The sequence below is a fragment of the Gossypium hirsutum genome, chromosome A13, assembly GCF_007990345.1.
Source record: "Gossypium hirsutum isolate 1008001.06 chromosome A13, Gossypium_hirsutum_v2.1, whole genome shotgun sequence".
NCBI classification, from domain to species: Eukaryota; Viridiplantae; Streptophyta; class Magnoliopsida; order Malvales; family Malvaceae; genus Gossypium; species Gossypium hirsutum.
In genome coordinates this window covers 92883986-92943665 of record NC_053436.1, presented here as the reverse complement: position 1 = coordinate 92943665, position 59680 = coordinate 92883986, and the positions used below count along the sequence as shown (strand labels likewise).

General features: G+C 34.0%; 1 protein-coding gene and 1 non-coding gene across 3 annotated transcripts; one reads left to right on the top strand and one right to left on the bottom strand.

Annotated features, from left to right (window-relative positions):
* Window positions 1-13692: 13692 nt before the first annotated feature.
* On the top strand, window positions 13693-15297 carry LOC107895179 (two-pore potassium channel 1). Of its 2 annotated transcripts, none has more exons than XM_016820438.2 (3): window positions 13693-13839; window positions 13962-14869; window positions 14950-15297. In XM_016820438.2, exons 2-3 carry the CDS (start codon window positions 13971-13973, stop codon window positions 15089-15091), a joined length of 1041 nt encoding a protein of 346 aa, XP_016675927.1. In that variant the 5' UTR covers window positions 13693-13839; window positions 13962-13970; the 3' UTR covers window positions 15092-15297. The 2 variants fall into 2 exon arrangements, with proteins under 2 accessions (XP_016675927.1, XP_016675928.1); XM_016820439.2 differs by having other exon boundaries at window positions 13737-13839; window positions 13959-14869.
* A 13670-nt stretch (window positions 15298-28967) lies between these two features.
* LOC121212851 (small nucleolar RNA R71) lies at window positions 28968-29074 on the bottom strand. The gene has a single exon (XR_005908224.1). It is a non-coding gene; the product is annotated as a small nucleolar RNA R71 (small nucleolar RNA).
* Window positions 29075-59680: the final 30606 nt, after the last annotated feature.

Sequence of the window (59680 nt, the reverse complement as noted above, 5' to 3'; positions counted from 1 at the left end):
ATAACTAACATATTAAACACTTTGAAGTAATCTATTCCTTTTTATTCTTTTAGTATTTAGGTTGAATGTGTATAGGAATAGATCATTTAAAAACATTGAAAATATTGAAAGATCTTTTTAAAAAAAATTAAATGTGAAAGAGAATACCCCTAAGTCCCTATGTATATCATATGGTTCTCATCTGATATCAGGTCCCTTCAGTTTTTATTAAAAGCATTTAATCGATATTAATTTAGTGTTCCATTTCAATTAGACAAAAATGAACCTTTGAAAACGACGGCAATTATGGCATAGCTTTTATCATCAATGCCTCAGTTATAGCTATGGATTTACTTCATATAGGCAAGTTTAACTTCAAGTCTTCAACTTAATTGTTGAGGTATTTTTCTCTCCGTCCTCTTTATTTGATGATGTTTGTCTATTTATAAGGTATAGGTACTTTTCATTGAAATAACAGGCTAAGTAGGCTCCATGTACACAAATACGTACCTTACTCTAGATTTAACCCGTGTTACATGTTTTTATGCACGTATAACTTCGGAGGGGCGTCGGCTCAACAAACAAGCTCAGTCTGCAATCCCATCATGCAAGCTCAGTCTGTAACTTTATGGGTTTGGGAGGATGCCAACCCAAACCCAAATAAATTTTAAATCGATGGTGGTAACTATCCTAGCAATTAGTGTTATCCTCTATCCGGTTAAAAATGAGAGTCATAAAGTGACACCTCACAAGTTTCTTTGGGAAAATAGATAAATTAAAGTTGATATTTGATGTGGGGGCATTTCTTCCAATATAATTTTTCAAAGTAACAATAATGGAATTGGATCAATGATTCATGCCTATCCTAATCCAGGATAATTTGTTAAATGATTTGTCAAAGTAACAATATAATTTGTTAAATGATGCAATAACAAAATAAGTTTAAAAGCTGGTTTTTATCAAAGAAACTTATTTCCTCATGGCTGAAAATAGATTGAAACTTGTCTTCTGCTTACCATTAGACAATAAGGAGAAGTTATGGTCCCTTTACACCAATGTGATTAGAAACTGAAGACCTTTCATTTTCAATTCCTTTATGTGGATTTAAATTAATGCCAAAAATAAACCAACATGTTTTTATTCACACAATCTGTATCAGCAACTATTAGAAATTTAGAAAAGACTCATTTAATAGAGAGTGATCTAACATGATTCTCATAAATAATGAATAACTTCACCTATCCTCAACCCAAAGAAAAAGTTTTGAAAAAGTGCAGCAAATCCTTACATGGAATATAGAAATATTAGGCTTTTTTATCTGTATAATACAAATTTAAAAATTAAATACTGAAATGGTATACTAATATCATTATTTATCAAAATGAGGTGTTTGAAACAATTCTAATGGGTGCATGGAGAGAGATAGGCGGCGCTTATGTTTTTTCTGACACAATTATTGAAACATCATTACAAAATGATGTGTTTTTTCTAAATATTTTTTTAAGGGTGGAGGGGGAGAGATGGGTGACATCAGTATAAAAAAATATTTTTTAAGGGTAGAGGGAGAGAGATGGGCAACACTTGATAAATGATAAAGCTAACATATTTTAATCCTATTCTTAATGTGTTTTTGGATGATTATTTATGCAAATTGGTGAATTTGATGCTCCTAATCCATTGAATTCATGTTCCTATACTTAGGTGAGCATTTGGGAGCAAAAGGAGCAAAAAACAAACTAAAATCGGACAAATAAAGCAAATTTCAAGAGCCACATGGGCTGGACACACACCCATGTGAGCCACACAGGCTAAACACATGTCCAGTGCTAGCCCGTGTCGATTTCGCACCTTGCTTCCCAAAAACATGGGAAAACGTAATTTTTAGGCTTTCTGGGCATTCCATAGTCTATAAATACCAAATAGAAGAAGAGATATAGGGGCCATCAGAGAATATTGAAGAAACAACTCGAAGATCACCATTGGACCCAACTTTGAAGCAGATTCCCATCAAGATCAAAAACCTCTTTTTAATTTCTTTTGAAGTTTTTATGAGTTTCTTTGTTTCTTGTGGTTTTTCTGACTTTGAGATGTTTTTATTCAGGATTATGAACTAATTCCGTAGATATTTAGGGAAGATGAAACCTAAGATAAATTCTATTATTTAATTTTTGTTTTACGTGATAAAAACTTGATTTTTGTTCTCAATTATATGTGCTTATTTCTTGTTTTAATATTTTCGGGATATTAATTCATGTTTAATATGCTTAATTCAGTGGAGGAAAAGTCCCTGTTTAAGAGTAAATATAGCATAATTGAGTGGAGTTACATGCAATCCTAGAAATAGAACGACATAAATCTACCGAATTAGAGTCAAATCTAATAAGGGAATCCATAGATCGAGTAATGAGATGATAGGAGTTTTAATTAGAAAGAGACTTCAATTAATCAACCTAGAGTCAATTGTTCTTACTCTCAAAAGAGATATTAACATAATTTAAGGATTTCTACGGATCAAGACATCAAGTGAATAAATCGTTTAATTCAGGTTCATAATAATAGATGAAATCTAGGTAGATTCTTTCCTAGGTATTGTCTCTCTCATTGTTTATCTTTCGATTATTTTCCTGATTCATTCTTTGTTGAGTTCTTAGTTAAATTAGTTTGGTGATTTTAGCTTAAATCCCTTCGCTCTAAATTTTCAACTAAATAATAGAAAATTTGTAATTACTAATACTTTTAGTCCTCGTGGATACGATATCTCTACTCACCAGAGCTATACTATTTATCGATAGGTACACTTGCCTTAGTCGTATTTTTAGATAGTCACGTGAGACACATCAACACCAGTATAAAAAAATAATTTTTTGGGTCGAGGAAGAGAGATGAGCGACATTAGTATTTTCTGGTGCACAAATACAAACTAAATGGTGGTGGATGAATTTTGTGCCGTTTTGTTATTTTTTGAAGAATTACTATTATTTTTACACATATAAACAAGTCAATAACAACATAATTTGAAGGATTACTAATATTTTTACACATATTTTTTCAAAACAATCTCATTTATTTATTTTTTCATTTTTTATCCCAATAACAAAATTTTTGTTACATAACATATTTTCAACATTTGTAAAATGTAGTTCTTTTACCACAATAATCCCCCCCAAAAAAAACCAAAATGGATCACTATAAAAACTTCAAGCAAATAACCCATTTTAGTATTTATTTTTGTAAACCCATTTTGGTATTTATTTTTGTGTTTTTTTATAAAAAATATTTATATGGTGATGTCCACGAAACCAACTAAAAATTTGACAAAGACAAGTGCACCTATCAATAAATAGTATAGCTATGGTGAGCTAAAATATTGTTCCCATGAGAACTAAAAGTACTAGTAATTACCGTCTTTCTATTATCTAACTGACAAATCGAAGTGATTCAACTAAACTAAACAAGGTTTATTCCTTCCCTGAATTAAGCACATCAAACATGAATTAATAATCGGGAAATATTAAGTCAAGAATTAAGCACACATAACTAAGAACAAGATTCAAGTATTTATTGCGTAAAATAGAAATTAAAGGATATAATTCATCATAGAGTTCATTTCTATTCATTTAGAAAATTAGTTCATAATCGCAAATAAAAACATCTTAAAGTCAGTATAACCACAATAAATAGAAGAACTCATAGTAAACTTCAAAGAAATCAAAAGAAGATTTTCAATCTTGGTGGAAATCTACTTTAGAGTCGAATTCAATGGCATTTTTCGAGTTGTTTTCTTCAATATTCTTTGACGGCTCTCTTTCCTTTTATTATATTTGGTATTTATAGGTCTTAAATTGCCTGAAAAACCTAATAATTGCGTTTTTCCACTTGTCCAAAATACAGTTCGTGAAATCGACACGGTTTGGCACATGGCCGTGTGGTAGCCCGTGTGGCTCACATGGTCGTGTGTCTGACCCTTGTGGCTCCTGAAATTTGCTCCAATTTTCTGGTTTTCATTCTATTTTTGCTTGTTTTGCTCCCAAATGCTCTCTTAAGTATAGAAACATGAATTTAAAGGATTAAAAGCATAAAATTCACCATTTTACATTGATTAATCACTCAAAAACATATTAAGAAAGGGATTACAATATATTACTTTTGACACTTATCATACGGTGATCCATTTTTGTATTTAATTATTTAAAAAAATTACGGTGATCAATGTAAAAAGTTATGTTGTTATTGATTTGTTTATAGGTGTAAAAATATTAGTAATTCCTTAAAAAATAACAAAACAATACAAAATTCACCCTCCACCATTTATAAGTATTTTTGCACCAAAAAATAGTAGTGCCGCCCTTCTCTCCCCCTTAACCCTTAAAAAATTATTTAATAAAAAACACATCATTTTGTAATGATGTTTCAATTGTTGTGTCAGAAAAAATATGGGTGCTGCCCATCTCTCACCCTCCACCCTTGGAACTGTTTCAAACACCCATTTTGGTAAATAATGGTATCTGCATACGATTTTAATATTTAACCTTTTAATTTGTATATAGATAACAAAGCCGAAATATTATTTTGCATTCACCAAAACATAAGCTTAGCTTAATTAGTTCATGTTACGATAGCTACTTTAGAATTCAAATCTCAACATCTGGATTCTAATAAAGACAATGGCTAAAGAATGTTCAAATGATCAAATAAGGTCTCAACATGCAAATTTAATCTATTCCAGTGACAAAAAAAAAGCAAAAAGAATATGTACATATGTATCTATCCTTAGAGCTATTGCAAATGAATTATTTAAGTTTATGGAGAAAAGTCTTATTTAATACAAACAAAAGTTACACCTTTCATGTTTGTTTACCATATTAATAGCAGAACAAGAATTCCAGGGCAAGACCTTCATACACTTTCCATAAACAAGATGTTCAATCAGTATCTGCCACTTTTTGTTTAATTATATATCTAAATTCCAATATACAATTCAGTTTCACTATTAGATTTTTCTTACTCCCTGATCACGAAAGGAAAATAGGGTGATATTAGATCAGTATGATCTCTCGAGGCGCTACTAGATTATGGAACTAACTATTTGTTATGTTACTTGGAATCTGGGATTTTTTACGTCTTCTAGTTATTTGTGTTTGAAATTTATTGTTGATCCAGGTGAAGTCAAAAAATATTTGGGGCAGAATTAAATTGCATATTTTTGCGATAGTAAAAATTAACTTCACTATTTTAATAGCCTATATCTTTATAATTTTTAAAATATTAAATCAAAATTTTATCATTTTGAGAGGTCAAAGTGCAATTTTATCATTATTAATTAAAATTTTTATAGATTATAAAGGGCTAAAGGGGAATTTTTTTCATTTTAGGAGGGATCGGTGACCTGCCACAAATTATAGTGGCAATTTATGTATTTTTTGGCACTTAACAAACTAGTTTTCTAGCAATTTTAGTATCGTTTATAGCATTTTTGGTTTTATTAGTCTAGATCCAAATTATTGCAAAATAAACATTTTTATGCATGTTTTAAGTGTTTCAATAACCCGTTAGGCCAACTCGGGCTTCGGAAACGACTAGTAGGCTATTTGAGTGTGTAGGGTACCATTTCAAGCCAAGGAGCACAAAGGAAGACAACCATGTCGCGACACAAGGGGTCTGTGTCGCAACACAGAACTTTAAAGCTGCAAGGGCTAAAAAAGACTCCACATCATGACAAGGGCTTCTCCCACGTCACGATAATACGATGAAATTTGAAAGGATTCAGCCGTATCTTGGACGGGGATGTTGTGACTAGTGTCATGGGTTGCGCATGGGAGCCCGCAGCCATGACACATCTGTGCGATCCATCAAGAATGAAGGAGGTCATTTGGCCCAATTTGACTGGCCCGTTGCTTGAAGAGATTGAAGGTCCATCTACAAGCTCAACAAATATGGAAACATGATCTTCAAATATATGCAATCTTAGATATGATATGTAATCTTAGAGGATATGATTTTGTAATCTTAGAGACTTGATTTGTAGATACCCTTTAATCATAGCCGTTGATGTACTTGATTTGTACCGTTAGATTTAGAGAGGCTCAACTATAATTAGAGGCCTCTCCCCTCATTGTAAATCACTTGAGTTTTTTTGAGCAATAAGAATTCTTGAGAGCATTAACTCAAAACTCTCTCTCTCTTGTGTTCTTATTTTCTGTGGCTTGTTCTTATTTTGTTCTTTGTTCATCTTGTTGGTTTTCGAGTTGCTTTCGTTTGAGTTGGGTTTTTGTGGAGGAATTCTGTTGAATCCTCATATTGTGGGAGTTAGGTTGACTTAGGCGTTTTTGGGAGGGAGAAACTGCCTAAGGCCGTACGGATTGTGAGGCACAAATCTTAAGTCCGTGACACTAGGGTTTTCTTGACGCCATGAAGACACGACAAAATTTAGAAATATTCAGCCGAATTTTGGACGGCCACTTAAGGCTATTTTCCCTAACTAAACCATAATTACTCCTAGGGTATTTTAGGCACCTAGTACCCTATGTTCGCCTATTCAAACTTCATAACCTCATAAGAGAGGTTGGACGTTACAGGACAGTTTCCTGTAGTTTTCTTTTATGTTCCTGTTGTCGGAATCTTTTTTATTTCAATGTGAAGATAATTGCAAGCAGAGATTGCTCTGTGTTTTGAAACATACAGGGAGTCAGAATCTCGAGTATCGATACTTGGGGTTACAATATCAATATTTCATAGCAGGTATCGATAATTTTTGAGACTTTAGCTTTTAATTGAGAAACAAAATGCAAGTTTGGTATCATTTTTCCAGGTGGTATCAATAACACTTAAAGAAAATATCGATACCTTAGTGTCAGTACCGATACCTATGGACCTGTTTGAGAATTTTGCTAAACATACCTTATGCATGTTTTAATATGTTTATAAGACTAATTAATCTAAGTTTAGCATCGGATAATAGACTGATAGATGTTTTGTTAGAATGAGCTTTTACTTGTTGTATATGACATGATACGGTGGTGTGGCATCTCGTATTCGGGCTTGGCAACCAGGCCGGGTATAGGGTGTTACAAATGACCCAATTTTTAACTTTTATTCAAAATTCATATTTAATGGCTAAAAACTCAATTTTAAGAATCCAATAAAGTTAAAAACTAATAGGGAAATGAATGGTTACCTTTGGTGGAAGAAAAATGGAGGTTTTGTTGAAAATCCGGAAAGCCCACAACTTGATAATGGAGAAAACTATTTTGAGTTTTAGTGTATTTCTTGAAATTTATATTGGTTTAAGGCTTAGGTGTTGATAGAAATCAAGGTAATATAATTTTGGAATAAAAAAACAAATGGAATGTGTTTGGAGAAACAAGAGATGGCACAAATCAAGCAAAGGAAGAAAACTAACAAGAAAACTGTTGATGGGGGTGATATTAGAATCAATTTTCAAAATTTGGTTTAACTGCAACATAAACATTCTCAATTTTGACCCTATTACAAATCAGTCCTTTTTCCAAATTAAAGGTATTTAAAACTCATTTTCAAAAATTGACTTAATTTTCTAATAGCCATTATCGAAAACATTATCGATTACCAACCTTACGAAATTCTAAGCACATATAAGCTAAAATTCCTAAAATACTCTCAAAATTTCTAGGCCCAATTTTAGAGTGTTACATCTTAAGGTGTTGAAGTGAAGAAATTAAGACCAAATTCAATGATGTCGCAAAACTGAGACCCCCAAGATCTATGAGGTTGCTACTGTCTAGGGTGTTGCAACAACAAAGCCTGGGTGTCACAACATTGCTCCTTAATAGGGAGAGAATAGCTACAAGGGTAGTCTTTTGTCCAACACCATCTCTAATCAACACACAGCTCTAAGGGCATTTTTGTTAACTTTTTGGATTGTAATCAGACGTTAAAAGCCACTTTTGGCTGAAAACTAAAGAAGACAACTTTATATTTACTTTTTATCATCCTTTTATCTAAGTCAATAGTCTTCTTCACCATTTTAGGGTTTTAGTTGTTAGTTAGTTTCTATTGTAGCTTGGTGTTATTTGCATTTTGGTACTCAAACTTCATCTTGTATTTTCATTTTCATCCAAAGCTTTTAATATAGGTCAACTCCATCTTCTTTTCAAAATGTAAAAATCTAAACTTTGTTGGTATTTTTCATCTCAATTGTTGTTGCCATCATTTCCTTCAAGCAACCACCAAGAAATCTCTAGGCGTTCTTTAAACTTATTCTTGTGCTTATTTGAATGCATGTTTTGAATGTGTTAGGTTGTTGTTTGTATGAAAATGGTGTTAGGTAACCACATCTGTTGTGGTTGGTTGATGAAAATGTTGTTTGGTTAGTTTTTGGTACAGAGACTAAATCGTAAAAATTAGACTAAATCGAATAAACTTCAAAACTTAGAATTGGAGTCTCTAAGTGAATGTTTAGAGTAGGTGATGCCCATTAACCAAGAGCCTGTAAAAGTAACCCCCTTACTTCAACCATTTGAAAATTTTAATTTTAAAACTAAACTAAATCGTGAAAACTAGACTAAATCGAATAAACTTCAAAATTTTGGATTGGAGCCTCTAGATGAATATTTAGACCAAGAGCCTGTACAAGTAACTCGTTAACTGTAACCATTTGAAACCAATCCTACTGAGCCTATAAACATTTCACATGGTTCCTCCCCTAAAGAAAATCCTAAAATTAATAAAATCCCAATCCCTGAAACTATTCAAGATCTTATCACTATTTCCCAAACCAATGTCGTGTCCACCAAAGCATCAACTAAAATAGGTTCACTTTTATCTCCAAACCCTCAAACAAATCAATAAGAAAATATTAAAGATTTAATTCAAGCCTTAACCACTCAGTGGGAGTTTCCCTAAACCAACCCCAATCTAACTACCAATCTAGTTGTTGATTCGACCTTAACTAACACAGGCCCTCTACAAATTGGTGGGCTTCCCCGCCAACATCTAAGAGCTAGAACCAGAGAAAGAAGAACAAGAAGGAATTGAAATCTTGTTTGAGAAAACCTCATCCATTGAGGTTGAAATCACTAGGGCAGTGCCCACTGTCGCTGGCACTAGTTCAAGAACAATGAGAACCAGGTCTGTTGCAACCAAGAAATTCGTAGCTTTGGCTCCTTTCGAAAAGGAAAAGGGAAAGACACCCATGGTGGCCAAACCTAGAAGTTAGAGGAAGCTTATTGTTGATTGTTCCTTAGAGTCCTCTACTGAATCTAGTTCAGACTCGAACCCTTTTGACAATGTGGATCTCATCAACATTATGAAGGCTCATACCAAGAACCTTAATCTCTCATTCACTACTGCACAAAGAAACAAGAGAATGAAAGGGGCAAGTGTGCCTAAAATATAGGCTGCTGCTATAGAGGCAATAAGAATGTAAGAAGAAATAATAGTGCTGAATAACAAAAGGCATTTTAGAACCCTAGCTACTCCAAACGTTATGCCAAGTTTATCTTAAAGGAATTTATAAATGAACAAAACATCAATGTAGGATTCTTTGGAGATCATGGAATTGATCAAATCCATCAAAATATAGGCCTGCTTGGTTCAATCTACTATGTAGAGCCTTATGTGAAATAGGTTGTGTATGAGTTTTATGCCAACATGACTAAAGGGATCACCATTGAAGGCCATCCATTCTTTCACGAGGTGTTTATTCAAGGAAGCGTTTAAATCTTAGCCCAAAGGAGATTTAGGAGGTGCTACATTGCCATACTATCTATTGGAAAAAATTCGGTTCACAAACGGTTTTCTTGTATAGTGAAAAAATAAAATTTTGAAAACTGAACAAGTTTGTGATATTTGTAGCAATAACTTTTTTTTCCCGAAATAGTACTTGTGCTTTGAGCAAGATGAATGCTAAACGTTCTCAGCTTTCGACCGAACAACCTTCTCTACTATTCTCGTACCACAGACTACCTCAAATGTGGGCTCGAACAATTTCGAATTAAACACAAAATTAACAATAATTTCCTTACTTTCAATAGGAAACGAAATCTCTCTCTTTCTCTTATAGAAACCGATAGAATTATTATTATCAAAAAATAGAATTTATACTTAAAAATAAATTCTGACTCACTTTCTTCTTAGGCATAGATGCCATACAATAATTTATCTCGTTTAGAGGGGTGTCATCCTTTATTATTATTTTTCCGTTTATCTCACAATTTTGGTGACAATTTGGATAAGTGTTTTTGGTGAGAAAATGATGCAAAAAAATTAAAATGATTTTGATATGTTCAAGTTCAGGATAAAATACGTTGAAAATTGCTTATCATTCTAAAAAAATTGATTTTAATGCAAAAATTCTTTTGTTGATTTATGATTAATACATAAAAAATTATGATTAATACATAAAAAAATTTAAAGGGTATTTAATTTTGAAATTGAACATATGTAAGGTGGTTCCAATTCTTTACTTTCCAGTATTTCTTTTTTAAAATGCCACCAAAATTGAAAAATAAAGCAAACAAATAAAGGGGATACTTCCTCCAAACTAGATGTGCTTATAGGTCTGGCCTACATAAGATATTTAGACCAAATTTTCAAGCTTAGGCTTAATCTAAAAAATGAGTTTATTTTTTTTCAAGCCCGACCTAATTTAAGAAAAGTAAACTCAGACTTGACTAGTCCATATTTAATTTTTTAGATTAATTTTTATTTAAAATTATTTTAAAAATATATAATACACTAAATGCAATAAAAAAGGTTAAAATAAAAAATTTCTAACACATTAAAAAAGTATTTATATTAAAAACACTAAAATAAATATAATAAATATTTTATTATATTAAAAAATACAAATAAATATAATAAATATTTTATTGCATTAAATAAAAATTTTAAATTTTTTTTTTGGGTTGGATTATTTGGTTGGGTAAAATTTTTTTAACTAATGGACAATCAGTTTAATTGTTATTAGATTAGTGATTTAATATAAATATATATAATTATTATTTATCATATAGTATTATTTTAAAACATAATAATTGAGTTGGGCCGGACTTTGTCAAAAATTCTTACTCAATGTCCAGCCCATATAAAAAACGAGACATAAATTTTACTTAAACTCATTTTTCAAACTTTTTATTTTATCTAAATCCTTCTATTTTTTGAACAGAACACTTTAAATCATGGTATAACATTTTCTCCAAACAGAATCAATATTATTCAAATATTATTAAATCATGGTTGCTAATATTTCGCTCACTAAAATTACCAACAAGCACATTATTGTTATTATTTTGGTGTAAAACAAGCACCTTTTTATTTAACGATAAAGACATCAAACATTCTTGTTTTATATATTTTAAATTTGATTCCCAATTTAAATTTCCAAATCAGTTCTCATATATTCCAATTGAAAGAGGAACACAAGTAATTCAATCCTCCCTCAAATTATTCTCAAAATTATGCATCTCATTCATAATCAAAAATACTAAACACATTAAAATAAATGTTTCCAAACAAATTGAAAATAATTTTTTAAAAAATATTTAAACTTAAATAACACTAAGATTTGTGCAACTTAAAAAGCAAATTCCTCTAAAATAGTAACAAAATTAATAATAAAACAAGAGTTATACAATATTCAAATAATAACAACAAAATAGTAGCAACAAATTGTGAAATGGTAGCAAAATAGTGAAAAAAACAAAAAAAAAATAGTAACAAAATAATTTTTTTTTAAAAACAAGAAAACAGTAAAAAGAACAACAATTTTTTTTGCATATTCAGGCCACGCTAGGCTGGGCTCTGGTAAAAAAAGCTTACACCGAGGCCGGACCTAAGCCTATTTTTCAGGCCTATATTTTTATCCAAACTCTCCTACTTTTTGGGTGTGCTGGCCCGACCCATGGACAGGTCTACCTGTGTGCTAATTTGGAATATAAAAAACAAAAAATTCAAAAATTTTAAAAAATCAATGAATTTAGGTATGCTTCCACATTTATTCTTGTTCTTTATTTATTTTTCATGATTTGACATGAAAAAACTTAATTTATAATTTATTAAGTTTTATGTCAGATATTTTTTTCGGTTCTGACAGATAAATTCAATAATGAAAAATACAACCTTTAATATCCCATTTAATTTTTGGGTAAAAATACAAAACTTGTTGCTCTAGATCAACACATGGTGGGGTTTCTACAAGCAAAGCCCAATGCTAGCATACTCTTAGCTTGGACCAAAATTAAAATAGAATATAGAAAGCTTAGGATAAAAATGTACTCAACATCCTCCATCAAGACTATAGAGCTTGAAGAAGATGTAGTCACAACAGTTACAATAGAGAAAGGAGAAAAACAATATCAATGCGGCTAAAAAGCACTCAACAAAACTCTGTTTTTACAATTTTTTAAGAAAATTAAAATAGTGTTAACGTCGAATAGTAAATTAATGGTATGTCAGTCAATAATGTAAAGTGAATAGTGCTTGCCAAAGTAATGCATGTAGTCAGAAGTTAAATCATAGTGCTCAGTCTTCGTTAGGGGATTATATTCCAGATTAATGCTATTATAGCCCGTAATCTATATAACTGTATATAAATCACTCGTTAACACTTTTTTTTTTGCATTATATACGAAATCTTCAAATTTCAATTTTGATCCCTGTGAGTGTGATGCATTTGCATTTAAGATTTAATTTTTATACTTTTAATTTTTTATATAATTTAGTATCTTAATTTTTTACAATCTCATTGATTAGCCCAAATATTTTATTTTGATCAAAATGTTAATATAACTTTTAAGAGTTGTTAACACTAATAAAATTATTTGTTAAATTTAAGTCAATTAGAATGCCATTGTTTTTGTTACATGGTTATAAAGTGGATTTTTTTTTTTAATTTCAAAATTTTACACCAACAAATTTAACAATAGAAATTAATGATGTCGTGTTAACAATTGGATCTGAATTTTTAAATTTAAAAAATAGAGGTAATAAAATTTTAAATTTAAAAGTATAAATTACTTTAATATTAAAATATTTACTCTATAATTTAATAAATAATAATAATTAATAATTAAGCCAAGGGGAAGGGTAATAGAATCCATAAAGTAAAATAGAAAACTTGGGTTTAGAAATTTTTTTGAGAAAGTTTTAGTCAAAATGTTAGTAACTTAGATGTATATGTATATATACAAGTTCGTAACTTTGATGGCAAGCCTTTCATGCTCAAATTCAGATGACTGGCCATTTTTCAGTTACCTGCAATAGCACAACAATTCAAAACAACTGTGATTCAGAATCAACTTTATTTCTCAATTTTCAGTCCAAAATCTTTCAACATATGATTCCTGGAAACGAAAATATCCCAACATACTCTCATCATCATAGTTATGGTTAACTGCAGAAACACATACTTGCAGATTTCAGTCATCTCTTACATAATTAACACCAAATGACGAACATGTATAGACTTGACACACACTCAACCAAGTGTACAACATTTACTGGACACGAAAATATTGATAGTGTCATTATCAAGTCGTCACAACAGCTTTGTCTAAAAGGGGCCGGGGGGGGGGGAATCCAACTTGTCACTAACTATTGAAATTTCCCATTTTGGATGTTCATGCGAAATTTCCCATAAATTCAGCACACTAGCATAAAAAACCCATCTTCACTCCAAGGTGCAAATTAATATCTTTGCATCACAAAACGACATCAACTTGGGATCTTTCCAGGAACTTTCCAATGTGGTTGGAACCCAACTCCCTTCTACTTACAACCATTTTATATTGAATTGCAAATTTGGTATCTCAGGTAAAGAATCTTAGCATAATACCAGATTTTAAGCTTTTTCTTTCTTGAATTGTTGTAATCTCCTCGAAATCGGTAAGTTTCTAATATTCTGTATCATTGTTTGATCACTTTGTTTTTTTTAGCTCTCTAATGTTATTTGAATATATATAAAGATAATATAACTATGAAATTTTACATTGTAATTCTTCTAGCAGGTTGTCTTAATGTTGGGTCACTTCAACTCAATCATTGCAATGGCTGCCAATGCTGCAAAGCAGACCAAGTTGCCAATGGCTGCTACAGATTCCCCAAACTTAACAAATGATAAAAATGGCCCCAAGAAAACCACCTTTCAGAGTTGCAAAGCCACTTCAGTAGCTACAAATTGTGATCCTCGGACCAATCTTCCGGACCTTAAGTGGCTCGGACTGTACTATGTTATCTATATAGGTGCTGGAACTTTAAGCTTTTTGGCATTAAGAAACCACATCAGAGGGAAAAAAACTAATGATTTCATTGATTCTCTGTATATGTCTGTGGTGACAATGACCACTGTTGGTTATGGAGACCTTGTCCCTCACGATTTCCTTTCACAAGTGGTTTGCACTGGTTTCATCACCGTAGGGATGCTTCTGTTTGGAATAGTAGTGAAACTAGCTGCTAAATACTTGGTTTTCAAGCAACAAAAGGTGCTGATTAATGCCCTTCACACAGCTAGGAAAATGGGTCCGATGGAAGCCCTTAACGAGATTGAAAGCATAGAAATAGACTACACCAAGTGTATAATATCATTGATCGCTATGGCGGTGCATTTTGTCATCGGGGTCTCCGTTCTGGTTAACGTCGAAGGAATGGAAATCGAAGATGCAGTGTATTGTGCTTGTACCACCATGACAACCGTAGGGTTCGGAGATGAGAGTTTCTCGAGTGAATTCGGTCGAATGTTTGGCGTACTTTGGATATTCACCGGAACTTCCTGTTTAGGCCAACTATTTCTCTACGTTGCTGAGGTTTACACAGATATTGAAGCAAAGAAATTAGTGAAGTGGGTTATTGCAAGTAACATTATTGACAAGAAAGACTTTGAAGCTGCTGATAATCTTGAGAAAGGCAAAGTTCATGGGTAAAATTGCTATGAGTTTTTTACTCTAAAATCACTTCAATAATATATACAATGTTGTTAATTGTTTGTTTCTTCTATAGGGCTGCTGATTTCATTTTATATAAGCTAAAAGAGGTGAGAAAGATCAAGCAAGAGGATATTTCATGCGCTATGAAGGATGCTGGTGTCGATGATCGATCGGTTTTCGATGTGATTCCAGCTCAATCATCGGAAAAGAAATGACGATCATACCGTCAAAAGATCATCAATTATACTAGCCCTTAATTTTCAACCTTCCTTACGTTGAAATACTCTCCTTGGAAGCCATAAAATTTGCTAGGCAATCCCTGAGTATATGTTGTAAAAACTGCATGCTACTTATGTTTTGAAACCATATTGGACGTACGTATAATGTATTTTTATTGCAATAACGATGGGTTTTTGCTTTATTCTACCTTCTTTTTTTTCTTTTTTTTTTAACTTCTACAAAATTTATGATTTAATATAATCATTTAAAAATAAATGTATTTTGAGATTAAAGAAGCAATAATTAGTATTTTTATAAATGGATGTAAATCTATTGAGATTGCAGAGTCCATGTAGCGTAGACTTGTAATCAAGCAGGGCATTAAAGTGGTTGGGATGATTAAGCCTTTGTCCTATTATTACTCCACGCTTTCAATCCAATTAAGGGTGAGCAAAATTTGATTTGATTTTAAAAATTTGATAATTTTTAAATTTTAAATTAAATAGTTTGAGTTATTTGAGTTAATCAAGTTATTTAGATCAACTCAAATAAAAAATTAAGTTTTTCGGTTTAACTTGAATATAAATTATACAATTCGAGTTATCCGAAAATCTGGATAAGAAAAGGCAAAACTACGCCATTTTGATAAATGTTTACCTTTTTTTAAAGTTAAAAGTTAAAACCATTAAATTAAAAGGAAAAACTATATTGTTTTGATAATTGTTTACTCATTAAGTTAAAAGGCAGAACAATTATATTGTTTATGTAGTTAAATAATTTTATACTTTGTTTATTAGTTATATAATCGGTTCATATAAACGCAACATTGAGTATAAATAATAAGATTCGTTAACTTGACTCGACTTGACTCGAAATTTTTTGACTCGATTCGATCCGATTCGAAAAAAATTCAAATTGAGTTCGGTTGCTAAAATAGGATTCGTTAACTCGACTAACTCAAAATTTTTTTACTCGATTTGACTCGACTCAATCGAATTCTCACACCTACATCTCACAGCTTCAACCCAGGTTTTCGAATAAGGAAGAAGCATGGTTCTTAGTCATGGTCATGGTGAAAAGCGCATCCTAGGCCGACTTTTTTTCAGCTATTTTAAGTTAGGCTCCGTTTGTTTGCCAGTAAAATATTTTCCGGAAAATAATTTCTGGAAAATGATTTACTTTTCTGAAAATGATTTACTTTTCTGGTGTTTGGATGAATCTGTGTAAAATATTTTCTGTTGTTTGGTAGATTTCCTGAAAAATATTTCATAAAAGCTGTTTTAAATTAAACAAATATATATTTAAGAATTTATTATATTTTTATTGTTTATCTGAGTTTATTATTATATATATTAATAAATTTATATTTTTAATTGTTTTTACATATATTGCAATGATTTATTTATGGGTAAACTAGATTTTAAGTATATCTGTTAATACATACTTCATCCGACTAAATTATTCATCTGACTAAATTATGTCTGTTTATTTCTTTCTCTCCTTTTTACAATGCCAATTGATTTTTCTAGTTTAATAATTTTCTAGACAAAAACTACAATCGAAATTTGAAATTAATTACCAAATAATATAAGCAATTTCGTGCTAGAAAAATCAGAATCTTTTATCTTGTAACAATTATTTTCACTCAATTGACATTGTAAAAAGGAGAGAAAGAACTTTACAAATAATACAATTTTCATTCAAATGTATAATTTAACCAAATGAAGTATGTATTAATAGGATATGGTGAGAGTGGAGGAAGATTTTCCGGAAAATGTCTTACTGATTAAAAATCTATAAGACATTTTCCCTAAAATCCCTTCTCATTTTCCAGTATTTTTGAAAACGTTTTATAAATGTAAGTTATTTTCAAGCAAACAAACACTAGAAAACTACAAATGTAAGTTACTTTCAAGCAAACAAACACTGGAAAATTAGGAAAATAATTTCCGAAAAATGTTTTTCTAGTAAACAAACGGATCCTTAGATTTACTCCAACTTCCCTAAATGTATTAAAATGAAAAACTTTTTCCATGATTCAATTAAATAAATTATTAAATTTTAAAAATATTTTAAAAAATAAAGAAAATTAGTTTAATCGATTCAACTCATTAATTCAATTAGTTTATTGGTCAACTGATATAACCCATTATTCTGAATCAATTTTCAGTCAAATTAGTTTGACAGTATGATCCTATTGAATTATGAAAACAATGACTTTAAGACTATTTTTAAGCTTTTTTTTTCTGTCTAAATTGGTAGAAAAACTTAGGATCCATCAAACATTCTACTCCATAAATTTAAAACCATTAGTTTTTTTTAATAATGTCACACGTCTAACCTATCAATAAATACATATTAAATTAAAAAAGACAAATCTTAAAATTATATATAATTTTTTATTCAATGTGAAATTATACATAATAAACTTTAATTTTAATTTAATTATATCTATTTAAAAAAATAAATACATCAAATTATTTTTATATTGAATAAATATAATTATTTGTTTATATAGTATATAAACATAAAATGATCTTAGATCAATAATTGTGTTAATAATTTGTGAGAACTGGATCACATAAAAATTTCATATAAAATTACACAAAATCAAAATTTATGTATAAAATTATATATTAAACAAAGTTTATGTATAGTTTTGAGATTTATCTAATTAAAAAAAGTTAAACATACGGGTAATATTTTTTATTTGAATTCTCATTCAAAAAATTATTACTTTTTCTTGAATTTTTTTTAAAGACAAAGGAAATTCATAAATACTCCATTTGTAGATTTGGATTTGAAAATTTGGATTTCAATTATTATGTAAATGGTAAGAGTAAAGTGGACAAACAAATTGAGATTCAATATAAGGTTTATTAAAAAAGTATAAAAATATGGATTTATCAAATCCAAAAATATTTTAAGGATTTCAAATTCATTACTAATCAAGCTTCTAACAAATTCATGGATTTGAGAAATAATTATGAATAGGGTGAGCGTTCGATCGAATCGAATAAAAAAATTTCGAGTTAATCGAGTTGACGAATCATATTTTATCATCATAATTTGATTTGAAATTTTCTTGAATCGAGTCGAGTGAGATGGAATTCGAATCTAATCGAATATATTTGTTCGAGTTAAATTTTAAAAAATAATTTTGAGTCCTTGTAACCACTATCACTGACTATAATAAAATTTGTCCACCGTACTCAATTTTTTTATTAACTTTCATCACCTCATAATTTTTTTATTAATCTTTTATATACAGGTTAGTTTCTTTGCTTGCTTAGTTGTTTCAATTATTTTCATATTCTTGTCACTATGTATTTTGGAATTAAAAAATATATTAAATGTAAAAATATAATTTTTTTTAATAAAAGTTATTTTAAAGATAAAATGTGAAATTGATACCAATATAAAATTTTAACACGAATATTTTATGACATTATTAATAATTTAATTTTAATATAAATATTCAATATGACTAAACAATTCAATAATATAAATAATATAAAATATGAAATTTAATTTAATAATATAAATAGTAGATAAAAATAAAATTATTACTATTTATGTTTAGAGATTTTTTTGGATAATTTTGATTTTTTATTTAGGAGTAGAGGGTGAGAAGTAAAAGTTTAGGGGGAAAATAAAAGGTTTTGGGGAGTAAAAGTTTGAGGGAAAGTAAATAGGGGAGTAAAATTTTGAAGGGAAATTATTAAAAAAATTTGGGGGGACAGGATTGGTAGGGATGTTCAATTGGTTAACTAACCCGAACTACCATTAACCGAATTAACTGACTTTTTTAAACCCTTAACCGTTATCCAAACCGAATTTTTCTGTTAATTCAGTTGGTTAATCGAATTAACCGAAATTTATATATACATATATTTTATTTTTGGTTAAAACAAGTATAAAACATATAAAAAATTAATTGATTTAACCAACCGATAAATTTATATTTCTAAAAAATTAACCGAACTGACCGAATAATTAATATTATAATATTATTTATTAAATTTGGTTAATTCAGTTAACTGACCAATTTCGAACTAAATTGACCGTTAACCGAACTTCCAAAAAATTATTAATCGACCCTCGACTGAATTAATTTAGTTAAATAACCGATTAACCGAATTCAATCGGTTAACCGAATCAATTCGGCTTTACTCGAAATTTGACAGCCCTAGGAATGAGTTTGGGGTAGATGGGGGATGGGATGGGAAGGGACTAAAAGTTTTAGGGGGAAAGTGGGATGGAGTAAAAATTTTGGCGGAAAATAAAAAGCTTTGAGGGTTTTTGAGAGTAAAATTTTGAGGAAAAGTAAATGGGAAAGTAAAATTTTGGGGGGAAATGGATTTTGGGTAAATGGGGGGTTGGGATAGGAGGGGAGTAAAAGTTTTGGGGGAAAAGTGAGAAGGAGTAATAGTTTTGAGGGAAAAATAAAAAGGTTTGGGAGTTTAGGATAAAAATGTAAAATATTATAGTTTGATATTCGAATTATTCAAGTTATTCGAATTTAAAAATTCAACTCGATTCGAACACGAAATTAAAAAAAATTCAAGTTGACTCGAATAACTCGATTCGTTTAACTCGAAATTCGATTTCTTTTTCCATTTTTTCAAGTCGAATCGAGTTTTACTTACCCCTAATTATAAATGTTATATTTCTAAAATGTTTACTACTTAATTTACATTATTTTTAAAATCTAAATCCAAATTCTGAAATAGTAGTTACCAAATGCTCCGGCATTTTTATCAAAATAACCCTTTAATTTTAATTAAGTACCAAAATGACCCACTTTTTTAATTAAATACCAAAATGACCTAAAATCTACAGTAAAAGTTGGTGGAATCAAATTATTTGGCTCCACCAACTTGCCATGTCAGCAGGGAGCATAAAAAATTAACTTTTTGGTGGAGCCATGTAAAATGGCGCCACCTGTATAAATACCAAGGAAATACTGAAATTTTTAAAAACATGGGAGGACTTCAAAAAAATTAACCATTTTTCTGGTGGAGCCAAATTAACGGCGCCACCAGTTCTGCCATGTCAATCTTTTTATTTTTATTTTTATTTTTTACTTTTTTACTTTTTTACTTTTCCTTTGTCTTTTTCTCTTTATTTATTTATTTTATTTATTATTATTAACTTTAAAAATTTTGAAATATATATTTGAAATATTTTATTAATATATATTTTGAAATTACTTTTCTAAATTTTAAATATTATTTTTTTAATATTTAAATATTTTAAACTTTTAAATTTATTATTAATTTTATAATAACTTAAATATTATTTAATTTGTTTTATAATATTTTAAATTATGATTTTTAAATTATTATTTAAAGATATTCAAACTATCTTTTAAATTCTATTTAAAAGTTAAAAATAATATTTTATTTTAAAAAGTGAAATTTGAATTAATAAAAAAATTAAAAAATATTTTTCATTTTCAAAATAAAACACGAAAGTGACCTAAAATCTACAGTAAAATTTGGTGGAGCCAAATATAATTAATTAAATTTTTGGGGTTATTTTTATTAAAAAGCTAATATCTTTAAAAATAATTTAAAAATCATAATTTAAAATATTATAAAACAAATTAAATAATATTAAAAATATTAACAAACTAATAATAAATTTGAAAGGTCATATCTTTAAAATATTTAAATATTTTATATTATTAAAAATATATATTTAATGTTTAAAAAAATAATATTAAAAATTTAAAAAATAATTTAAAATTTAAAATATATATTATAAAACATTTCAAATATACATTTTAAATTTTTTAAAATTAATAACAATAAATAAATAAATAAATAAACAAAATAAAACAAGAAAAATATAAAGCTTAAAAAAAGAAAAAAATTAAAGAAAAAGACAAAAGATAATAAAACACTAAAATTTACAGTATTTCTAGAAAATGAAAAATATTTTTTTAATTTTTTTAATTTAAATTTCAATTTTTAAAATAAAATATTATTTTTAACTTTTAAATAGAATTTAAAAAATGGTTTGAATATCTTTAAAAATAATTTAAAAATCATAATTTAAAATATTATAAAACAAGTTAAATAATATTTAAATTATTATAAAACTAATAATAAATTTGAAAGTTTAAAATATTTAAATATTAAAAAAATAATATTTAAAATTTTAAAAAGTAATTTCAAAATATATATTAATAAAATATTTCAAATATATATTTCAAAATTTTTAAAGTTAATAATAATAAATAAAATAAAATAAAGAGGAAAAGACAAAAGAAAAGTAAAAAAGTAAATAAAAAAAAGTGGCAGAATTTGGTGGCGCCATTTAATTTGGCTTCACTAGAAAAATGATTAATTTTTTTGAAGTCCTCTCATGTTTTCAAAAATTTCAGTATTTCCCTGGTATTTATACAGGTGGCGCCGTTCTACATGGCTCCACCAAAAAATAAATTTTTATGCTCCCTGTTGACGTGGCAAGTTGGTTGCGCCAAATAATTTGGCTCCACCAACTTTTACTGTAAATTTCAGGTCATTTTGGTATTTAATAAAAAAAGTATGTCATTTTAGTACTTAATTAAAATTACAGGGTTATTTTGATAAAAAGGCCCAAATGCTCCCAAAAGAAATTTTCAAAAACTGGTGGCTGCACCATTTCTAGTCACCATCACGGGTGGATTTCTCTAGCACACAAAAAAAAAATTCCAAAACCATCAAGAAGCAGAAACGAAGGCAAGAATCAAAAATAAAATTATAGATAATAAATAATATTATTGTTCAAGAAAAATTGTGCTTCCAAGCATATTTCTTCCAGAGCAACAATTCTTGTTTAGAATAGTTATTGTTTAGAATAATTGTTATTCGAGAATAATTATGCCTAAAATAATTATGTTCAGAATAGGACTTTAAGTAGAATAGTTGTCATCCAATGTAGTTGTTATTTGAAAACAACTAAAGTTCAAAATAGCTTTTGTTTAGAATAGTAACGTTTCAGAAATAATTATGTTTAGAACCATCATTATTTGAAACAATTTGTATTCAGGAAAATTGTGTTTTTTTCTTTCCGAAAGAGCCATTATTCAGAGCAAGCTAATTACCAAGAAAAACATCTCCACAGTACAACTCTTATTTAGGAACAACTCCTATCCAAGTTTAGGAACAACTCTCATCCAAGAACAATCATCGTCTTATGTTTCAAGAGATGTTTTGCGAAAAATGTTTCACGTGATACCGCTTCACCAAAGTAGAAGAAGTGGTAGTAACCCTGAAATATGGCAGAGCTCTTGGGTTATTTTCACTTTTGGAATGTTCAGAAGAGCTTAGCTTAATGGATCAGATATAGAGGTAATGTAACAGCTCGTTTTCGATAAAATCAGAACAGTAGTTTTGAGATCACAATTTCGATTTTGAAAGAAAATTTATTTTTACAATTAAGAGTTCTCCTTAACTTTTTCTTGTAACGCCGAATGTTTTTCTCTCTTTTCAAAAACATAATAAATTCTTCTTCACTATTCATCATCACAAACAAAATCTTTGAGTGTCCCTTTCTTAATCATTAATTCAATTGTAACTGGAAAAATATATATCATTACTCTCATTAATTATTAGCTTTGTAACTCCCATTCTTGAAACATTATAAATTGGAGCCTTTCACAACAGGTGAAAAGACTTTTGGCACTTTTGACATTGTCAGCGTTTTAAACTCTTAAAGGATTCTTCCTTAAATTCTTTCAACTTATTTCTTTGTTAAATCTGATCGTCAATCATATTTGCCTTTTTTTCACCTCACTGACCACCACCTGCTACAACGCTCAAATGTTACTGAATCTACTTTAATCTTCCTCTCCGCCTTTTTTATGTACATCTTGTTCATTTGTTTACTATAATTCCTCTCTCGATCCAAAGAACTTTCTACTAAAATAAAAACCATATTTTCCAAAATCTTTATTGTGGCCCATAAGTCATAGCCATATTTTTTATTGTAGAAGCCATCGCCTCAGCCGCGATTGATCCAAACTTCGAATCACCAACAACAACATTGATACCCACAGTAGACCAATTTGGAGAGTGAAACTTTTATTTGATAAATCACTCTCGAAATCTACCAACACCTCAAAAGCCATCAATTGAAAACCCTGTATTAAACCAAGAAAAATTTGTTGTTTGTGAACCCAAACACCCCAACCCGACCCCATTCTACGTTGAATCACTTGTAAGCATACGAGTTATCCAACTTTGTTCAATCCACAACACGATTCATTGCAAATATCATATACCAAAATTTAAAAAAAAAAAGTTACCAACATAAAAAATTTTGTCACGTTTATCGCTTTTCAAAGAAATAAGGAAATTACCACTTAGGATTTTTCAGTCATTTTGGTATCTATACTTTGATTTTGTCCACCCCATTTGGAACTCCCATTTTTTGTATTCAAACATATGATGTGACAATAAGCAACCAATAAAAACTTATCGAAACCATATTATTAGGATGATGGAATTAGGAGAGTGATGTTTGCAGTGGGGTCTCTTAAAACTCTTGGCCTGGATGGTGTCCAAGAATAATTTACCACCACTTTTACGATATCATATACGAGGATGGAACATGTGACATGGAGAAAGGTTTGTTTTAAGAAAACTTAACAGTAGTACTGATTTAATGCTCTAACAAGATCTCCGATAATTAGAACAAGGTTATTATTGAAACTGATTATAAAGACCTCCTCATCACTCTTAACAGCAACTCTTGAAGACCTACTATTTTAGTTTCGGCTGAAAACATGGAATTTGTTTTTAGCTCTTCACCTTGCAAACAGAGCAATGGAAACGGTGAATGGGGGCACAAGTACAACAAATTTCGATGAACAGAATTTTTCATTGTAGTGGATAATTGGTCAAAATAATAAAATTATTATTCTGAGATAAACACGTCAACATAGATTCACATAAAGAAATTAACCCAAATATGGAATTAATTATTAAGACCCCTAATGTGAAAATAATGCTCAAATTATAGCAATTAATCACATATCTAATCGAGTTTGAATTTGCAATTGCAAATGCAAATATTAAAATGAGGGTCCTAATGCAATATCGACCTTTTAATTATGGAAATTTTAAAAATCTAATTACCAGCTTTGATTTTCTAAAATCGAATTTTTAGATTTAACATTTTGGAAAAGCAAAATCTGAATATTAAATTTTAGGTGGAATGCTGAAAGTAAAAGTGAGTCAAAATTATTAAATAATTTTCAAAAGTTCATCCTAATATTTAAAATAGAAAATAAAATAATTGAATTGACATATGAAAAGATTTGGACAGAAGGCAAATGAAACAAGGCATGACTGGTACGATCCGAAACACATGCATCACCCAAACTCAATGGTGTTACGTCAAATATCAATGGCTGAATGATTGTGTTTTTGAAAAAGGGGCCCATTTTAAACAGCGACTCCAACATCATTCTGGAAAGCTGAAACCCCTCTTTCAATTTTCCATCACACAAACATAGGAACGTATATACCAGATCCAGATATTCAACGTCTCAGATTATTCGTGAAGGAATATATGGAATATTATGCCTACGCTGTATCTATTTTCATATTTTCCTTAAAACATTTTATTGTGATGTTAATATTTCAGAGCACTTTTTTTTTCTTTTTTTGTAATTTTAAACTAAAAAATTAATAAAAGCATATCTTTTACTCTATTTGTGAAATAAAATAAAAATAATTATCAATACATATAAGAACAAACTTCGTATTATATTTGCAAAAATAAATATCACAATTTCCTTTTTCTATTTGTATGACTGTTTATACTTATTTTCATTTTCAATTTTATAAATTAATAAAGCAGTGTCAAATCACAATCATACTTTTTTGAATAATTTATTCATAAATTAAAAGGTGTTAATAGAACTAAATACTCAAAAATGCAAAAAGGTAAAGAAAAACAGTAGTGATTAAAGTAATTCATTATTAATATTAATATTATTCCACCCGAAATTTACAGTTCAAATATAAAAAGATAAACGAAAAACGGAAAACACAGCAAAGAGAGTTAGAGATGAGACAAGTGAGTTGGAAAAGAACCTAGTCAGATTTGTAAGAATCAAGAGGTAGTTCGGGATGGCCAGCAACGTAGTCAAGGATGCCTTCACCGGGCTTATCGGCCAGGGAGTCAGCGGAGGTTTTGGCAAAGAAGATGACAACTATAAGGAAGAGGGCAGTGGAGAGGAAAAGAGGCCAAAAGTAGGTTAAAATGGTTAGAAAAGAAGGCGCAAAAATTATGAGTAAAGAAAGAGCAAGTGAAAGGGTGAGTGTTAGGATTATTGGGAACTTTAACTTCACAAGTTTTCCTGGGATCTCCATACTTGTGATGCAGAAAAGGAGGTGGAAGGAAAGAGTGTGTTTTGGAGTTTCTTAGCAGGGTTGGTGTGATTGATTACTTTCCTTTTTACCCTTGTTGCTAATCTGCTCTAGTGTTTCCTTCCTAATATACCCCTTCGTTTTCTTTACTTTTGTTTTTATAAGAAAGGAATTCAAATCCACTTTTTTTACTTGAAATTTATTTTATATATATATATATATACATCGCTCTACACTCACATTAAAAAGCTGGAAATAAAACTTCAGCCCAATTTAAAGATAATATCAATGAATTGACAACAATTTTAAGAAATTAACTTCCTCAAATTAAAGCAAAATTAGCATAATATGACGATTTTTTAAATTAGGAATTTGGGTTTTTTATTTATTTAGGTAAATAGATTGATTTTTGGAGAGAGAAATAGGTTGATTCAAAATACATACATTTCATATGTCATAGCAAGATAGGACCATCACCTCAGAAATCCATTGTGGGGAAATCTAGTTTTGGGGTAATAATGTTTGATATAATTAGGGGTCGAAGTCTAGGTGGAGGTCCCAGTCAGCAGCCGAGATGCAGTCACAGGTTCGAGTATAACTTGGGGGCCAAGTGACAGTCGTCACACGATTAGGAGTTTAAGCTTTTTGGATACCTAAACGATGCCCTATATATTCCATATATAAGATTGAGGCCATAATCATACGGAAAGCTCTAAGGACTTCCGGTGTAATCAACGTAATTTTTTTTTCTATCTCCAAGCAGTCAGTATCTTTGACCTTTCATTCTTATTCGAAGGTTGACACCGATGTGGGCCCAAGAGGGCTCTCATGTGGAGAGCGGATGTTCCGGCACAGTAGAGGTCAAACTCGGGTCGACGCAGTAGCAGTTGTAGTTATTAATGACTTATTTAATAAAGACAATCGTCGTCATTTCGAAAGGAGTATCATCTTTATTGCACTGCAACAATCACTCGCCACTTGAGAGTCCTTTTGCGTCTATAACGGTGCTAGCCTTCGAATAAAAAGGAAGGTTAAAGGTACCAGTTGCTTGGAAATGGAGAAAAAATTACACTGATTATAGCGAGAAGCCCTAGAGTTTTTCCGTATCAATATGCCTTCAAAATTCTATATGATCTTTATAGGGTATCATTTCGGGTATCCGAAATGATTAAGCTTGTGGTCGCGTAACGATTGTGAACTGGCTCCCCCGTTATACCCCCGATCCATTATTACATAACGGTTTTCGATTGAGACATTCACGTAGACTTCCACCCTTAACCGTAAAAAGAAAAACCACCTCGAACCTAACTTCCTCGGGATAGGCTTTGGAGGTAATGGTTCCTAGTAGGCATGATTTATGAAATGTGTGCGGCTCGGGGTGATATTGCATCACCGACAACTCAAGAATACTTCAAACATTAAGGAAATATTTTTAGCAACCGGAATTGTTAACACCTAAAAATGATTTATGGAGTAGTGATAGACCGTAAACGCATTTTATGGATGATTTTCCATTAGAATTGGTGAATTCGATGCTCCTAATGCTTTAATTTTATGTTTTATACTTAGGAGAGCATAGGAGAGAAAAAGGAACGAGAAATGGGCCAAAAACGGAGAAAATGGGCCAAAGTACTAAATTAACACGGCCTGGACCTCCTCACACGGGTAGCCCACACGGCCGTGTCAATTTGGCAGGCTCGAACACGGCCTGAAGTAATCGAACACGGGCGTGTCACACGGGCGTGTCCCTGCTAAGCCCAAGTTGAGTCCAATTCGGAAAAGACCACTTTTGAGGGGTCATAGGCATTCCAAAGCCTATAAATACACCTTAGAAGAGGAGAAAAGGGGACACACAGAATAAAGAGTAAGGAATTACTCCAAGAAAGCCGATTGATTTAACTTAGAAGCCAAATTCATCATCAAGACTGAAGATCTCTCCTCAATTCCCCTTTAGGAGTTTTGGGTTTTCTTTATGTTTTGTATTCTTTATTATTCTGAGATGCTTTCTTATTTAGTTATGAATTAAATCCCCTAAATACCTAAGGGGAATGAAACCTAAGACGAATCTTGTTATTATTTTCTGAATTGTATTATAAATATTTAACTTGTTCTTAATTATGTGTTCTTAATTCTTGTTTTCATATCCCAAGATACTGATTCAAGATAAGCTCTTATTCAGAGGAGGAATAGACCCTGTCTAAGAGTACATTTGTCATAATTAAGCGAAATTGATTGCACGCCTAGACATAGGGTGAAAAGATTCTGCCGAATTAGGGTAAAACCTAATAAGGGGATCCATAGATCAAGTTAATGTAACCCTAGAGTGTTAATTAGAGAAAAGTCTCGATTATTCAATCTAGGGATTAGACGTTATTAGTCTTGAATAGGGAAAATAACATAACTTAGGTATCTCTACGGAACAAGTTAAATGAATAAATCGTCCGATTCGGAGCCAGAATAACAAGTATAGTCTAGGTGGATTTTTCCTTAGGTATTGTCTTAATTCAATTGATTTTCCCAAAAGCAATTCTCCAATTCTATTCTCTGTGAGTTCTTAGTTTAGATAATTAGTTAGTTAAAACAAAACCCCATTATTCTTACGCTAGATAATAAAAAGACAGTCATTACTAGTACTTTTAGTTCCTTTGGGTTCGACAATCTGGTCTTGCTAAAACTATACTATTGTTCGATAGGTACACTTGCGTACATTGCGATAATAGTTAGTTTCAAGAACGATTAATTATAAATATTTAAAACCTATCAAGAAATAACGCAATCAAGTTTTTGGCGTCGTTGCCGGGGAACTAAGATATTAGGAACGCTCAATTTTTATTACTTTAGCCATTTATTTTTCTTGAAATTTAATTTAATTTAATTATTATTATTACTTATTAATTTACTTTTTCCTTCTCTTGGTAGGTTTTTATAGTTTATGACTAGAAGAAACCCGTCAAGGCCACTACTTTTTGACGAAGAAATCGATCGCACAATTCGTAGAAACCAAAGAGAAATAAGGCGAAGCTTAAGATACACAGAAAACGAGCAAGAAGATGATACTCAACCCCCAACCAAAGAGATGGCTAAAAATCAAGGCAATTAGCTACCTCCTACAATTGAAGTTAATCAAAATTTTGCTCCACACACTATGTATGATTATGCTAAACCTTTTCTAACAGGAACTGAGTCGAGCATAGTTAGACCTGCTGTAGCTGCAAATACTTTTGAACTGAAACCTAACACTATTCAAGTGATATAGCAATTTGTTCAGTTTGATGGTTTGCAGGATGAAGATCCCAACGCTTACTTAGCAAACTTCCTGGAACTATGCAATACATTTAAAATCAATGGCGTTTCCGATAATGCCATACGTCTTTAGTTGTTTCCCTTTTCATTAAGGAACAAAGCTAAACAGTGGTTGAACTCGTTACCACGAGGTCAATCACTACTTGGGAACAAATGACTGAAATTTTTTTATTAAAATATTTTTCGCCGGCTAAAATGGCTAAATTACATAATGATATCTCTTCTTTTGTACAGATAGATTTAGGAAACACTCTACGATGCATAGGAGAGATATAATGACCTTTTGAGAAGGTGCCCCCACCATGGGTTACCGCTTTGGTTTCAGGTTCAAACATTCCATAACGGCCTGAATCCTTCGACTCGACAAATGGTTGACGCAGCTGCTGGCGGAACCATTAATAATAAACCTGAAGATGCTTATGAGTTCATAGAGGAAATGTCACTGAATAACTATTAGTGGCAAGTAATTAGGACAAAGCCAACAAAAATAGCCGGTGTTTATAACGTTGATTCAGTCACCATGCTCTCTAATCAGGTAGAACTCTTAAATAAGAAAATTAATGGTTTTCTTAGTTCTTCACAGGTTCACCCAGTAATGCAATGCGAAGCAAGTGGAGGTGGAACAAACCATTCGGAATACCAACCTTATTGCCACAACATGGATAATGAGCAATTAAATTACATGGGTAATAATCCTCCACCTTAAAACAATCCATATAGTAACACTTATAATGTAGGTTGGAGGAACCACCCCAATTTCTCGTGGGGCGGTCAAGGAAATCAAAGACCACAACATCCTCCGGGCTACCAACAACCACCTTACCAACAGGAAAAGAAGTCAAACATTGAAGAGATGCTCTCAAAGTTTATATTAGTGTCAGAAACCCGTTTTCAGAACACCGGGACAGCACTTAAAAATCAACAAGCGTCAATTCAAGGGCTCGAAACTCAGATAAGCCAGCTTTCCAAACTAATCTCAGAACGACCACAAGGTAGCTTACCAAGTAATACTGAACCCAACCCAAGGGAACAGCTCAACGCAATTAATATTCAAGATGCCGAAGGAGTCGTTGAGGCTGAGCTAGAATCGAGGCAAGAAACAGTGAAAAGCAAAAGTAAAGATGAGGTAGATTATAATAAAAACAAACCAATGACTATCGAATATAAACCTTCGTGTGCCATACTCCAACGCGACAAGGAAAGACCGCTCAGATGAACAATTTGGTAAATTCCTCAAACTCTTAAAAAAATTACATATTAACTTACCGTTTATTGAAGCTCTATCGCAGATGCCAAATGCAATGAAAATTTTAAAGCAGCTTTTAGCAAATAAGCGAAAGTTGGACAAGGCGTCGCATGTGGAGCTGAATGCAGTTTGCTCGGCCATTCTCCAAAATAAACTACCCAACAAACTAAAAGATCTAGGGAGTTTTACGATTCCTTGCTTAATTGGTAGTTTAGATGTTAATTATGCATTAGCTGATCTAAAGGCTAATATCAACGTCATGCCTTACAAAATGTTTAAGCAACTAGGTCTCGAGAAACCCAAACAGACTAGGATGAGCATTTAATTAGCAGATAAAACTATAAGATTCCCTAGGGGTATTATTGAAGATGTGCTAGTTAAAATCGATAAATTTATATTTCCCGTTGGCTTTATTATTCTAGACATAGAAGAGGATAGCAACACTCCCTTAATTCTAGGAAGGCCTTTTTTAGCAACTGCTAAAACAATCATTGATGTTGGCACAGGTGAACTCACACTTCGGGTGGGAGACAAAACAATTACCCTTCAAGCTCGCAATTCTAGCAACACATAAGGAAGTGAAAGTGATCATTTAAACCATTCTACTAAAACTAACAATATGGTGCAACCTACTTTGTAGAAAATGAGTTTGAAGGAAGAACATGAGTCACTCTCAAGCAATAGTAGAGGACCTACTCAAGAGGAATGAAGACTACAAATAGAAGAGCTAGATGAATGGCGAACACATAAACCAAGAACACACGATAAACCAAAACTGCGCCAAAACGAGCCCGATACCTCTCCAAATCAACTTAAGGTTGGTGATAAAGTCTTATTAGATGCTGCAGATCCCCACATTGTCACCACCACACCGAATGAGGAAATCCCTCTTACGGTATTCAGTATTTTTCCATTCGGTACGGTGGATGTGAGTCATCCCAAGTTCGGCACTTTTACGGTAAACAACACTCGTTTAAAACCTTATTTTAATATTGATAGCAGGAATGAGGAGCATAAATTCCTTGAACCACCATGATCATTCAACGGAGAGGTAAGTCGAGCTTAGACTATAAATAAGCGCTTCTCGGGAGGCAACTCGAGCACTAACTGTATTAACTTCTTTAAAAATTTAGTCTTCAACATCTAACTTACTAACGAAGCTTTTGAATACAGGTTTTCCACAGAGACACGGCCAAGTACACGGGGGTGCTTATGGCCATGTGAAAATAGGGCAAGGATTTCCCCAAACATGGGCTACGATAAAACGCAACGGCTGTGCGCTATGGCCGTGGTCAAGCCTACCAAAACAACACGAGCGTGCGGCACGCCCGTGTGGACGACCCGTGGTTGAAACTAAGAAACTAGCACGGGCATGCAACACGTCCGTGTCTAACACTCGTTGTCGAACCTGTCAAATTAACACGGGCGTGGGGCTTGAACACACTGTCGTAGAAGAAGCGAACGAAGCTAGACACGGTCGTGCGACACGGCCGTGTGGATCCACACGCCCACGGAACACGGACGTGTACTAAATGTCAGATGCTCCCAAATTCAAAATTCGTGAATCACAAGGGCTGAAATTGGGGAACACGAACGTGTGCCATGGTCGTGTGCCCTAAAATCTATAAATACCCTGCACTATTCACTTTCTTCCCCATTCAAAAACCCTAACCCTAGCCGCTGCAACTCCACACGGCCTCCCTGCCACGCCTGTGTGTCACTTCCCACTCTATTTTTTATGCTCAATCTCTCTCCCTTAGCGTTTGTTTACTCCTTTCACTTCTATTTTACTTATTACTAATGCTTACTATTAGCATAATCTTCATTTCTTTTAAACTATTTTTCATTTTTACTCATTATTTTATCATTTAGTTTGCATTCTTAGGTTAGTTATTATACATTTCGTGTTAAATCAAGTTATTAGGGAAACCTCATACCCATGACTTTACTATGCTTATTCTCATGATATTTCCATGCCAATGTCTATCATTTAATTTTCATTCTTCGATTATTTATCATACATCTCATGTTAAAACAAGTTGTTAGGAAAGCCTCACTCTTTTTCCCTACACATGCCATTACTACGCCCATTCTCATACAATGATAATGTCACGAAATTATTATATTAGTTATGTTTGGTTGTGGCTGAACTTCTGCTTTTTATTTGAAAATTGTATTCCTTTTACTTTGACCACTCATTAAGATGACTTGATAATTCTAAATCGCAGGTACCATGTCGTCTTCACGAGGAAAGAAAATCGTCGTACTTGCCTCGAAGAAGAGGAAGAGAGCGTCATCTTCCCCGGGTCCAACCGTGGAAATTCGTCACCCTCTCATACAGTTCCCCCGAGGGCCCCAGGAAGAGCTTTTCCAAATACTTCAGGTTCGACCCTTAATTACGGGCCACTGCATCGACTGGTGTCATAGAACAAGTTCAGATGGCTGATGCGATTCGGGCCCTCCTAACCATTGACCCTTGGGAGCTGTTCTTTTGGATCATCGAACCAACATACCTCGAGCTCACAATGGAACTATGCTCAACGTTCAATCTTCAGACCGTAATGACAAATTACGATGATCCCGGCATGGTCCAGTTTCACCTAGATGGGTTAGTCTGCCAGCTAAGCGTCCCAGAGTTCGGTGCTGCACTACGCTTATATATGGAGGAGTTCAAGGAGTAAAATAAACTACATGCTCTCACTCGCCACATATATTTTTCTCCCTCGAAGTGTTGGCACACTTTGGCCCCTGGCCCAGCCTCCTACAATCCTAGCCACTCCAAGGCATCAGTTCTCCCACCATCCCTGAGGTACGTACATGCCATTTTAGCTCACAAGATTATAGAGAGGCGAGAGAGCATTGGCGTCATCAACACTCACGACGCCTACTTCTTACGGTGTATGTCGCACGGACACATCATCAACATTGCTTATTTCATCGCCCTTGCGATTCAGCACCGGACAGAGCGGCATCGGAAGGGGGTCATCTCTATTGGCCCCTATGTGATGCGATTGGCTCGACACTTTGGGCTCCTCGACACCGCGGCCCAAGAATCATCCTTGACCCTCATTGGCCAGATGTCTCCACAAGGCATCTCGAGCATACTTAGCATGAGGATGATCGGGAGGCGCCGAGGAACCTACCCTCCTCAATATCGTCACGTCCAATCTACCGAGGAGGAGGCCTATAAGGACATTCCTAATGATGTCCCTTCACAGCACGAGGACCCACCAACTCAGCCACCACCACCCTCTCGTCCAGTTCATGCGGCGGTTTCATATACTGACATCTTTGAGCTCCTCACCGGATTCGAGCAGCAGTGTTTTCAACGATTTGACAACATTGATCCTACTCTACAGTAGATTTTTGAGCACCTCCACATCTCATCACCAGTCCCACCTCGCGAACCATCCAGCGATGAAGATTTATATAAGAGTTCTTAAGCTCATCATCGCATCAGAACTAAAAACTCCACCGGGAAAGGTTCTCCACGACTACCATGTCCTGATCGACCACGACCATAGCTACCACTAGATATAAAATTCTTTTAGTGCAGGGCTTATGGACTAATGAACCTATACGACCGCCGGAGTATCCTCCTCCACTCTCGAACCGATTACTCTCCAAAACTCTAGTTCGAGGAATTCATCATACAGGAAGTTTCACTTCTCTCTCTATCTTATTTTTATATTCTATAATACCTATATTTGTACATTGAGGACAATGTACATCTTAAGTGTGGGGGGCATTCATTTCATTATTAGAAAAATCCCTGAATGATCACCTTGTTCTCTTGAAAAGCTCTCATATCATATTTAGGATAAATTTTAATTGATTTATGATTTTGATTGATATATCTTGAATTAAAACATAGGGATTTATGCATTGATTTTTTAAAATTTAAGACATTAGAGAATCAAGCATGATAAGTTTATTTTTAAAGAATTTAAAATCATAGGTTGTTTCTCCAAGTCTAGGTATTACTTTGAATTGGAATTCACGAGTGTTGCAGGCCAATTTTGGCCTACCATAAATTAAACCCATTTACAACAAAAAAACCAAAACCCACCTAACTTACCCAAACCTCAATCAGCCCACATCCATCTAAATTAACCCACACTTAGGCCCACATTTAACCCTAGCCCTAACCCCCCCAAAAAAAACAAATCAAGAAACCCTAGCCACCTTCCCATTTGTGCCGCAACCACCCTCTGACACCACGCCACCGACGTCAGCCCACTTGCACCGGCCACCAACTTTGCAGCACCGCTCAACAGCACCTGCAAGCAATTAAAACGAAAAGACAGAAAGTAGAAAGAGATTTTTGTACAATGGCTATAAAAGAAAGCCAAATCTAATACTTTTTTTTTTGCTCTTCTTCTTCGGAAACTCTAAAAAAATACAAAGAAAGTATTTGATTTTGAGTAAAAAGAATGATTCCAAAATATCAGAGTAAAAGAATAGTATCAAACTAAACCAAATATTAGAAATCAAAGAACCCCAAGACCAAAAGTCGAAATCAAAGCCCTAAGGTGAATTTTCTATTTTCATTTCTGTTTTACTTTTGAATTTATTCCTTCCATATTTATAAATACATAAATATAAATAAAAAATAATATTTTAAAACATAAAAAAACAAAAAAATAAAAAATACCTTTTTTCAATTTTTCGGTCACCGTGTACAGTGGCCGACAGCGGCGATCGGCAACGGTCTGGCGACCGGACGGTGACCAGCCCTGTGGCCGGAAATCCCCCCTCTCCTTTCCTCTTTTTTTTTTCTTTCAAATGATACAAATGATTTTATTTTCCAAAATTTTGGCCTTATATAGCCCCCCAAAACGACTTCGTTTTCGGGACTGCCCTTTAACCCCAAAACGACGTCGTTTTGGCCATACCCGATCCGTCCGACCCCACCTGCTAGAGGATCCGCGTGTTTTTGTTTAATGGGTTATTTATGTGCGCGGTCCTTCCGCTTTTTCAAGCTTTTGCAATTAAATCACTTTTTTTATTTTCAAATTGGCCCCATGATTTTGTTCCGTGTTCATTTTGATCCTATCTTAAGTGCAGTGTTTTGATGGGAAGGGAAAATCTCCCTTTTAGTCCCTCATATCATTCGCGCACTTCAAAGGGGGTCCCTATTCTTTTTTTTTAATTTTCAATTTGGCCTCAAAATTTAGTTGCTCAATTCAATTTCTTCCTTTTTTACTTTTCTCGTTATTTTATTTTAATTTTAATATTATTTATACTATTATTACTGTTATTATTATTATAGTTTTTATTTATTAGTATTTCATTATTATTATTTTTACTTAATACTTATATATATATTATATATCATTATTAATAGTTTTTTTAATATTCTTCTTAATATTATATTATATATATATTCTTTTAATATAGTAGGCATATTTTAAAATTCTATATTACGTATATATATACACTTTTTATAACTATGTTATGTATACAATTTACATATTGTTATGTATATGTTTTAATATTATTAGTTCTTTATCTTTTATACTATTTTATGTATATTTCTAATATCATTGTATATTTCTAACATCATTATTATTTATATATATATATGTACGTATTTACATAGCGTATGAATAGTTTTTTTATATTATTATCATTTCTAATATATATATTTTATATATTATGTATGTATTTTAATGTTATTAGTATATATTTCTTATACTATTCTATGTATATATATCATCTTATGTATATATTTTTAAGCACTATTATATATACATATATATTTTTAATACCATATTGTGTATATATTATTATCACATTTATTTTATTCCTATTATATTTATTATTAATATTAGTACATATATTTTATTATACGTGTATATATATTTTTTATATATAGTATTATTTTTGTACATCATTATATTTATTATCATACTAATTATTTTCACTATTGCCACTTATTATTTTATTTTAATATTATTATGTATTTATTTTCAATATATATGTACATATTTATTAATATATTTTTATGTTATTAATATTTATAATATATATCGTATATGTTCATTTTATATATATTATGTATATATTTTAGTATTATTATGTATACACTTTTCATTCCTATTATTACATATACTTTAATATATATATATCTAGCACTATTAGTATTTTTAATATTAAGTTTACGTCACTTTACTTATTATTATTATATGTTTATATATACTTTCATCCTTATTTCGCGGTTAATACTATTGTTATCATGTCTAATATCGCATACGTTGTTATTGTTTTTAATATTATTATCGTAGTTATTATTTGTTTCGATGTATTTCTAACTCTATTATTTTTTATTTCTTGCCATTTTGTATCATCTTGATGTTCACTACTTTAAAGATTTTTATTCATGTATTTTAATTTCAATAAATAAGGCAATGTACCGATTTAACATTAAACCATCGATTTCATCGCTATGTTGGGTGAAATTCATTTGCTCGTGTTAAAAATGGAACACCCTTCTAAAAAAAATCGAAAACTAAGAATTCTCATTTTTCAATTGGATCACGATTGAATGTCAAATTGAATTCGTACTTTTGAAAATCAAGACGACACGCGTTTAATAAAGATACCAATTTTGGGCGTCGCGAGGCTGCTAATACCTTCCTCGTGCGTAACCGACTCTCGAACCCTATTTTTCTCTAGATTTTCGCGTAGACCCAAATTTGGCCTTCATTTTTGTTCAAGAATAATTTTTCTTTTCTAAAAAAGATGATTTATTAGGTGTCCGATCACACCTAGAAAAAAGGATCGGTGGCGACTCCCTTTTTTTAATAAAATCGAATGTCGGTTTTCAAATTTTCAAATCATCGCCTTAACTAGCGATCGGAAGCAAAATTTTTACGTCGTTATAGCTGGCGACTCCACTGGGGACCATTGGAGAGTCGAAACTAGAATTAAACACGTGTTGTCAAAATTTTCAAAATTCCTTGTTCAAATTAATATTTAGTCGTGATCCTTAAATTTTGTTTTTGAAAAGTCGTGCATTTGTATCGTGTTGTAAATATTCTTCTAACTTGTTTTATCTAGTTGTTTTTCAGCTCTAAATTTTTGTCAAGTTTTTAAATAAAATGTAAAAGTTTGTAAGTTTCTCCCCACACACCGCGCACTTGCATTGTTGCATAACATGAGCTCTCTACCCGGGCTCCGTCCGTTTAAGTGGAAGTAAATGCTATGCCTTCGTGAGTTAACTCGTCCCTCCGCACAGGCTAGTGAATACTTTCAGGTTACATATGACTTATGCTTTCGTGAGTTAACTTGTCCCTCCGCATAGGCATAACAAAATGTAATCCCTCGAATTGAACTCGTAAGCCTGTGATGGGCAATGACTGAGGTTCCGTACTAGTCTTAGTAGACGATAGTACGAACAATTCGAGTACCTGTCTAGAACCAAAACCGCATATAGTAAACCATACGAGCCGCCTAACTAGAGCCATGTCGAACCTCCGTCCGTTAATAGTCACCAAAATAAGTATACGGGAGAAACGACTCTTACCTTTCATTTATACTTTGCAAAGGAATCGGGTCTATTGGACCGGGTAACTTAATTTGTTAGATTTTCCATAGTTTTTCACATATTTGTTGTGATTACTAACCAAGGTTGTTTGTCTTTATCTTTATTTTTCATCATGCATTATAGGCATCATATTAGGAGGGTGTTGATTAAAGATCGGTTGCAAAAAACGGATTTCTAATGGAAGAGTCGATTATAGAAACAACCGAGAAAAACGCTGTGGTCCGAGATTGGTCTCTAAGAACCCATAAAGAAAAAAGGGGACATTCTAATGGAAGGATGTATTCCCAACCTACCCGAGCATGTAACTGTGAACGTTCGTCAGAATAACCTTGATGACTTGACTCGGATTTGGAGACAGTGGGATTCGGACACTAGAGACATCTTCACTGAAAGGTACGGGGATATAGCCAGCCTGATCGCCGTCAACATAGATGAAAGATTGATTCAGGCCATGATCAGATTCTAGGATTCGGCTTACCAGTGTTTCATTTTCAATTAAGAAGATATGACCCCAACTGTGGAAGAGTACGCTACTTTACTTCGTATTGATAATGTGCAATTCTACAAGATTTATGTGAAGGAGCCCAAGCCGATGACTTTCAAGAAAAAGTTGGTAAAGTTGACTGGCTTGACCGACACATGGGCCGAGAAACAAATAAAGAAAAAGAATGAAATCAGCTGTATTTCATGGTTTTCCCTGCGGGATTTAGTCCTAAATCATCCCGATGTTTTGAAGAGAGTGAATCTGTTCGCTTTGGCCATTTACGGATTGGTCGTCTTCCCAAAAGTTCTGGGACATATAGAGGTTGCAGTAGTGGACTTCTTTGAAAATTTAAAACAAGGAATCAACCCTATCCCAACTATTTTGGCCGAGACCTTCAGATCCCTAGGCAGTTGTAGGAGGAAAGGGGAAAGACGCTTTATCGGATGTGTGCAATTACTTAATGTTTGGATTTTGAGCCATTTCTGGAAAGTAAAGCGCACACCATACCACATGTTTTCAAAAACCTTCGCCCCGTTAGAAGCCTATCTTGAGAGAGAATGGCCAAGGGATGTCACCAAAGAGCATTGGGTTTCAGTTTTTCAGAACCTTCGAGCTGAAGATGTAACCTGGAGAGCACCATGGATCCGCCATTCGGTTTTGTTATACAAGGTTGGAAACCAAGATTGGGTGCCACTGCTCGAATTATGGGGAGGAGTAGGTTATGCTCCGTTGTTGGCCCAGAGGCAGTTTTCTTCGCAATAATTCATACCCGCCACTGGAGGATTAGCACAGTCCGGATTTGCTTTCGCAGGCGAGGGTTATATGAAAAGGGTCCGAGATACGGTGAAGTCTTAGAAGAAAATTCATATGATGGAATTGGCTCTATACGCTGATACTTTCTCCCAGGATTATGATGTATGGAGAAAACAACGAGTGAATAGTCAGCAAATCTCGTCAACGAATTATACCTTCCAAAATCCTTTCTCGAAAGAAATGCCATCCGAGCTAGAAATGGCAAGACTGAAATTTGAACGAGAAAAAGCCAAGATGTCACGGGGACCTTAGTGCTCTTCAAGAGGAAAATTACCAGCTAAAGATTGATGTTCAAATTGAAAGATCCAGAGCCGAGAAAGTTTAAAAAGAAGCTGAGATCGTAAAAAATGGCTTAAGAGATCTTCATCTGGAAAATAAGAAATTAAGAGTCACTATAAAGAATAGTGGGCTGGGCAAGTCATCAGCGGAATGGAAAGAAGAATTAAGCAACATCAAAGGCGGGATGGAATTTTGGAAAGGGAAAGCGAAGAAAGAAGAGGGAAAAGCTGCGCGGGCTATGTTAAAGCTAAAAAAGAAGAATGCAGAATACGAAACTGTGTCTACCGAATTAATAGCTAGTCGATCTGAACGTCGAGAGTTGAGAGAGAAAATGCGAGAATTAGAAGAGATGCTGCAAGCTCGGCAACAACAGCTAGATACTCTCCTAGAAGCCTTACAAGAAAAGAATAGTCAGTATGACAGAGATACTCGCTCCTACGGAAGAACCCTCTATGAAAAGGATGAGAAATTGAGTTATTTGATCAATAAAATTCGTAAAGCAGCCATGCACGTGGTACAACTATCAGATGAAGCCAAAGTTCTCAATTGCCAGTTCCCCCCGAGCCGAAGATCAAACATATCGGAATTCTTAGAACGAGTGAAGAAATATAGCGATATAGCCAGAAAGTTTGTATGATGACGACAAAATGTTTGGTAAAAGACTCTTTTGATAAATGAAATGCCTAAATAGGGGCTATCTTGAAATCAACAACAAATTCTTGCATATACATTCATGACTAACATTCACTTGACATTTATTCATATACATTCATGACTAACATTCACTTGACATTTATTCATTCATTCATTCATTCATTGCATGTACATATCACCCTAATCATTTACTGAGGCTAAAACCATATAATCCGCAGCTGTGACACTACAAGCCTGGAATCACGTCACTCATATAGGACGCGTCGACAAGTTAGAGTGATGGTGGTTGAATTTAACGAAAGGATTGAGAGGATGGAAAGAATACAAAGGGAATTACAGGAACATTTGGCAAAGTCACAACAAGAAACCAGAGATCAGATGGTGAGATCTCGAGAAGAATTGCTCGAACAAAGGGACCAAATGGCCAGGATGATGGAAATGATGTCGGCTCTAGTAAAAGGAAAGGGACCTATGAACCCTGACATTGTGGAACCACAGTCAAGGGTTAACCTCGATCAGGATCTGCCCTATCCTCCAGGATTAACTCCACCGCACACCCACGCAACACAAAGAGGGTACGCTCAATGGGAACCTACAGGCCTGGAGCAACGACCTGCGCCACCTGCTAATCAGGGGCAAGAAATGTTCATATCAAACTCGGGGGCTAGTCCTGTTGATCTACTCGTTCCAGATTTGGACGATCCAGCAGATATAGTCAGACTGAAATTGGATGATCACGATGCAAAGGAGAAATAGAGGAGTCTAGAGGAAAGGCTCAAGACGATAGAAGGCACTGAAGTCTTCTCTGCACTGAGCGCTAAAGAGCTCAGTTTGGTACCCGATTTAGTTTTGGGTCCAAAGTTTAAGGTATCGAATTTTGAAAAGTACGATGGGACAAGATGCCCAAAAGCACATCTCATCATGTTTTGCCGGAAGATGACCGGCTATGTGAATAAAGATAAGCTGCTCATACACTGCTTTTAGGATAGCTTAGTCGGATCAGGTCTTCGAAGGTATAATCAGCTTAATAGAGAAAGGATCCAATCATGGAAGGATTTAGCGTCAGCGTTCTGTGAATAGTACAAACACGTATCTGATATGGTACCTAACCGAATGACTCTACAAATGATGGAGAAGAAACCAACAGAGACTTTCAGGCAATACATTTAAAGGTGGAGAGATATCTCGCCCAAATGGAGCCTCCACTAACTAAGAATGGGATAACAGTCCTTTTCATCAACACGTTGAAAGCGTCATTCTATGACAAGTTAGTAGGAAGTGCCACAAAGGACTTTGCGGATATTGTGATATCTAGGGAACTTATTGAGAATACCATCAAGAGTGGAAGGATAGAAGGTTCTGACAATTCAAGAAGGGCAACATCCGTAAAGAAAAGAGAGCCAGAAACCCATATGGTGGAAGCTGGAAGCCACTATACTCCAAACCCATACTCAAACTAACCACGACCGCGATATCACTCATCCCCAAACGTCTAATTTCCTCCCCAAAACCGTTGTTACCAAGCACCACCTCCTTCCTACCCCGTATACGCCACGAACAACCAAAGACCCGTCGCCACATTCCCACAAAGCACTGTACCCGCTCAAAGCCAACCCAAAAATGAACCAAGACCAGTAAGGCCCAATCCCGAGAGACCGCAATTTACTCCTATCACTGTGTCATATGGGGAATTGTACCCAAAACTTTTGGAGAAACAATTGATATCTCCCCATTATATGGCACCCCTAAAACCCCCGTACCCGAAATGGTACGATCCTAACGCTAGTTGTGTATACCATGCTGGAAACCAGGGGCATTCTACGGAGAATTGCCTTGCCTTTAAAAGGAGAGTTCAAGGACTCATTGATGTGGGCATCCTGCGATTCGATTGTGCTAGTAATACAACTGGAAACCCGTTCCCTGACCATGCTGAAGGGAATGTGAACGCGGTAACGAAGGAGGGTAAGTGGCAAACAAAAAACTATGTTTCTGAAGTAAGGACGCCTCTGCAGAAAATCTGGGAGGTATTGGTTGAGAAGGGATTACTCTGTCGCACCGACAAAATTTTCGGAGAAGGAGGTCAAGCTTTTTGTAATTTTGATGGTCTTGAAAGGCATAACATTCAATCTTGTGAAGAATTTAGAAATTACAAGACATGATGGATAATAAGGAGATTGGGATTTTTAATAAAAGGGAAGAGGCCGATGAAGGAGAAGTATGCGCCTCTGAGAATCAATCATTAGGTCTTCCGTATAGCGTCGATCGACCATTCGTAATTTATTACAATGCAAGGAAGGAACCGGTGAAACCAAATATGATCATTGAAGTACCATCTCCTTTCCCTTACAAGGACGACAAGGCGATACCGTGGAAATACGACATCAACATCGTCACACCTGAAGGTGAAAAATTCGAAGCCACAACTGGAGATGTTAGGGAGGTAGGTCATTTTACCCGTAGTGGGCGGTGTTATTCTAAAGAGATTGAGCCGATAAAGAAGAAAAGTGACTGGAAGCAAAAAGGAAAGGCAGTGATGTACGAGGCTGAAGTCAAGCAGGAAACTCTACCCGTGCAAGAAACTAAAGGGCCTATGGATGAGAAAGAAGCACAAGAGTTCTTGAAATTTATTAAGCACAGTGAATACAATATGGTGGAACAATTGAATAAGCAACCAGCACGAATCTCGGTTTTATCTCTCCTGTTAAATTTAGAGCCACACCGGAACACTTTGTTGAAGGTGTTAAATCAAGCTTACGTAGCAAACAACATATCTGTTGAGAAGCTTGATAGGTGGGTGAATAATCTGAACGCTGACAATTTCATCTCTTTTAGTGGTGATGAGATACCACCAAACGGTAGAGGCTCAGTGAAAGCGTTGCATATTACGACTCGCTGCAAGGGCTACATAATACCGAACCTGCTCATCGATAATGGGTCGGCACTCAAAGTCATGCCTTTGGCCACGCTTTCCAGAATTTCGATGGATTTGTCCTATTTAAGGCCCTGTCATTCCACAGTAAGGGCATTCGATGGGACAATGAGTGAATTCATGGGAAAGATTGAGATCCCTCTAAAAGTGGGTCCCTACATTTATAATGCCGAGTTCCAGGTCATGGACATCACACCCTCGTATAACTGCCTTTTGGGAAGGCCCTGGATCCATTCTGCTGGAGTAGTTCCGTCCTCTCTCCATCAAAAAGTGAAGTGTATCATGGATGGCTGTTTGGTCACTGTCGAGGGAGAAGAAGACATTATCGCATCTATCTCTGCCGATGCACCGTACCTGGAAGTGAGCAAAGATGCAATAGAATGTTCCTTCTGATCCTTTGAATTTGTCAATGCCACTTTTTTCGCTGACGGAAATAGAATTCCGATGCCAAAACTGTCAAGGAATACCAGATTGGGCGTTAAGATGACTGTGGGAAAAAAAGCCCGAGCAAGGAAGGGTTTGGGAAGGTATCTGCAAGGAATAGTTAGGGCTCTAAAGCTAGTGCACCACAAGGCCCGATACGGTTTGGGGTTCCAGCCAGACATACGACAGAGAAGGAAACAGTTGCAGAAAGATCGAGAAAGGAATATTGCAAGAGTCTTGGCCGAGAATTAGAATGGGAGCCCATAACGTACCCTCCTTTGTCAAAAATATTTAGATTTGCAGGAATGATATACCCCGGGCAAGATAATCCACGAAGCACGCTGTTATTAATTGAAAGGGGTCTTCAGAATGTCAGTATAAATGTCATTGACAAAGGAAATGACGCAATTAAAGATGTTTCAATGATACGCCCTTGTCCTCCTAGATTTGTTTTGAACAATTGGACTGCTGTGGATCTCCTTGTAGTTTCTAAGTCTTCTCCAGAGTAATGTTCAATGTTAACACTCTTCTTTTTGTGTGCCCCTAAGTAATAGTAGAGATTCTTTTGTAAGAGCTTATGTTTTGCTCTTTATCATTTAAATGAACACTAATGAAAATGTATTTTGTCATGGTCTTTACGTTTTCATCAACTTCATAATTTTTCCCTCTTCTCACAGCCTGTCATTGCATATATCTCACGTCATACCATGCTTGTTGGTCCCAATACTTTGATGCTCCTCTATAGTTTTCTTTTCCATTCAATTTTTAGGTGCTCAGATATCAACGATATGAACAAACCCATTACAAATCTTGAAATCGATTTCGAGAAGATTATTTGTTTAGGAGAGCTCGAAGTTGAAGAAAATGTTGAAGACTATGTCTCATCTCCTGACTTACTAAGAATGGTAGAACAAGAAGATAAACAGATTCTACCTCATCAAGAATCTGTTGAGATAATAAACTTGGGAAATGAAGAAAAGAGGCAAGAAGTGAAGATTGGGACCTCTATTTCAGATAACACCAAATATGATTTGATCGCTTTGCTTCATGAGTACAAAGATGTGTTTGCATGGTCATATCAGGACATGCCAGGATTAGATGAGGATGTAGTGGTCCATAGACTCCTACTGAAACCAGAATGGAAACCCATTCAACAGAAGCTAAGATGAATGAGACCTGAAATGCTGTTAAAGATAAAATAAGAAGTTAAGAAACAATTTGATGTTGGCTTCCTACAAGTCTCCAAGTATCCACAATAGGTAGCTAACATAGTCCCAGTACCGAAGAAAGACAGTAAGGTACAAATGTGTGTGGATTATCTCGATTTGAATTGAGCAAGTCCTAAAGATAATTTTCCTTTGCCACACATCGATACATTGGTGGATAACATAGCCAAACATTCATTGTTTTCGTTCATGGATGGATTCTAGGGTTATAATCAAATAAAGATGGCTCCTGAGGATAAGGAGAAAACTACTTTCGTAACGATGTGGGTAACATTCTGCTATAAAGTGATGCCGTTCAGATTAAAGAATGCTGGGGCAACATATCAGAGGGCCATGGTGATGTTGTTTCATGACATTTAGCACAAGGAAGTAGAAGTCTACGTCGATGATATGATCTCCAAATCCAAGGGGAAAAGAGAGCATGTTGAAAACCTCAAGAAGTTGTTTGAAAGACTGAGAAAGTTCCAGCTAAAGTTTAATCCAGCCAAGTGTACGTTTGGGGCTACCTCAGGAAAATTGCTAGGCTTCATCGTCAGCAAGAGAGGCATTGAAGTTGATCTAGATAAGATAAAAGCCATACAAGAATTACCACCTCCGCGCACGCAAAAAGAAGTAAGAGGATTTTTAGGGAGGTTGAACTACATCGCTCGGTTCATTGCTCAACTTACCAACCAGTGTGACCCAATTTTTTGACTCATTCGAAAACATAATCTGGGAGAATGGAATGAAGAATGCCAAGTGGCTTTTGACAAGATAAAACAATATTTATCTAGTCCCTCGGTGCTGGTACCACCAACTCTAGGAAGACCGTTAATATTGTACCTGACTGTGTTCGAAAATTCAATGGGTTGCGTACTGAGGCAACATGATGAGTCGGGGAAAAGAGAAAAGGCGATTTACTATCTCAGCAAAAAGTTCACAGAGTATGAGGCAAAGTATTCGTCAATTGAAAAATTCTTTTGCGCATTGGTTTGGGTAGTTCGGAGGCTCAGGCAATATATGTTGTATCATACGACATGGTTAATTTCAGAGCTGGACCCAATAAAATACATGATGGAATCACCTGCACTCTCAGGAAGAATGGCACGATGGCAGATCCTACTATCAGAATACAACATCGTTTATGTGAGCCAAAAGTCGATAAAAGGAAGCGCGATAGCTGACTTCTTAGCAACTCAAACAACGGAGGAATACGAGCCATTGAGATTTGATTTCCCAGATGAAGACTTGATGTGCATTACAGAAAAAGAGTGCAAGTCATTAAAAGAAAAGTCATGGAAAATGAGTTTTGATGGCGCATTGAATGCCTTAGCGCATGGGATTGGAGCAGTATTGGTATCACCAGAAGGGAACCATTATCTGTTCACTGCTAGGCTGAATTTCTTCTGTACCAATAACATAGCAGAATATGAGGCCTATATCATGAGACTTCATGCAGCTATTGAACGAAATGTCGAAATCTTAGAGGTGTACGGGGACTCAGCGTTGGTGATTTACCAAATTCGTGGAAATTGGGAAGTAAGAGATCCGAAATTAGTCAAATATAGTGATCTAATGGTGGAACTGATCAAAGAGTTTAAAGAAATAACTTTTAATTACTTTCCACGAGAAAAAAACCAATTGGTTGATACCCTGGCCACTTTGGCTTCAATGTTCAAAGCAAATAGAGAAACAAAAATAATGCCTCTCCAAATGAGCATGTATGAAGTCCTTGCACATTGTTTCAGCATTGAAAAAGAGCTAGATGGACGGCCATGGTTCCATGATATCTTAGAATATATCAAGAATCAAAGGTATCCTGAACAAGAAAATGAGAACGACAAAAAAACAATCAGAAGAATGGCAGCGGGATTTGTTCTTGATGGGGACATCCTGTACAAAAGAGGAAAAAATCAAGTGCTCTTGAGATGCGTGGATGCTGTTGAAGCCAGAAAAATACTTGAAGATATCCATGAGGGAATCTGTGGGACACATGCCAATGGTTTCACTATGGCCAGGAAGATTATGAGACTCAGTTATTACTGGCTGATAATGGAAAGTGACTGTATTAGCTATGCACGAAAGTGCCACAAATGTCAAATTTATAGCGATAAAATTCATGCAGCCCCTTTGCCCCTTCATGTCATGACTTCTCCGTGGCCTTTTTCTATGTGAGGCATGGATGTTATAGGGCCAATTTTCCCAAAAGCTTCTAATAGACATCGATTCATTTTTGTGATTATTGATTACTTCACAAAATGCATAGAAGCCACTTCGTTTGCCAATTTGACGAAGACTGCAGTTTGCAGATTTTTGAAAAAGGAAATTATTTGTCGGTATGGTTTGCCTGAAAGAATTATTTCAGATAACGCCTTGAATTTGAACAACAAGATGATGAAGGAAGTGTGTGAGCAATTTCAAATAAAGCATCATAACTCATCACCCTATCACCCGAAAATGAACGGAACTGTTGAAGCGGCCAACAAGGATATTAAGAAGATTATTGGGAAAATGATCGAGACATATAAAGACTGGCACGAGAAGCTACCATTTACTTTGTATGCATATCGCACATCTGTGTGGACATCTACGGGAGCAATTTCTTTCTTTCTGGTCTATGGAATGGAAGCCGTGTTACCCATCGAAGTTGAGATCCCTTCTCTACGAGTCCTAATAGAGTCGAAATTAGAGGAAGCAGAATGGTTTCGAGCTCGATATGACTAGTTAAACCTCATCGAAGAAAAAAGTTTAAAGGCAATTTGTCACAGACAGATGTACCAGAAGAGAATGATCGCGGCCCATGACAAGAAAGTACGACTAAGAGAATTCCACGAAGGAGAACTCGTGCTGAGAAAGATTCTCCCAATACAAAAAGACCTGTGAGGAAAATGGGCACCAAATTGGGAAGGACCATATGTCGTAAAGAAGGCATTCTCGGGTGGAGCTTTGATTCTCACTGAGATGGATGGGAAGGAGTTACCTAATCCAGTGAATTCAGATGCTGTGAAGAAATATTATGCCTAAAAAAAAGATCAAGGCGAAAACCCGAAAAGGGCGTCTTGATTAACACAAAAGATTAGGATGAAAACCCGAAAGGGCGTTCTAATGAAGCAAACACTGGCATAAAAAAAAAGCAAGGCATTTTGAACGGTGGGTCAAACAGTGAGACTACAGTATTTGAAGTATTTCTGAAAGCTCAAAATCTTCTACACAAGAGGCCACACTCGAAAGGATTCTTGATTAAGAAACATGGAAGAGTTCATATGTTGAATATTTAGAGCATTTGTATCCGTTGAATGCGATCCCCTTTCTCTTTATGATTCTTTTTACTATCCTTGGTTAATTTTCTTTGTTTGCTACCTTTGAAATAAATAAATATAAGGTACCCCTTTTGTCACTACCTGACCATTTTCATGCATCTCATTATGTGGTTTATTTACATGATAAATAGTGAAATGACATACTCTAGACAAAAGAAATGTTAAGCATTACCCAGATGAGAATTTGATAAGTACAGGAGCCTCAAAGCAAGGATAAAGTTCAACCAGGGCCAAAAGAGTGATATCTGAGAAACGCAGGTTACTTGTAAAACTTGAGGACGGGTACAGGACCTAAAGAGAAAGTCAAGAGTCGAAGTAATGAATGCAGATCATCACAAAAATCGTGACGAAAAAGGATATTTGACAAACAAGCGCAAGGCGCATAGCATAATCATGTAGGCATTTAAGATAAACATGTGCATATCAAGATAACATCATGCATGACATATACAGGTACTCCAGCAGAGCAAGAAGATGTGATGATAGATGTATTGAATCAAAGGAAAAGACACCTGAATTCCACCAGATGACATGTTTTGGTACTCTGATGTTTCAAATTCTTTTTTTTTTCAATTTCTGTTTGTCAAAAATCAACTCATATTGTGAGAGGTGAGTTGAGCCTCAGCTCACACGCTGAGGTAATTTTAATTTATGTTTTTCAATTTATGTTTCAAAAAAAATCAATTCATATTGCGAGAGGTAAGTTAAGCCTCAGGTCACACGCTGAGGTATTTTCAATTCTTGTTTTTTAAAAGTCAATCGTATTGCGAGAGGCGAGTTGAGCCTCAGGTCACGCGCTGAGGCATTTTCAATTCCTGTTTAAAAAAAAATCAACTCATATTGCGAGAGGTGAGTTGAGCATCAGGTCACAAGCTGAGGTATTTTCAATTCCTATTTTTTTTTAAAAAAGGTCAACTCGTATTGCGAGAGGCAAGTTGAGCCTCAGGTCACACGCTGAGGTAATTTCAATTTCTATTTGTCAAAAACCAACTCATATTGCGAGAGGTGAGTTGAGCCTCAGGGAACGCTGAGGTATTTTCAATTTCTTTTTTTTTTTTCAATTTATATTTTTCAAAAATCAACTCATATTGCGAGAGGTGAGTTGAGCCTCGGGTCACATGTCGAGGTATTTTTAAAATCTGCTTTTCAAACTAAGTTTTAAAAACCAACTCATATTGTGAGAGGTGAGTTGAGCCTTGGCTCACGTGCTGAGCTATTTTCAATTTCTGTTTTTAATGTCTGTTTTTAAAGAGTCAATTCATATTGCGAGAAATGAGTTGAGCTCAGGATCACTTGCCGAGTAAAGAATAAAGATTGGAGCTGATTGAAGACACCAGATTTTGTCTCCCTGAAGTTGCAATGGAGCTGATCGAGGACATCAGATCTTGCCTTTCTAAAGTTGCAGAAGAGAAGACTACAAACCTTATTTCACAGAAGCGGTAGAAGAGTAGATGAAGTTGTAGATCTTATCTTTCTGAAGTTACAGTGAAGCAGATCAAAGCCACGAATCTCATATCCTTGCAGTTACACTGGAATAGGTTGAAGCTATAAGGCATATCTCTGAATTTGCAGTGGATTGAACCAAAGCTACAAGATGCGGTGGACTAGAATGAGGCTGCTAGAAAAGAGGAGCACCAAAGAAGTCAATACTTGGCAAGATCGGGCAAAATTGGCCTTTCTTTGTGTCTTTGCTCTATTCCCGTTACACGACAATGAGCAAAGAGGGGCAGCTGTTGTAGGCCAATTTTCGCCTACCACAAATTAAACTCATTTACAACAAAAAAACCAAAACCCACCTAACTTACCCAAACCCCAATCAGCCCACATCCATCTAAATTAACCCACACTTAGGCCCATATTTAACCCTAGCCCTAACCTAAAAAAAACAAATCAAGAAACCCTAGCCACCTAGCCATCTTCCCACTTGCGCCGCAACCACCCTCTGACACCACGCCGCCGACGTCAGCCCACTTGCACCAGCCACCAACTTTGCAGCACAGCTCAACAGCACCTGCAAGCAATTAAAACGAAAAGACAGAAAGTAGAAAGAGATTTTTGTACAATGGCTATAAAAGAAAGCCAAATCTAATATTTTTTTTTGCTCTTCTTCTTCGGCAACTCTTAAAAAATACAAAGAAAACATTTGATTTTGAGTAAAAAGAACGATTCCAAAATATCAGAGTAAAAGAATAGCATCAAACTAAACCAAATATTAGAAATCAAAGAACCCAAAGACCAAAAGTCGAAATCAAAGCCCTAAGGTGAATTTTCTATTTTCATTTCCGTTTTATTTTCGATCTATTCCTTCCATATTTATAAATACATAAATATAAATAAAAAATAATATTTTAAAACGTAAAAAATATATAAAAAATAAAAAAAATAACGTTTTTCGATTACGATGGCCGGACGGTGACTGGCCCGGTGGCCGGACGGTGACTGGCCCTGTGGCCGGAAATCCCTCCCTCTCCCCCTCTCCTCTCCTCTTTGTTTTTCTTTCAAATGATACAAATGATTTTTTTCAAAAATTTTGGCCTTATATAGCCACCCGAAACGACGTCGTTTTGGGGGGCAAAATGACGTCGTTTTAGCCATACCCGATCCGTCCGACCCGACCCGCTAAAGGATCCGTGTGTTTTTGTTTAATGGGTTATTTATACGCGCGGTCCTTCCGTTTTTCAAGCTTTTGCAATTAAATCACTTTTTTATTTTCAATTTGGCCCCATGATTTTGTTCCGTGTTCATTTTGATCCTATCTTAAGTGCAGTGTTTTGGTGGGAAGGAAAAATCTCCCTTTTAGTCCCTCATATCATTCGTGCACTTCAAAAGGGTCCGTATTCTTTTTTTTTATTTCCAATTTGGCCTCAAAATTTAGTTTCTCAATTCAATTTCGTCCTTTTTTACTTTTCTCGTTATTTTATTTTAATTTTAATATTATTTATACTATTATTACTGTTATTATTATTATAGTTTTTATTTATTAGTATTTCATTATTATTATTTTTACTTAATACTTATATATATTATATATCATTATTAATAGTTTTTTTAATATTCTTCTTAATATTATATTATATATATTCTTTTAATATAGTAGGCATATTTTAAAATTCTATATTACGTATATATATATACTTTTTATAACTATGTTATGTCTACAATTTACATATTGTTATGTATATGTTTTAATATTATTAGTTCTTTATCTTTTATACTATTTTATGTATATTTCTAATATCATTGTATATTTCTAACATCATTATTATTTATATATATATGTACGTATTTATATAGCGTATGAATAGTTTTTTTATATTATTATCATTTCTAATATATATAAATATATTTTATATATTATGTATGTATTTTAATGTTATTAGTATATATTTCTTATACTATTCCATGTATATATATCGTCTTATGTATATATTCTTAAACACTATTATATATACATATATATTTTTAATACCATATTGCATATATATTATTATTACATTTATTTTATTCCTATCATATTTATTATTAATATTAGTACATATATTTTATTATACGTGTATATATATTTTTTATATATAATATTATTTTTGTATATCATTATATTTATTATCATACTTATTATTTTCATTATTGCCACTTATTATTTTATTTTAATATTATTATGTATTTATTTTCAATATATATGTACATATTTATTAATATATTTTTATGTTATTAATATTTATAATATATATTGTATATGTTCATTTTATATATATTATGTATATATTTTAATATTATTATGTATACACTTTTCATTCCTATTATTACATATACTTTAATATATATATCTAGCACTATTAGTATTTTTAATATTAAGTTTACGTCACTTTACTTATTATTATTATATGTTTATATATACTTTCATCCTTATTTCGCGGTTAATACTATTGTTATCATGTCTAATATCGCATACGTTGTTATTGTTTTTAATATTATTGTCGTAGTTATTATTTGTTTCAATGTATTTCTAACTCTATTATTTTTTGTTTCCTGCCATTTTGTATCATCTTGCTGTTCACTACTTTAAAGATTTTTATTCATGTCTTTTAATTTCAATAAATAAGGCAATGTACCGATTTAACATTAAACCATCGATTTCATCGCTATGTTGGGTGAAATTCGTCGGCTCGTGTTAAAAACGGAACACCCTTCTAAAAAAAATCGAAAACTAAGAATTCTCATTTTTCAATTGGATCACGATTAAATGTCAAATTGAATTCGTACTTTTGAAAATCAAGACGACACGCGTTTAATAAAGATACCAATTTTGGGCGTCGCGAGGGTGCTAATACCTTCCTCGTGCGTAACCGACAACCCTATTTTTCTCTGGATTTTCGCGTAGACCCAAATTTGGCCTTCATTTTTATTCAAGAATAAACTTTCTTTTCTAAAAAAGATGATTTATTAGGTGTCCGATCACACCTAGAAAAAAGGACCGGTGGCGACTCCCTTTTTTTAATAAAATCAGAAGTCGGTTTTCAAATTTTCAAATCATCGCCTCAACTAGCGACCGGAAGCAAAATTTTTATGTCGCTACAACGAGTCTAAAGATCAAAAAGCCATAAATTTTGTGAGATTTTTTAGCCTTTTGAGCATCTATTAATTCTTTCATGCTCACTTTTATTATTGCTTTGAGTGCGTCAGTATTGAACTGTTATTCTAGAACTTGCTTGATTATGCATGTCGAGACCACACCATTTGATTTGATATGTCAAAATGATTAAGGCACTTAGGATTAACCCACTTATGCCATGAAAATCCTACCTCCACGATTAACCCTTAGTAAACCCCTTTGAGCCTAACAAGCCACTCCTTGTATTAACTTCAATATTGACCCTTAACCCATTATTGTTGAAATCCCCTAAATTAATTTGATCCCTATTTTTTTCGAGATTTGAGTTGAAGAAATTGCTTAGCTATGTCTTGTTTGTAATAAGTTAGCCTATGTTATTTAACTTGTTCTTAAAAAAATAATAAAAATAAAATAAAAAAAACTATGTATACACATTAGTAATTCCATATTCTGAGAAGAGGCTTTGTTGTACGCAAGTGATATCAACTCTTTTTCTAGTTAGGCAATTTTTCAATTCAATCTCGATTCTAACCCTTTCTTTCAGCTTGTGACCACCACCCCTAACCAAGCCTCGTTACAACCCTCTAAAGACCTTTTGATTGATGTATCATCTTAAAGTATAGTGGTGGAGATTTGATTTTCATACAAGCCTATTGTAATGACTTTTCATTATTGACTATTTAGTGCTTCATCTATTGTTCTTAAACACCTCGAGTGCTTTGAGCGAATCTTTAGTGAGGATGTGAAACTCTGTGATATTTTGAATCAAAGGTAATTACTTAAATGAGGAGAGACACCTATGTTTGCATGATTAAATACTCAACTTGGAATGTTTCAAACTTTTATGTTCTTTTAGTTGAATTCTCAATGTATAATTACCTACGGATTATTTTGAGATATTTTCGATAAGAATTATAAGTTGAGAAGAATTTATTTTGATTATGACTTGAGGATTTTGCTTGAGGACGAGCAAATGCTTAAGTGTGGGGGTTTTGATAGACCGTAATTTATACATATTTTTACCCCATGTTTAACACATTTTATGGATGATTTTCCATTAGAATTGGTGAATTCGATGCTCCTAATGCTTTACTTTCATGTTTTATACCTAGGAGAGCATAAGAGAGCAAAAGGAACGAGAAACGGGCCAAAAACGGAGAAAATGGGCCAAAGTACGAAATTAACACGGCCTGGACCTCCTTACACGGGCAACCCACACGGCCGTGTCAATTTGGCAGGCTCGAACACGGCCTGAAGTAATCGAACACAGGTGTGTCCCTGCCGAGCCCAAGTTGAGTCCAATTCGGAAAATGCCACTTTTGAGGGCTCTTAGGCATTCCAAAACCTATAAATACACCCTAGAAGAGGAGAAAATGGGACACACGGAATAGGGAGTAAGGAATTACTCCAAGAAAGCCGATTGATTCATCTCAGAAGCCGGATTCATCATCAAGACTGAAGATCTCTTATCAATTCCCCTTCAGGAGTTTTGGGTTTTCTTTATGTTTTGTATTCTTTATTATTCTGAGATGTTTTCTTATTTAGTTATGAACTAAATCCCCTAAATGCCTAAGGGGAATGAAACCTAAGATGAATCTTGTTATTATTTTCTAAATTGTATGATAAATATTTAACTTGTTCTTAATTATGCATTCTTAATTCTTGTTTTTATATCCAGGATACTGATTCAAGATAAGCTATTATTCAGAGGAGGAATAGACTCTTTCTAAGAGTACATTTGTCATAATTAAGTGAAGTTGATTGCGCGCCTAGACATAGGGTGACAAGATTTTGCAGGATTAGGGTGAAACCTAATAAGGGGATCCATAGATCGAGTTAATGCAACCCTAGAGTGTTAATTAGAGAAAATTCTCTGTTATTCAATCTAGGGATTAGACGTTATTAGTCTTGAATAGGGATAATAACATAACTTATGGATCTCTACAGAACAAGTTAAATGAATAAATCGTTCGATTCGGAGCCAGAATAACAAGAACAGTCTAGGTGGATTTTTCCTTAGGTATTGTCTTAATTCAATCGATTTTCCCAAAAGCAATTCTCTAATTATATTCTCTGTGAGTTCTTAATTTAGATAATTTGTTAGTTAAAACACAACCCCATTATTCTTAGGCTAGATAATAAAAAGACAGTCATTACTAGTACTTTTAGTTCCTTTGGGTTCGACAATCCGGTCTTGCTAAAAATATACTACTATTCGATAGGTACACTTGCCTACATCACGATAATAGTTAGTTTCAAGAACGATTAACTATAAATATTTAAAACCTATCACGAAATAACGCGATCAAGTAGAGGTGGAAAGTGTGTAGTAGAAGATGTTTGAGACGAAATTGAAGCTTGGTGTGTGTGACCCCTTTTATAGGCATAGGGAAGGGTCTATTTGCAAAAAAAAAAAATTCTTTCGTTGAAAATGTGTTACAGGAGTGAAGAACATATTCGAAACGTGGTTAAAGCGGCTAAAAAATACAAAGCGTCAACATTCTTTTTCTCTAACAAAATTTTCTTTCCTGCTGAGGGTACAAGCAACTTTTCAAAATACTAGAGGAGCACGTTATGAATTGCAGAATAATTGGGAAGCATAGGTGAAATAAAATTATATGACTTCTAAACGTGTTTTGAATATGGATTGCATCATAAAAAATACAACGGATGCGTGCATTCGTAAACAAATTTTGAAGCACATATTCATTTTCTCCCTATATAATTTTCCTATAAATAGGATGTAACTTAGACACGTATGAAACAACTAACAAATAAACATTGAATATTTGCATTACGAGGGTTGTGTGTACTTCTTTAGATAACCCTTTACTTTTTTTTTTTCAATTTTCCATCTAATTCGTGACCGAAATTGAAATGAGTCAATGAGTGAAATTAGTTATTTACTACGACAGTCAAATCTCTAATACAAAGGTTAGGGTGGTGTTTGTATGAGCGAAGCCCCTAGAAACGAAATTCAATACTACTATTCAATTGTATAAGTTACAAACCAGAATCAAGATGAAAGTCGGGGGATCGACCTGGAAAAGGATTTCAAAGTTGTAATACAGATATCTTGCATCCGTTAACTCCTATATGTATGACCTATTTGACGTGACTAGCGAGGTCAATCTTAAGATGGTCATATCATCGCACTGCAAAAGCAGAAATATTGTAATAGAGTTATACGTCGACTTAACTAAGGCTAATGGATTTGGCTCATTTTCGACCACCATTACGGTGAATACGAGCCAAAGTAAAAAGTGTTACTACATGGTTATATGATAGGTTCACTGGCCTGCTACAAAGTAGCTACTACACTGTTCTCGGAATATCATTGGGCAGACACTCATCGGTCGTTGGCATGGATCTAAACTTTGGTGGTTAGTACTTGTTAGGGCTTAAGCAAAACTCCAATCTGGACACTCTAGCTCGACATTTAATCAATGTATTCGATTTTAAGTTTGGCACTAGTCAATGTCATGGGGTGAAAAAAATTATACGGGGGGATCATCGATGTACACTGAACACCAAATCGATTTATTTTTTGATAAGCATATGGGTAACAGGAGAATCAATGACCTACAACTTTCGACGGGGACCTGCAATGGTATATTTAACCACCTGCTTGAAAGTGACAATGAAGACACAAATGAGAAAGAAGATGCGACCAAGAAAGAATATGCAGGTGAGGAAGTAGAGGTGACCGAGAAAGAGGATACCGGTGAGGAAGAGGGTGCAACAAATACAATTGATGGGAAGGAGTCAGATCTTGAGCCAATCTGGTTGTGCAGTTTAAATGGTTCAGAAGTGGCACTTTTTTTTGAATAGGAGCTAATTCCAACGAAATCAAAACCTTGTGGGTTCGACGATAACGCCTCGAACAAAGTTTAATCCAAATTCGTGATTCAGGGCATATGAACCTTTGCATGTGGGAACGTATGAATTGAGTACGCACCTTACATCAACGATGTCTACTAACTAGAATGGATTCACAGTGTGCGGAGTCCTAAATTTTCGACTGTCCCAGATGAGAGTATGTGATTGCTGGTGTCTAATGCATTAAACAATTTTGTGTCGAACAGGGAGTTACGTTGCGTCTTAAAAGGTCGCTTGAATTCCATAAGGATAGGGAACAACAGTGATATTCAGGAGAGGGACAATCAACATAGATTATATAGATACTGAAGAAACCCAAGGCATACGAAGATAAAATGTTCTCTGCATAGGGATATATTGGGGTCTTAGTGTTGATAGGATTATTTTCTTCGAAATAATATTGTAGATGTAGTGTTTCCTTTATTCAAGAAATTGAAATTTTTTATGTATTGTTAACTTACGTATGACTCATGTTACATAGAAACAAAGACAAATGTAATGTCTGAATTAAACGATTTAGTTTTTAATTTTGTATATATTTACACCGTAATATTAAAAACAACAAAAATACATCAACCGTGTCGTCGTGGAGAATGTGTGTCATAAGTTGATGGACGATAGTCGTATGGAGGATTTTTTGCTTACAGCCGGATGTGTAATCCGAGGTACATCCGGAGGTGTAACCATGGGTGTATTCAGAGATGTAGGCTTGTAGACTTCCTCCTTAGTGTAATCAACACTAAGAGTCTCATCTACCAATGCCTCTTTAGCCTTTGTCTTCGGGTTCACCAGCATCATCCTTGTCCTCTGTGGTCAATTTCTGCGTGGTCCTAGCCTCCCATCATGTGTTTAGCACTTTAACGGGTAATGGTTGCGGCGATAACCCATTTTGGCAAAATAGTGATGCCGGTGGTGTTTGGGTAACTATAGGCAAATAACCGTAAGGTGCCCTAAATCTCCTAAGTACGTCGACATTGCCCCAGACATCGTTATTGGCATCAAGTGTTGCATAGGCATCTGCATTAGCGTCCAGTGCTGCATTGACATTAGCATTGTCATCAGTGGCCATGCATGCCCCTACATCTAGTACGACATCTGGGTCAGCAGCGAGGTGAAGTTTGTAGGGGACGTCGATGCAGGGAGATATGTACCTGTGGGAATAGAAGAACTGACCATTTGCGGTGGTGGTCTGTAGTGCGGTGGTGCTTGTAAAAAAATCATGGGGTTAGTGTAATGAACTGGGATAAGTTGAGTGAACTGACCCATATATTGCGTAGACACAGGTGGTGCTTATTCTGCCAACGTCGATGATGATCCTGTCCTGCGACCGCATCCCATCCTATGCTATTTTTGTGGTGGTTATTGTTGCCTCTTGCACCAAATTTGCCTTCTCCCCTCCTCTGGTGATAGTAGATAGGACTTGCCGGCGAGTCTAAACCATGGTATGTACTTGACATCTGTCGTCGTGTCCGTTGAGAAAAATGGTTCACAAATGAGTAAAGATTGCATCCTATGCTCCCAAGCCTCAATATGCTCCCCGTGCTACTGCATCCAGTCGTCGTCATTTTCCTCTCGCATGTCCACTTTGTACAGCTCTTTTAGGTCTTGCGGTGCCGACGAAATTCATTTCCTCCTCCAGAACTGTCGCAACACCTGGTTCGATTTATATATTTTCACTGTTGCATACACTACCAATAACACCGTGGCGTTCCACATCTCCCAATTAGTCAACACTTCTAGCAAGATATAAGATATGACATCAGTGTCAGTGTATGACATCCATTCAAACTGAAAAGAAAAATTGTAAATATTGTTATGTACAAATTTTCTTTTACGAATCATTACGTAATTAATATAGGTTCAAAAGAATAAGTGACTAACCTCAGCTTTCGAGCGTTAGTTTAATAACAGCCTTAAATCTTGCAACTTCTCGAGCAGTCCCACATAACTCGACCTATGGTTCTGCCTATACAAGCGATGTGTTAGTTGAAACATATAATAAATAAAAAAAATTACTGTACAAATTACATATTTAGGATTAAATGATGTTTACCTTGTCACCAACGGGAACATGTATGGGTTGGTCACTCTAGGACGTAGAAATAGTAGTTGCCACCAATCCCACGACTATAGCAGAAGCAAACAACTATTAATCGACATCTTATTTTATATTGTGACCCGACACATCTCCCGGTATAATGTGGACAAGATGGTCGATCCCTAACTTAGTTTTTCACATTCGTTAAAGTCCAGTAGATGTAGAAGCCACTTTATGTGTAACAAAATTTGAGATTTGTCAGGCATTAAAATGCCCCCAATTAACCTCATGATGGATGCTCGAGTTTATTATTCTATGACTTCCTCCGTTTGATCTTGAGGGAGCTTGTCAAAATTTTTCTTCAACCAATTGATCAATATTTGACCACCTTCAAACTTGTCTGAGACTTTCCCCAACAATGCTCTACAGAGGTTCACTTTACTCGGAATGACTGCTAATCTTGTGATGACTGGCCCATGCACTGGCAGACCGAGTTGTAGCGCTACGTTCTCGAGTGTGATTGTACACTTGTCGCATTGAAGGTGAAAAATGTGTGTTTCAGGCCTCTATCTCCCCACCAACGCGCTGATTAGTGTAAGATTGAGTTTGCAACCCCTAGGTATGCGAAACGCATGCAAGAATCCAGCCTGTTGCAAGTCGCCACGAATTTCAAGTATCGTAGGCTTCCCATATTATGAATGAAGCCCTCCAGAACATGATCATCCACCTATTTCCACAATTAAAAAATTTAAATTAAAACTATTTAAATTTAACATAATTGAAAATAACAAATTTAAAATTTCATCTTACCATTATTGCTTGGGCAATGGAAATATGCTTATCGTCGAAGCGAATTAGAGAGGCGATCATTTGTGAAAAGATGATTTGAAACGAGATAATTAAAAAAACAATATTTTTAAATGAAAATATCGAAAAATTTAAAACGAGAGAGTTGAGAAAGTTGAGAGAAGGATGTGAATGAAAAATATAAAATTTGGGGATATTTATAGGGTAAAAAAATATCATCGTTGGGGTATTAATTTTTTTTACCATTGGAGCGACAACGTTTAAAAAGTCGTTTTTTACCATTGGGGGAAAGCACGTCTAGTTGGTCGCGCTTTCCCTAAAGTGCATCCAACTGGGCGAGCTTTCCATTTCTTTCTCCTAAAATCGACCTATTTCCCTAAATAAAAAAAAGGCCGAGAAGCCTAAATAAAAAAATTGGCATATTCTACTAATTTTGCCCAAATAAAATTGTATCAAATTAATATTGTTTTTTAATTTAAATGTAATATAATTTTACCTCCGGATAAAATATTAATGGTTTTAGTGTATCTTAAAATTTGAATTCCAACTCTCCATTGATTGCTAGGTACTTTTCAATGTGGTAAAGCGTATCCTATTTTATTTTTTCAGATATTGACTTGGATTTCTTTTTTATCTTTATCGTTTATCAAATTAAGTTAATTTTTCAATTAATTAAA

Bases quoted from the DNA above. Each gene is read 5' to 3' on its own strand.
- LOC107895179 (XM_016820438.2), top strand. From the start codon at position 13,971: ATGTTGGGTCACTTCAACTCAATCATTGCAATGGCTGCCAATGCTGCA. The intron at 14,870-14,949 runs GTAAAATTGCTA...TTTCTTCTATAG, and splicing joins GAGAAAGGCAAAGTTCATGG to GGCTGCTGATTTCATTTTAT.